The sequence below is a fragment of the Nothoprocta perdicaria genome, unplaced genomic scaffold, assembly GCF_003342845.1.
Source record: "Nothoprocta perdicaria isolate Ctin4 unplaced genomic scaffold, notPer1 scaffold_113, whole genome shotgun sequence".
Taxonomy (NCBI): domain Eukaryota; kingdom Metazoa; phylum Chordata; class Aves; order Tinamiformes; family Tinamidae; genus Nothoprocta; species Nothoprocta perdicaria.
Genome location: NW_020454239.1, coordinates 884925 through 955938, shown reverse-complemented (window position 1 = coordinate 955938; position 71014 = coordinate 884925). Strand labels below are relative to the sequence as shown.

Below are 71014 nucleotides of genomic sequence, written 5' to 3'. Positions count from 1 at the left end.
GGGCAAATCTCATGCAGGTGCTTTATCACGGGACAAAACCGGTCTCCTCTGGCACACCCGCTTTGCCTCCTGGCACGGTGTGGGTAGCCCACAGCCTGTGGGCCACCAAGCCAAACCAGAGCAGGTCAGGTCGTTCCTGCCTTCAATACAGACACAGGCGCTCGTGGCTCCCGGTGTCTGAGCAGTACCTGTGGTAAGGATGCGGTGGCCTTGCTGTTCGCCTCCATGTACGAGTTAAAACCAAGCCTCTTTCCCCTGTTTCTTGTTAAATGCGCAGGAGATGTAGCAGCAAATCTGGCACCTCGGGCTCATAGCGTGCCCTGTGTCTCCTTCTGCTGGGCTTGCAATCAGGTATGAACTGAACCACAGCCATGCAGGCGCGATACGAGCGCTCCTTTGCAAATTGTGTGCACTTCTGTTTTAATACTAATAGAAATAAAGCAATTATTTTTAGCTGTTCAAAGTTGAGGACTGTAAATACAGTCTCTGTATAATGCACGTAGAATGCGTGTACAATATGGAAAATGCTTTAATGCTTTTTCTTTGGAGCCCCGCAAGGAGCTTTGCATGAACATGATACAAATCCCAGTTCATTCAGCATAAGCCAAGGAGAACAAATAGTATTTAAGCCTAGGTTACATAAAGAATGGAATTAGCCACAGAGACCTTAATACTCAGGAGTTCCAAACCATAGTTGTATTCCAGGCCGTTTTGACAGTTTTGTATAAAACTCTGTCCAAATGATCTAGATTAGGTCCATACCTTTCCCTGGGGATGAGCATTTCCTTCCAYGTCATTCCCAAGCCTGTTGCTCTTGCCTTGGTAAGTCTGCTGTACATTCATAAYGTGCCATTCTTAGCACGGTTTTGTTGTGAAAGTTTTCAAAACTGCACCCATGTCGTTCCTGGAATCAGCCTAGAGCTTGATTTTGTGTGCTTGTTCTTGAGAAGTAAATACTGTTACAAAGCTCTKGGGATCTCCTGAAGGTGACTGCTGGCTGAAGGCCTCCTTCGCCTTCTCCTTGCAAGGCCCCTGAGTCTTGGGACTGTAACTTGTGTTKAGAGTTCCACAACCATGGGAAATGCCCACGCAGCCTCCGTGTGTTCCCGCRTTCAGTGTACTTGGTTGCTGGCGTGTTGTTGCACACTTGTGTGTTGATAAAACTCGATGCCTCTCAGAGAAGGGCAGGCCTTGCAGACAGRCTGAAGTGCTATTTGCAGAAGGCGTATTCAGTGATAACTGTTACTGCCATAACTACATAACTACCATGTGCTCTCATATTGCATGTGCATCAGTTTTTGCTAATTCCTTTTCTATTCTCATTTTTTTAGACAAGATCTAAAGCTCTTTGTCCTCTTTCATGCCCAATTTTGTTGAGCTTTCAGTAAAGAAGATTTGGCCTTCTCTGTTCGGCTTGCGCACAGGGTGGCTTCCCTGCACGTACAAGAGGAGAAATAACGGTTGTCACACCCTTAGTTTACAGAGGTTAATTTACTCATTAACTGATGGTCTCTGTTCAGTTGTAACCAAAGCTATATAAAGTTTAAAAAATCAGGACAAATAACGTGACTCTTTCTAATAACCTAGCAAACTCAGCATTTTTAAAACTGTATAAATGTACAAWAAATATATTTGTACTTGAAGTCTATATTTCAAAGAACAGTTGGCTCTCACCACTGCTTGGGAAACTGTCAATAAGGAATAAAGCAAGTTTCACTGATTTTGGTAGGCTAGGAGTTCAACTTTTTGGTAGTCAGACCATCCCTCCCATCTTTCAGAGCTTGCGCCTGAGTTTATTGTTGTCTTCTCTAAATTTATAGACCTATTTTAGGAGAGATTGATTTAGGTTTTTAAAAAATAATAGCTATATCAAAGATGTATTTAAAGCTGAAGTGACTTTTCAGGTTTCTCTATGTTTGATCACTTTCATGTATGTTTTTACCCCATGCGAAAGAAACTAATTTATCTCCTCTGATTGCCCTCTCTATTTGTAATTTAAAGGTGTGATTGGTTGCGGTCCCTTTGGTCTGTAAACAAAATGTTTGATCCTTTTTAAGCTGACTGTCGTATCATGTTTAAATCCATTGTTCAAAAGAAACTAAGTAATGTTAAAAGACAATGAATATTTTTGTTGTGGAAAGTGCGAGTTCTTGAGGACCTTTTCTACATGGAGTTTTCATTCTAATTCAATTTAAATGTTATTTTTAATCTGATCCATTCTTTGACAAAGATGATGTGTAAGAGCAGTTTTTAGCAGTTGGATTGTTACTTTGTAAAGTATTAAAGCACTAAACCAATTTTTGCAATAGGTAGTAAAATTTGCTTCTGTTTTGAAAAACTTCCAGTTATAACTGTCGCACTTTTTATAGCAGAACTGTATTTAATTTCTTTCTTTTATGAAAGATTACTCTAAGTAACTGATAGCTCTGTAACCTGTGTGAATTGGCTTCTCTATTATTTGAAACAGAGAGAAGCTCTAATGTCCATTCAATAAAATTAACTTATTTCTAAGATACTTGTTTGCTTGAGGTCTGTTTGTGTTTGTTCTGTGCCCTCCTCAGTGCTGGGCGGGGAGAGGCCGGCAAGAGCAGCTCTGATTCAGTGGGGTTTAACTGCCCCCCACGAGACCCACAGAAGCTGCTCAGTTGCACTGCGAAAGTGGTTTGCTTACATTGGAGAACTGCGACAGTCTTGTACAAAATCCAGAAATCAAGCATTGCCAAGCCTGTTTAACCTTGTTTTTTTACAGTATTTGCAGTTCAACAAGATCTAATCCAGGCAAAACCTGCTGCAGCCTAAGTGAGGAGAAGAGTCCATCCTCACGGCCTCTCTTCTGGAATTAGTCTCTCATTCTCTGTAAGAACTGATAGTGTCTTAGATGTTCTGCTAGTTTATTTCCTAACTGAGAATATTGTGTTCTTATACACCACGGTATTTTTAGTCTTTCTGTCCACATGATGTGAAAGGAGCTGCATTCAGCTGCTTTTTCACCTAGGGTTTTTCAGCCCTTGCTTCCTGAGCAGGAGTACTYGGCTCCTCTGTCTGGTGAGTATAGCCATGTTTGTTGGTTGGTTATTGGGGTTTTATTTCCTCCAAAATGTCTGAAATATTTTGATACAAAGCCTCTGTGTCTATTTGTAGATGTCCCTTTAAATGCTAGTTTCTTGGAAAAGGTATTTTACAAAGAGGCAGGTTGTAATATTTAACTCATCTCCTGGCTGACTGATACTGGAGCTGTTATCACAACTGTTGCTGTGATGCTTGGAATAATTCTTGTGTACTCTTCTTGTATTGATTTAAAGGTCACAGTTATGCAACCTGGTCAAAATGATCAGATTTCCATATTCTTCTAAAGCYGTATAAACTCCAGCAGGGCTCCAGAAACACCCGCTGCAGACTCATTTGCAGAACTGGTTATTACACGGAAACGCTTTGGGATATCCCTGAGTGAAGGACATAGGGCAACATAAGGCTTTACTTGTAGTAATGAGGTGTTGCTTTTCTCCCTGATCAGCATCCTAGCTGATGCTCAGTGCTCCGTAGATGGTCATTTTCTCTAGCATTTGTTGAAAACTTGATTCCTTATGAAAGGAGCGGAACTAGGCCACTTCCGCGAAGTGCCAGTGGTTTCCTTTGTGATGATATGATTCGAATTTACTTCTGCAGCATTTTGTCTTGCCAAAATAATAGCTTTCATACTTGTTTTATAACTTCAAATGCTATCAAAAAGTGACATAATTTATTGGTAGTTTTCTTAAATTCAGAAGTTATTGTTGCTACAGGACAAAATTTTTTAAAATTACCTTTAATTTCCGCTTGTTTGATTTGTACACAGATGACTCAAACACTATGTGTAACTGGAAAACATTTGTAAGAACAGCTTTTTTGGGAATGCCCTTGTGATTCATATTTCTAAACTTTGCTGTTTCTGAGAGCTATAAACTGCAAGGAAAATTACTGATCAGGTAACTATATCCCAGAACCACAAGATGGCTCTTTAAACAGAACTCTTAAATAGCATATAATACCCGAGTTATCTGTGTGGATTTTAATAATCATATAGTTCAGTAAATAACTAGCTCGGAAACAGAAACTTTAATGAAACTGCTAAACATAAGTGCACACTTGATTTTTATCAGATGAACAGGTTTTCTGTGTAGCAAAGTGTGGAGTCACTCTGGTCACTGGGGTATCTCCCAGCCATGGGAACAGAGCCGCTGCCTTGCAGCGCTGTGCGGGGTAGGAGTGGATTTAATCCCTTCCTTCCTTCCTTCTGCAGTGAATCGTCCTCAGGTGCCTGGAGAGGTAGCAGAGGCTGAAAGCTGTTGGAGCAACGACTGGAGCAATGTCAAGAGAAAGGGAGGCGCGTGCAGGAAGCGGGACCTCGCGCGTGGAAGTCGCAGCATGTTCGAGTCGCTCTGAATTCCTGCTCACGTCAACAAATCTGCCCACTGTAAGCACCAAGCAAAGAGGCTATTGAAGTGGAGCGAGCAGGAAGGGCCTTGTGGAGGCAAGGTGGGGTAGAGCTGTGTGCTAAAGATGGGTATTTGGCTCCTTCGCTCTTGTTTAATAACAGGTAAGCGGGAAAGTGGGGTTTTTTTTGTTGAAATTCTTTCCCTGTCTGAGCAAGCACCACGTAACATACAATTTCTACAATGATTTGCAGGCTATTTTTACTCTGGAAGCACAGCCCTTCCTTTTTAGCCCTCCTTAATCACAGTCATTTTGTGGTGAATACCAAAGCTGCCATTCTTGGACTTACAACTTGACTTTTTCCTTCCTTACTTCCTTTTGCATTTGTTCTCTCCTAAAAGTAGCTAGGGGAGTCCCAGCAGCACCTGAGAGAAATACATGGGGCCTTTGAAGCACAAAATTTTGGAGRTTGGAAGCGACAGCTTTGAGCACCTGCTGCAGCTCGCAGCCTGCACAAACTGCACGGGGGGGCAAAACGGCGACAGGCAGCGCCCTGGGGAGGCCCCTTCTGTGCCCCGAGAGCTCCCGCGATGGGCAGGGTGACGTCGCACCCAGGGCTGCGGCCGCAGCCTCTCTCCCCTGCCCCTGGCTGACGCAGCGCGGCGGCACGGGTGGGCGCACGGGGTTTCTGCCTCCCTGTTGCTATTGTGCTCTGTTGTGTTTTGCTTCCGTGCAGCCGGTTTCCAGGATCCGCGCGGTGACTCACTGTGTTTCCCCCACCAGAGCAGAGCCTGGGAAAGCACAAACGTGGGCTCCCCAGGCRGTGCGTGGCCGGGCAGCCTGGCGGGTGCCCCACGTGGCCGCTGGGCGCCCCGCTGCCTTCCTGCCTCTCCTCCTCCCCTCCGAGCAGCTTCACAGCTGCCTGTGACACCTCAGAGGCGGCCTGGCCCGACCGCAGCTGGCGCCGGGCCGGCCCTCGCCTGCGCTGCTGCTCTTGGCGCTGCTGAGYGCTAAGGAGACGTTCTGGACGCGCGGCCTGCGGGAATCGTGCGTAACCCTTCGGGGGCCCCTTCCTCCCGCGCCTGCAGAACATGGTGCGTGCATGTTGAGCTCTTGTCTCCCTCCCCGGGGCTTGGTGCCTCCGCAGGACACCTGCTGCCCACCCCTTGCTGTGAGCGCACACTTGTTCCCAACACCCAGATTTCCGCACACRTCCCCGTCTCACAGCAGGTTTGCGAGGCAGCAAGGGGGCATYGGGACACCAGGATGCCCCCAGGCTCTCAATCCGAGCGCCCCTCGGCCGTTGGGCGCTGTCAGCTCCATGGGGTGGTAGGGCAGGGAGCCAGGTGCCCTGCTCCCCTTGGTGGCAGGCGCATCCCTGCATCCTGCACGGGAATCCTCGCGGCCAGGCGCTCCCCTCCTGCTGCAGAGACCGGCATTGTGTGGAGGAGGGTGAAACCAGCTCGAGTGGTTTCCTGGCTCTGCCAGAACCTGCACGTTATCTCATGCAGAGCCCGGGCTCTCCACCATGCACCCCAGCAGGGTGCTGCTCCCAGATAAAGAGCCCCCAAACGGGGCATTGCCCTGTTCAACCCGGGTGCGCTTGAGCCGCTGCCTCTGTGCAGGCCGTGAGGCAGCCGCTGCTTGCAGCACGGCCACAGATAATGACCAGCCCGGGAAGAAACGCCCAGGGAAACCTGCTATTAACGATAAAGGCTCTCCAAGCTACTTGCTCTGGACAATTTTCATGCCCTCTGCACAAGGCAACTTATTAATTTTCAAGTTGTTCCCAGAACTGCCCCTGCTTCAGTAAGGATATTTTGCTATTTGTCGTTTGGTACTAGTCTGCTCTTTTAAGTTATTTTTGCAATTAGACAGTTACTGACTACAGAGCATGAAGCTGTTTCCTGCCGGGGCGGTGACGCTCCTGGTGGCMTGTGCCAGCCTCACATCCCCGAACAGGCAGCTCAGCCCTGAACAGGCAGCTCAGCCCTCGTGCTTCCATTCCAGCCTTCAGGAGGAAGCAGGAGCAGCTCAAGGGCTAAGACTAAGTCTCCTCCTTCTGCAGGACAGATAGAGGCACTGATAGAGGTGATAACAGAAACAGTGCAAAGACCTGGGCTCTGAAAGGCGCTTGACTCTCTGACCTTTAACTCATCCGTACTAATCTCATAAGCGTCTTGTAAAGGAWAGGAAAGCACAGGATAAATCAGCCTTAGCGGAGGAATTTTTGGTAAATCTACACGATACCAGTGAAAGACAAGGATGGTACAAAATATCTTGTAAACTTTGACTCAATGGTTTTAAAAATAATAATACAATTAACAGTAATACTGGGTGAAATTTAAACAGATAAAAGATATTAAACAGATATCAAACCTCAAGCTAAAGACAAAATATTTACTAGCTTCAGCTTTTTATCAGAGACAAGAAGATTTACAGGAAAACCAGTACATCATAATTGCAGGTTTTATTCTGGAAATGTAAACGTCGCTAACCATGCATACAAGTTAAGATGGTATTTTACAGTTGTTAATTGTTTTCCTTTTTCTGTTTCCTTCTTTTTTACAGTTGTTGCATAGGACATTGTCACAATATAGGATCTATGCAGTATAAAGTCCATACAGTTACAGCAGAGCAAGAAGGGGCTGGCGCACAACGGCACAACTGCAATACTTGAACGTAGTGAATTCCGGAGCCCGCGCRGCTGCTCCGCGAGGCCTGGCCACAAACTGCACAAAGGGGCTTCAASCTCCCCGCAGTAACAGGGCCCTGGGATCCAGGGTTTTGATTCAGACCCGTCGCTCGCTACAATGAAATGGATTCCTGTTTCTGCTCTGGGGACATCCCTTCATTATTCTGTATGTATATATACATCAGTGTGTGCTTATGTATATACACACACATACTAAAAAAAATACAAATAGGTATTTATATACACGTGCACATGTTTATATAAATGCATATATATACACTATATATATATATATATATATCTAAAACCTATACCAGTGGATGGGCTCTTGTCTTCTATATTCTTGTCTGGGGGTAAACAAGGATAATTCAGTTATTTCCTAGGCTGCCTAGGGCTATATAGCTTATCCCCAAAAGGTAAAAAATACAGAATTTCATCATACCATTCACTGACCAACCATGTGTTAGCACCACATGTATAAACAGATGGCGAAAGGGAATAAAAGAGCACCTGAAAGTCAGTTTGTAGGCATCACATGGTGAAACTAGTAAATCAAGTGGCTACGAAAAGGCAAGCTTTAAATACCTGCAGAGCTCATTTTCCTGCTCTCTGTGCACGGATCACGTTTCCACACCCCAGTGCYGATCGCGCGCTCCAGATCCCAGAATCCACGACGGCGACACGGACAGAGGCCGTGGCCACGGACGGCTGCGAGCAGTGGGAACCAGGTCAGCTCCTCACGCAGCCCATGCCGAGCCCGTGCCGGGGGAGCAGCCAAGGGGGTTTAAAGCTTTATAGGGGCTCTCAGAGCTAAACGTTAATGCAACAGGAGGGTAGGGTACGTACAGGAACCGGGTGCTACCATGAGGCAGAGGTTTCTGATATCTGATTCTAAATATATACCTTTACACTTAGGTATTGTAAACAGACACTGTGCATATGATATACACGTGAAGAACAACTCATCTGCAGGTGCATAAAGGACAAAGGGGCACTCGCACGATACAAGGTAGCTGCCTAGAGTTTCCCAGGGCTGCTTCCAAAGAAGCAGGAGAAAACTGAGTTCGTGTGGCTATTAATGCTCTTTAGGCCTTTGCAAGGGTTGAGGTTCATGGAAAGCGTGAATGAGTTTCTGAGAGAACAGTGATCTCTCTAGCTCTCTTTCTGCTTGTTTCCACAGAGTACAATTAGCATCTTGACCCTAAAACATGAGCTTACAGTTTGGAGAGGTGGTGAGTAGCTTCAGTGTCAGCTGAATGCTGGTGGTGAGGTGATGATTTTAACTTGTGCCCTACATCAAGGTGGTGCCGCTCAGCCGTTGGGGAGGAAGCTTGAATCCCATCTGGAGAAAGGTAAACAAACCTGGGGGGCTTTCTTAATGTCAATAACCTGATTTTGTTTTGTTCTGAAAACAAAACAAAAACCCTCCAAGGTAACTCTGTGGTTTGCAATGATCTCCCACAACAGATTAGAGGGAGACCTGGTGGCAGAAGGAGAGACAGAGAGACGCCCTCTCGGTGGAGGGTGGAGGAGAAAGGAGCACCTCCTCGGAGCAGCGTCCCGAGGGTGAGGGTGCGGAGCTGGYGGCTCTGCCAGGGCCCCCCTTTGGGCGGAACAACCACCCAGGAAAAGCCTGAGGGCAGCCTGGACCAGCACCCAGACTGCAGAATGTACCTCAGGCTGCCGAGGCTTCTCAGGAGGGGCAATCGTGAGAATCGGGTCATAGGGCCTTGCTGGCGTCGCTGCTCCTAAGCAGATGCTGGAAAACCCAACTGTGTCCTTGCAGATGAGAACCTTGAGAGAAGTTTTGTTCACATTAAATTCTGAAAACTTTAGTGGTTTGGAATTTATCACTGCATCCTAAAACTAGCGCCTATTAAATGTTTACTGAAGATTCTGCAGCACTAGTTGGGACCCCAAAGCATGCTAATTTAACTGCCCACATAACCCTCCCCAGGGCATCTGTAGCTAAAATATAAAAATTTTCAAGTTGGAAAGGCAAATTTCAGAGATTTCCCGCAGTATAGACTTGGTATAGTCTCATTAGACAAGCTGGCTGAGCTGGAAACTAAGTATTTGAATCAGTATTTTTTTTATTTGTTGGAGAATTATTAAGAATCAATCTGTGCAAAATGTATAAAAATTATTTAGCTATTTGAGTTACAGATCACTTGGTTCTTGTATCATTGACAGTGGCCTGTCAGTTCTGATAGGACAAAATGGGAATACACTTTCTCCAAAACATTGYTTACAAAGTACCTCCGTTCCGTTGATTCATGCTGAATATTATGCCCTGAATAAATATTCTGGATTGGATATTTCTTTGCTAAAGAAATTAAATTTTGCTTTTGTTGGAGAAGGTGATTTTTACAACAAACTGAAATTAGAGAAAGTAAAGCGTTTCATTTTTGGTGACGTTCAGTGCTCTTTTTATTTTTTTCCCTCATATCCTTCTAACATGGTGTAATCTTAATGAGAAATATTTATTTTATAAATTGTTTGAAGGAATATGCGCAAGGGACCTGCAGAATTCCTGTAACTAGGTATCTTAACTGCCCCTTTACTCGCTACAGCACAAAAGCACTTTTATCAGTCATAGAAATGATTGGAATGTGAATTCCTGTTACCTGAATTCTAGCAAACTGTTAATGTTGTGATTCTCAGCAGATGAGGTTAAAAAAAAAAAAAAAAGAGGAAAAAAAGAAAAAAATCTATGGAGGTAAACATATCAGGCTTTCCCCTAATCCACAGTGGTTAGGCAAGTCATTACACAAATTAAACAGCTGTCTTCTTGCAAAAAAAAAGAGTTGTTTCATTTTCTTTAATGTGAGACAGTAAAATTTTACCTAGCTTGCCTTGGAATTCTGAAGGAGAAAGTCATGATTTTCTGAAGGTGGAGCTTGAAGCAAATAACACGTAAAAAATACTGACATATTTGCAGTTTGAACTGTTTTAAGGATTTATCTGTAAAAGAAACAGAATGCTTAAGAATGCTCAGTATTAGGAATAATGTAAATGTTAGGAAAGTACCTAGGGAACTACTTACAAAGCTGTTAGCCTCTCACAGTTAACGTGCATAGGAAAAGTCTGCAAAATGGGATCAACACAGAGCAGCAAGACACGGATGCACCCGGAATGTGGTGGCTTTCGCTTGGTATCAAACAGCAGGTTTGGCCAACGGAGGGTCCTTCCCTGTGCTACACTTGCCTACAGTCCAACTCTAGAGTAATGCTAAAAACAGAATAAAAACAACAGCAAGAAAATGCCTCCAGGGTCTAGAGGACCTGGATTTCTAATATGCACCATCTGAGTGAGGAAAGCATATTTGCTGCCCATGAGGTCTCTAGTACAACACACTGCTARTATTGTCTAGCATATGAAACAGAAATCTCCCTTCTAGTATTCTTTCTAGAGCCCGATGTTTGAAAATTACTGAAAAATACCCAAGATTCCCTTTTTGTTTTTAAGTAGTTGCTCAGAAAGTCGACAGCCATTCTTTATGCTGGTATGTGTGTATACGTAAGAGAAACCTGAAGTACTGCTGAGCTAAAATGCCATTTTTTAACACTTTAAAAATCCACATTTTATTTTCCAGTCAGAAGATACCTTATGATGATTTTTGTTTCCTTTCATCAGTGACGACCACAACTGTGAAGCAACAAGATACAGAAACGTTGTCTTAGGTGTTTTGTCTTCCTAAGAGAGAGCCAGACAGTAGGTAAGTACCTTGGTAGAAGTTTGGATGAGCATTGGTTCAGCTGTGCCATTTCTATAGTTCATAAAACAAAAAGAACAAATGAAGAATACAGTTGTTCAAGACAATGTGATTTGATTTGAATATATACGTTGGTCCCATACTGAACAAGCAGTGCACTGAGCTTACCAGCTTGGAGAAAGAGAAGACTGAGCGTCTTCAAAATGCCATGCGGCTTTGCAGGCGAACGGCACCCAGTGTAAATGTGTCACCTCATGTTTGTGTTACTTACTTAAGGCATCTTGCTTAGAACTTCCTTCTCAGGATTTTATCTAGCATTCAACAACCACGAAAAAGCAGAAAAAGCAGTTTGTCAACCTCACAGAGATTTTTCAATAGGAAGTTGGTGCTGGAGCATCTTCGGTGTGGAGCAAGAAGACGACTTGCCACCAAAAGCAGAGGGCTGCTTGAGGAGAGGAAAGAAGAYTCCTGTTAAGATGCTTCCCAGTGTAGGTGCGAGACCAGGGCATCAAGCAGTGGAAGAGTCTGACACTACATTCCAGTACTGGTTTGGATTTTGTTTTGTTTGCTTGCTTGTTTGTTTTTCCCCAGTGTGTGAAAGAACTTAACAAGAAGCTTTCAGAGTGCAAATACATCTACCGAGTAAGGCTGCGGTTCGGGTGTGTCTTCATTGTAATTATTGTGTAACATAAATATCCATCCCTGAGAAAGGAGAAGGGGGACATGATCCAACAGTTGATTTGCAAGTGTATGTCTGCTCGTGTTGTGCAATCTGATCTTACAAAACTACTTTGACACCTGAGGTGAATTTAAGTGTGTTTTCTCTTTCTTTCTTTTTTAGATTTTCTCATTTTCTTATAAAGAATAATCAAGAGGATCTGTTTATGGTTATAAAATGTATGAAATATTGAGACAGCAGGAGTCACAAAGTGGAACATACAAGTCTGTCCATGAGGTTAGAACAGCCACTCAGGTGGCTCTGTGGTAGAACAGGTAAAGAAAATTYGTCTGGAAATTGCAGCAGGAGGCAGCTATTTACTGAATTAAGAAAAARGTGTGTGGGGAGGGTAGGGAACAAACTGGAGGGAAGCAACAGGGTTTTAAAAATGTGTGCAACACAAACAAGACTCCACGATAGACAACGGAGGCAAAGTGCTGGCGTCCAGTGCAGGGCTACGGGGAGCTGGCGGGGCTGGTGGTGGGGCTGGAGGCGTCCGAGCGGCTGTAGTCGCTGAGGGAGCCGGTGCGGGAGCCGCTGCCTCCGCGGCGCGGCAGCATGCCGGGCTGGAAGTCGGCGTGGCGCCGCGCGTGCTTCGTCAGGTGGTCGCTGCGCATGAAGCGCTTCTCGCAGAGCGGGCAGCCGAACCTCTTCTCACCGGTGTGCGTGCGGTAGTGGCGGGCCAGCTCGTCGGAGCGCGCAAACTTCTTGTTGCAGCCCTGCCAGCTGCACTCGAAGGGCCGCTCGCCTGTGGAAAGAGAAGGCTGCACCGTTAGGAGGCTCCGTGGTGTTAAAGGGCAGAACAGAAGAGGCAGGTGGTACCTGTCACTAATGGGAAGGAGATGGTGTAATTCTCCTGGAGCAGGAGCAAAAATGGACACTGGCCACTCTCTCATCGGAGCAGCCAGGAATCTGTTTCAAATTCAGAAACTTGGCCACAGCATTTATCCTTCCTACAGCAAGATGTGCCTGTCATGCCTGTTGGGTGACCAGATTCGTGAGACTTGTCCCCGTGTTTTGGTCACGCAACAGATRCATTTCTGTGACAGCTGGGACCTTCAGGAAGAAGGGCAACAAGAAGTGGGTTGACAGCTGGATCTTGCCTGCAGGTTGGACGGTTCTCATCCCTGAGCCGTGGCATCTTTTTTGGTAAAGAACTGCCTTTGGATCATAGYTTTTGCCTAGATTAATTAGCTCTGTTTGTTTTCATAACAAATGAGATCAGCAACTCTCCCTCCCTGGAAGGAGTGCCCTGCGTGAAGGCGGGCTTTGGGAAAGGAAGGCGAGTGTTAACTTGCAATGTTCTGCTCCTGCTGCTGACAGCAGGCTGATGCACAACCCTTTTGTGCTGGTGAGCCAGGGCAGCACCAGCTGCCCTCCTCTGAACCTCACGTTTGGTAACCAGCAGTGGGCACAACTGTGTGGTCCCTAAGGAGGAAGACGTCCTGGAGGCAGATGGTGCAAGAGCAGTGTTACCTGGTGCTAGCACGAGGTGATGATGAAGGTCTTGCACCATCTGCCTCCCCCTCTCCCCACGCACATCACCACAGCTGGAAACACTCAAGTTCACACTCACCTGCCTGCCCTGATGTTAATGATGAGGGTAGTGGTAGCAGCTGGGTGAACCACAGAAAAATGTGGCAGGGCACTTTTCTGTCACGTTTTTTCTACTCTTGCTTGCTCTCCTTCATTCTAGATTTTTTTTTCTTTTCCTCAGTCCTCTCTAGTCTTGATTCATGCCTTCTTGCTAGTTGCCTTTAAGATTTTTGGCTGGGAACTGACGGCTGGCATCACTCTCGTAGCTGTATYGGGTTTTCTAGAGCACTTCCCGGCTTTGAGGGTTAGCAATCCCTCCTCAAAGAAAAGCTGCATTGTGAGGAAATGCCGGATGCCTCGTGTAAAGATACTGAAGTCATTATTGTTTATTAAAAAAAGAAAATAGCACGCAATCAGGAACACGGTTGCCTTGGGGTATTAACGAAGAAAAAAACTAGCAGCTGCTCCAAAACCACATGGGGAAATTCACAGGCTGTCGTCAGTCTCATCTGACAGAAGGGATGTGGTTTGCTGGGCAGGTAAGTTATATAAAGGTCCTTTTATTGGCATAAAGCAATCAACAGAAAGTGAGATTATATGAGTCAATTGCCTAATCTCATCAGGGAACGTGTAGCCACAGCAGAGCTCTCTTGCATAAGCCCTAACCATGGACACGGTGTTCTCGGTGCGGGGCTTTCGCCACTGTGGCGGCTGCAGCCGCACACTACAGCTGCAGCTTGGGCAATGCTGAAGGCTCAGTGGTGCCTTATAGATATATACCTGGCCGTATCTGATCCTATACGTTAGTGTGGAAATGCCATACAGGATCTTAAATAGAGCAGGAAACCTGTCAAGCATGTGAGTGTGTGCGTGTGTGTAGGCGGTGGGAGTCCTGTTGTGCTTCATGAGCCATAGTAGCAGGTCTTGGAGAGAGAAGTCTCCAGAAATAAAATGCTCTGGCTGAAATAAAGCCAACAAGGAAACCACCGAGGCTTCTCCGCTTTYCAGAGAGGCAGGTAAGTGGTGCTGTTCAAAGGCTATGAATACCACAGTTTATCACAACTCAGATTTGGATTTGGAACATGGAAATTTAGCCTAAGTGTAACCTTTCTTGCTCTTGATGTCATGTGCTCTGCCCAGACCACATGACATCACACAACTTCAATCTTACACAAGGTGATGGAAAAAATCACATTTGAGACCTAAATTCAACTGACACTAATTCAAAATTACACCAGCAGGAACATTTTGGGCTTCTTCCTGAACTCCATCCAATTGCAAGGGAAAACGGAGCACAGGGCTGCGCTCAAGAAACCCCGGGCACTGCTGGCTTGGTGTGAGACCTGCAGGTACCCCAGCTCTGTGCTGCCTTCATGGCATCGGCCTGGCTGCCCTGCCTGCCTGTGCAGTTGCCTGGGCTGTAAAAGCAGCATAGAAATGTATCTCACTCACTGGAAAGGATTTAGAAGCAAGTGGAGCCCGTCTGCTCTTTGAACTTCATACAAAGGCCTTTGCATTACTGTACATTTGTCAAGCACTATTTATATTGCTGCAACACCGTGTGGTCACGGGAAACAAGCTGCAGGGAGGGCAGAACCAGATCTGCATCTGCTTGCCAGGCTCAGTTCGACTTGCTGCGTGCTCTCACTACGTTGTCCTGTGAGCCACGTAGAGCTTCGAGTGACACTGCTATACTGTCCCTGCAGTGATCTGCTTTCTGTTGCACGAGTTCATCTGGATGGTATCTAGGATTTGAATGGCAGTTGAAAGAAACCAAGAGACTGTGTACTGACTAGGGCCCTGTGTGCTAAAAAATAACCCACCAGTGCCTGAGAGGGCAGAAAGGGCYGGGCCACGAGGCGCAATCCACTGAGGGCTGCGGGGCCGCACAGGGCACCCAYGAGCCTGCCCGTCACAGCAAGAGGCTTCAAACCAGTTGAACCACATGCACTGGTTCTGCACGTCACACTCCCATCCTCCAGCCAGTGCTGGTGCTCTGTGCATCAACCAAAGCAGAGCTCTGTGCCCTGGGCCTTCCCAGGGTGACTGCAAAGCCAAGGGCAGTTTTCTGCAGGATCCTTCCTCTGTTCTGCTGCCTCAGAGAACAGACCCGCACGTTGTCAGCACAAGAGCAGAAACCTGAGCTTGCCACTGGGTGCTATTCTTGAATTTCTGTGTTTTTTATATACATAATTAAGGGTATATTTGGAAAGAGAGATCAGCCAGCTGGGTGGGGAGGATGAGGGCCAGACAGTTAAATGGAGATGTGACTGGGCCCTTCCTCCAAGAGAGGAAATGCTATCCTGGGAAAAAACACTCGGCCAAGCAGTCTGTTTCTTGAGACTGGCTCATATTAAAAAAGAAATAAATCATTCTTCAATAGTACTGATACATATTTTGCAGTATTTTCAGTCCGGGTATTCTCTTGTTTACAAACAGACGGTTTTGAATAGCTGAGAAACAAATCCTTAACCTTTGGAGTGCCAGAGAGGGTAACACAAAGCCTTGATGTTCTGCAGTTTCAAGTATTTCCAAATCCTCAGATTTCCAGATTCCTATGAAGTGAAATGAGACAGCTCTGCATTGCTGCCTCGGGGCAGGGATGCACGTGGGCGATCCGGAAGGGCTCGCGATATTCCGCCTGGGAGCAGGCGCCGCCCCGCGCGACCCGTCCACACGAGCGCCGCTAACCAGAGCGGCCCAAGAAGCACCCGATGGGGACGCGGCGTGGGGAACAGGCGCAGAGCAACCTCCRCCCTGGCCTTAGCCCCACCGGCTCCTGCCAAGGACCAAAGTAACTGATTTGCTCTGATGTTCCCCACGTTACCTGATCCCGCTTTCAAGCTTTGCCACTCACTTTCGTCACAATGGCAACTATTGTATTCTTTTTCAGAGATTAGATTTTATCAGTTACATTCCAGACCTTTATTTCAAGCCTGTTCAATAATGTCAGTAAGATCTTAAATCCTATTTTTCAGTAACCTTAGCTATTTTCCTGCACTGTCTGTTCATTAGCCATGCTCTCATTACCCTTTCTCAATTCTCACCTTTGAGGCTTTCTTCCTTCTGGATACTCTGCCCATCTCAACATATTCTTGTTGCTGTTTGTTGTTGTAAAACGTGAGTGCCCAGTTCTGCTGAATCCCAGTGCACGCAGGGATGCCTGAGCTGTCTCTCCGTGGGCTTGAGTTGATACGCGTTAGTGCTTTGAAAATAACCAGGCTTTCTATCCTGCGTTTTTGTACAGGGAATTAAGTCTCTGAAACGTGTGCCCGTTGCCTCTACCAAGTCATAAATAGCCAAGAGGATCACTGCCACTTTCATGAGGTTTTGAACCAGTGAGGTAAAGGCCTGGGCTATGCAGGTAATTTATTTCTGGCTTCATTTTCCCAGTTGAAAAACTAAAAAAAGCCTTTGACATCTTGTTTCTCAGCAAATGCTGAATCCCATAGTCATTTTATCTTTGTTTGAGCCAAACATTTTGTTTCTTTTTGGCATTTTTTCACACCTTTCAAATTCCTTTAAGTTTTGGGGACAATTTTCAACATAATGGTAATGTTAAAGGTAACGAATGGTAATGAACTACTGAAGTAAATTATCACAGCTTTTCTGAAATAAAAAAAAAGGCCTAGACTATTTGCAAAGTTCAACTTGCATATAATTCCATTCTTCAGAAAAGAGAACAAGTTGTTTACCAAAAATATATTTTTAGTCTAGCATTATTACAAATCTCTTTTTGTTCTTGGAGCTGTCATGTTGAACAGTTAAACAGAAAGCTCCCTTTTCACAGGTACTTCTGTATGTCATCTATCAGCTTTCTAACTYAGAAAGAATTTTAAAGTTATTAATATTCTTTGTTAAATTTCTTGGCAGCTTTTCCTCTGTGAAGACTGAATGCCTTTTATTAAGGGACTATCTGGAGGTTTGGGTATCCATCTTCTACAAGAAATATCTTATTATTGATTTCAACATTTGTTTAGYTCTGATTTTTTCTCTGTTTATTCACATTTTAATTTAAGTTTTGTAACCTGGTCATCATCACCTTTTTTCCCTGGACATCCTGGGGTTTATAGCCACAAGGGATTACCAAGGACAGCCAGCAAGTGTGTAAGTCTGTCTTGCCTTTCTCCGAGAAATCTTGGAATATTGTTAGGTCTGTGTTGATCTGGGAAGGGGAGAGGCCTCCAGCACTGCAGTGTGGGGCTCAGAGGGGTCAGATGAGTCCCTACAAAGCAGAAGAAACTTATTTTCCACTGACTGCCATAAAGAGCTACTGGGGCTTCCATGTGTCTTTGTCTTCCTGACCCATTTTGCAAACTGCTGGCTAGAGTCATGCAGCACTTCAAAATGCTACATCTGCTTTGAGTTCCCCTTTCAAAAGTACAAAGATGCATAATTTCCTACTGCACTGCCTCTCCTAGGCCTCTTGCTGAATCTAGTCCCAAAGGCAGGAAGAAATGTCATTCAGATTCAGATATTGCCTCCTACAGACTCCACCTGAGCAGAGCTGCAGCCTGACTGGCCTGTCTGATTGCTGGTGATGAGGAAGGATGGCAGCAGCTACTGAARCCTCCAGGTTAGTTTTGAAGGTACAAAAACAAATGCATATTTGCAGGTACAAGGTTCATTTGCAAAATGCTAATATAAAATTCAAGTTGCACCATTCTATCCACAGCTAGGGACTGCAGTTTAGAGGACTGTAGTTTAGAGACAAGTAATATGTGTTGCATCACTCTTAAAACAATGTCTTTTCACATCTACAGCAGGGTTTTCTTCCCGGCTTTGTGTCTTAAAAAAAAAAGACCTTCTGATGCTTGTCTGTTTATACCCTTATCAGAAGAGCAGATTACAGATTAAGCAGCGGCTTACAGAAAGTTTGCATTAACTCTGTCACGTTGCACCGTTCCAGGAAAAATCACTTACTGGAGCACTGCACTGAAGCATTAACTATGTGAAGGAGCTTTTACATTTTTGAGAACTCTGCACCTCTCAAAAAAGAAAACGCATTGTGAGAAAGCTATGAAATTAAATGGGATCTCATTTTCTGAGTGCAGTTAGTAAAGTGCCAGTTGCCTTTCATTTATTGCCTATGTGCAAATATTTCCAGTTGCTTTTTTTTTTTACATTTAGTTAAGTCATAACTTATAAGAAGAAAATTCTGCAGAAATTTAGTCCAGACTACTGTTGTCACCAGCAAAAAGCATTTTGCCTGAAGTGGAACTCTGCCCATCTTCAGAAACTATTTTTAACCAAAAACATCAGAGAGATGAAGCCCAGTTACAGCTTAAAAGCTTTACCAGAACACAATTATTACCATATTTCTAGGCCAAGAGGCTGCAGAAGATCCAAAAAAAATCTTCAGGGCACCAATTACTTTCCATAAATAGCAGCAAGGAAACCTGTCACCACTTCCTCCAATTTACAATCAATCYCTGGCTGTACTGAGGGTTCAACCTTGCCTCAGACCAAGCCTCTGTCACTTGACATGTGGCTAAACAAGGGATGAGAAAGAGCATCTCACTCACCCCTACTGCTATGGCAAAGCAGCAGCCAAGCCAAGGTCTTTTTTGCTAAAAAGACCAAGTGCATTTCCCAAGCTTATATATTTATTTTAATTATCTCTTCTGGACTGGAATAGATTGTTACAGTTCAAAGGGTGCTTATGGAGTAAATGGTATTTGTTGTTTTGCTCTCTAGCTACATTCACCTTGCAGGACCTCTTTCTCTGCTAGAAAATTGGAAATCCTGCAGGATAACTGAGAAACTAATTTCTTTCCTATAGATTGAAGACCACAGGAGAAGGTCATTAAAAATCCTGTGGGAATTCCGTGGTTTGCAAGTCCCATGGATAGCTGCATAGCTGCGGGTGGGGAGGCTGCCGGGCCCTTTCCCTCTCCCACCGTGTGTCACACCTGCCATCTGCAGCTCCAGGCTTTCTCCTCCACAGTGTCTCAGCTCCTGGATTCGGACCAATTCACACTTTGTCTCTTCTTCCTTCCTCACAAAACCCCTCCCTGCCTTACGTCTTCCTTCCTCTTTTGAGCTACAATTATCAGTTGTGCCAGGCCGGAGACTTGTGAAGTTTTTAACTCCACAGACTTTGTGAAAACAGCCTCTATGTGAGCATAATTATGCTTGTTGTGTATGTTAAATATGTTAAAGAGATTTTCCCCTTGAAASACATTTGGCTACAAAAGCACTAGAGTGAGCACAGCCAACACTTTAGCCTTCAGGAAAAGTGATTTCATGGGGTGCAGAGATATGATAGAAATGACAGGCGGTTTTGTGGACAGTGGAAGTAGCAACGTCTGTAGCAAAGTCACAAATATCATTTAAAAACCCTAYTAGAAGTAGCAGAAGCATCTGAAGCTGCTTTAGCCAAGAGACTAAATTCAACTGAATGAAGTATTGAACCAAAGGTGCTTTTATAACTTTCTGAATAATTAATGCGGCCTGCCATATGCTCAGCACTTTGGCAAGAAATGTGCTCATCTGACAACTCCATTTGATGCATCAGCAAAGCCTGGTGGGGTAGAAAAGCCAGCAAAAAGACAACGCCAAAAGTAAGAGTGCGAGCGAAGGAACAGAGAGGCACAGAATTTCCAAAATATTCCCCTGGCCTAGAGACTTGGCAGCCTTAGTCTTGCCAAGTATCATGGACCACCTTCCTTGCTAGCAACATCACTCTGATCCCATRGAAAAACGTGAAAAGAGATGAGCTCATGGCTTGTGTTTGCCATCTTCCCGACAGCCCATCACAGAGCTTCTGGCACCCACCGTAAGCAGATAAAGAGGTAAGATTCCTGTGGTATCTGAGTGAGGTTTATCAAAACAGCCCTTCATGTGCATAGTGCTGGGAAAACGTGTGGTGCCTTGAACAGGAGTCCCGTCTCTCTGTTCTTTTTAAGTAGTTTGTACGTTATTACCAGGAGTAGGACACAGATGTGGTGCCTGTGAATACGCTAAGCAGCCAGGTTACACGGCAGCAGCCTCTGCCTACCGAAATGCTGGACATGGTGTGAATAACTGAGCACAGCGAGGCAGCGCGCGGCGGGACGGGGCCTCGTGGTGTGAGGGGCTCCCACGGCGAGGCGCCTCTGCCCAGCTAAATAACTGAAGTGTTACTGTTATGCTGCTTGTTCTAGCTGGCTTGTCTACATGCACAGTATTTTTTCCTGATTCTTTTCCCTCAGACCTGCTGCAGCCTGCTATGTAACTGCTTTGAGGGCTCAGGCACTTTAAGTGTGCTATGGGTACTGCAATACCTCGTTGCTTGTAGTTGTGCTTGGGTGCTTGGAGCTTATAGCTCCACATAGATTCATCGTTTCCATTTAATGTTCCTCTTTTGTTGATTTTCCCTTAACTGTAATGCACAAGGCTGACCATTGCGCTCTCCTTCCCCAGCGCACTGAGACGCCAGCCGCATGGAGACCTCCCACCCGAGGCAGGAGGGCCGCACGCTCCCCACCCGTCAGCTCTTCCCCACGCACAGAATCGTGATCAGGRGAGTCAACAGCAAGAGCTGCTATCAGCAGCTACACTCCCACTAAGGGTCATGGCTCTATTTACTTAGGCTTTTGCAGCACCCTTGTGTAAAAGTAGTATTTATTTCCCCTGCTGCTGGAATGTATGAGTAACTGATGCTGTTTTATTGAGCACCAGTGGCAGGTGCTCAATGACTGCTTGACAAATGAAGACAGACGCCCTCAGCATCAGAGCCTCTGTTCTAAAGCAGTGTGGCCTAAAGGCTGGGCTTTCCCTCAGAGTTAGGGCCCTGCAGGTGCGGTTCGTAGTTTCTGTTTGGTAAACGTGGAAGTCTTCCTGGATCTCCTTGTCTCTGAAGCATGAAATCCTCAGCCATTTCAGGGCTGAATCACACAGCTGAAATGCCACTATCTTAAATGACCAGTATCTTCAATTTGATTTTGTCCCTCCTGTGGCTTGTTCCATAGATGGAGATCGATAACTGACCCTTTGACTTTTGCACTTAAATGCAAGATAATTAAATTGCATTATGCTGCAATGATGAAGTGATGGATTCTGGGCAGAGGAGGATGTGCCTTAGAGAGGTATCATTCCCAAACCACGCTAGCATATCAGATTCTCAGCAAATAGAGGACCTTGGGACCTTCAATAATACCCCTTAATTGCTGCATTTCTCTGGTTTGTTCTGCTTCTTTCCATGAAGGTAAGGAAGGGGAATGGCTATTAAACCCTCTGGTGTGAACAGAAAATTACAGAAAGCTGTAAGTAGAGCCTCTGAACACACCTGGGTATTACTGAATGATAAAACTAAAAGAGGAAGATTTTTATCCTTTTCTATGGATCAACTACACTTTTAATAAAAATACTTCAGAAGAATATTGGGGTTGCAAAGCCAAAAACAAAGTGCTAATCAGCAAATCTGACCTATTGCATCACCTCAGTAAAGGAATTTTAGCTAGAATTCCTGCCTGGAGCCGAAGGCCTGTTGAGCAAGAGGCTCTCTCCACTCCTCGTGTTCCAGGCTTAGGCCTTCAGCACAGGTCAGGGAGCACTGGCCTGTTGTGGTGTTAAGCCCTGTTAGATTAATGATGGCATGTGGGGTTTTGTTCTTCTTTCTCAGAAATGTCAATAAACCCATTCAAGCCTCTTAAAGTGATAAGGGACTGGTGGGGAGAGGGCTGTCCAAACACAGTGCTTCTACTAAATGAATCCATGGAAAATTTGAAGAGGAAAGTAACATTATGGACCCTAGTGAATATGTTTGCTAGACTGAAGTCTTCCTTAGTCATTTATAGGCTTGTTTCTTTTGTCCCAAGTACGTAACAGCGGCCAGCACAGTGATTTGCTGCATGTTGCAAGCTGATTCGGGCTGCACCAGTCACCCRCTGTTCGAGTAAATAAGGTGATTAATGAAAATGTTATGCAGACAGCAGCTGAAGACAAGCAAGGAAACTCCCCAGCCCTGAGCCTCCCTGCTCTAGGAGGAGGAAAAATCCGCCCCCCGCAGCTGCAAACGTGTCTGCAGGGAGCGCGCAGTAAAGGCACCAACAGAAACACGAGGCTCCTGTTAGAACTGGCCGCCTGGCCCTCTGCCCTGCTGCCCTGGAAGGGCTGTGCCCGCCTCGGTCCTGGCCACTATGTGCCACCATGTGCCACCGAGTGCTCCGCTTCCCGGCGCCCTGCCTCCCAACCAGCGCTGTGGAGCCAGACAAGAGGGTGCTCGCTGCAGGAGCCAAGGCCCCTCTCCTTCAGCGCTGGCCACGGCCTCTTGCAGCCTGTGGCCACGCACTGCCTGAGCGGACGAGGGAGCTGCCCAGCTGCTCCTTCGAGGTTGTCTAGTCTTGATAAAATCATACAGGCAGCAGAGCAAAGCAGTGGGTTCTCCTGAGGGGTACCAAAACCACAACGTGGTCGTTCTCCGGTGTCCCAGCTCCTGCCCTGGCGGTTTTCTTGCTAGAGAACTGTGCTCCTTTCTTGATCACCGTCCTGACCTGTCTCCCCTCCAYAATCAGCTGTAACAGCCCAAGGTTCTTCTCTCTCTACCTGAAAACGCTGCTCTCTACAGTAGTGACACTCGCACTGTCAGGATGCTAGAAAGCCCATGGGACGTCCCTCTCTGCACAGTGAACACAGCAACTACCTTTGGAATGGTTTAAATGATGCCGTTGATGAAAGTGTAGCACACAAGCAATCTTGGTGGTGGATTCATTGAGAGTTTGCTCTGTGATGTTCCTGGCTCACTGATGTGGCAAATGAAATGTTTTAAGTTGGAGGGCAGCTGAACAGCTAATGACAAGTTACATGCATCTGGTGTGAGCTGCGAGCAAATCCGTTCTGAAATGGTGACAATTTGGCTCCAGGAGCTGTTACCCAGCAACTGCCTCAGTAACTGCAAAGGAAGAACCACATCTTTTCTCCAATCATTGTGGTGACATATCAATGATTCTTATTATAAAATCAATTAAATAGAAAAGCACTTGTAAGAACAAGGCTTGCAAAATTACTGAAGGGCTGTCCCAACATGCAGAAAAACAGGCCAGAGGATTCCTTACTGCAGCTGAGACCTGTGCTTCATTTACCTGAATTCTAGGTGATGTTCAATGCCATCTGTCTCCTACCTAAGTCCACATCCTTTGGCACCAGGAGACAATAAAGGATAAGTCATGACACTGAGGTGCACAGCACCTCCCAGCATATGAGATGTCACTTTGCCAGAGGCCAAGCAAACAGAAGTTAGTTAAGTTGCCCTTAGCTGCAACTGTAAAATGTCTTTCTGTGAACTTTACAGCAATTGAATCAATAACCTCACAGCAATGCAGCATGCATGAAATGTGGGACAGCATGGTTTACAAGCACAGCAGATGCTTTATAGCAGTGACCCGGTCTGATACTGCGAGTTTATTACTACTGCATGGAGGAGAGAGGGAGTGGGAATTTCCTTTTATTTGTGTTCTGATTCTGGAAGGGTTATTGTGCTGGAGAGCAAGGTAGCACTGAGGTGGTTTCTGAGCAGCATCAGCCACTGGCCATGAGGAGCAGCCAGGCCGGGCAGGGCGGCTCTGGGAAGGGGCTTTAGGGGCTGATACCGGAGCAGCAGGTCAGCGCCCCGGCTGCCTGACACCCTGCAGCGGTGCCTGGCACCCACCACTCATGCACACGTGCACCCAGTTGCCTTTGCCTCGGAAAAGGTCCTCTCCAGATTGCCAAGCCACCCTCGCCATTTAAAGCAGCATTCGGGCTTTTGGTTTGAATACAGGAAACAGATTCTATGAAAACAGTTTTTATTCTGTCCTGAGGTGCTCACTTTCAGAGCAGGTCAGTGTTTTTGAAGAGATGATGTTTCTAGCACAACATTCAGCTCCTGCAGGCTGTACTTATTTAGCCAGTTCTGACAATATCTTCCCTATTTTCCACCTCCTCATCCASCAGGCCCCTTTCACCAATTGCTTCTCAAGACCACCCACCTTTCTCTCACACCCATATGAAAAGAAAAAGGAGCAAGTTACCTGCTCTTTTTAGTGTCAATTTACTTTTCATTTTTTTATATGCCTTTGTTCTTTAAAACTGCAAACGTGTATGAGCGGATACACATCTAAATGTCTTTCTCACATGTAAGTAAAAAATATGCATTTTTTTCCAGCAATTATCACTAATCTGGTTGACTTTTACTTCTGGCTGTCTTCAATTTTTAATCATTGAGGAGAAGCTAAAGGGGTGGAAACCCAGTGCTCTGAAAATCAGGCTCCCATCTAACGTCTCAAGCCGTTTCTAAAAGTAGATGAGACCACCTTGGTCCTATGCTATACAAAACCGAGAGGAATGTTTATTCATGAGCTGTCTTATGAAATTCCTTCAGACACCCTCCTTGGATAGCAGAAAGCCTGATCTTTGCCAAGCAGCTTCTCCCAAAGCCTCCAAGACCCGGGGCATCAACAAGCCACATGGAGGGGCCGTATCTTGCAAGAGAAGCCAGTGCTCTGCTCGGGCACCGCTGCTGTKCATGTGCTGCCCGGCGCAGCACCGCTCCTGCAGCTGCTCCACACGTCGTGAGCATTTTGCAGGAGAGCTTGTTGCAGGATCACAGCCTGGCCCCACAGCTCTGCCTGATGCATGGGTCACAGCGCAGGAGAGCGGCCAGGGTAAGCAATGGAAATTAATGAATGAAATATGTAGCTGTGGAGGAAGGCAAGCCAGGAGCCAATTTTCTGATCATGACTCTGGATGTGAAACGTAATTGCCATGATAAGACATAGAGTAGAAGACAGACATGTTTCAAAGACACCTTTAGCAATGATAATGCTGATAAAGATAACTTTAAAATGCCCTCCTCTTTACTTTTGAAGTAACTCTAGCTGTATACTTGCTGTTATAATCCAATCAATTGGATTCTGTTCCTCAAAGTAGTATCAGAAGGCACATTTTTCCTTTTTCAAAATTTACCACATTTAGTATATGAGCAGAGCTTCTTGATCAAACACAACTGCGTCCCCTTGTAAGCCTCGTTTATGTCTTCATTGCTTGCCTTTATAGACCAGTCTAGTATTAAAACCAGTTGTGTCTCCACATGAAATGTGGTTTGCCCATAAGGAATCATGCTAGAGGGGCACCATCATTTTCTCTAAAAGCAGAGTAAAAGCCTCTTGATGTGTAAAGCATTTTGGCCCGTGAGTGATTTACTAGCAGAGGTTGAGTGTTCTATAGACCACACATATCATGTAAAGATGCAGCTGCTGCAACAGGCAGACAAATTAGAGCAGAAATATCCCTGTAACTTGCCAAAACATAAATTATTAGCGCTTCAGGCATGTTTACTCATGCTCAGGTGAACTTGCTCATTTAAGAAGTGAACTGGTCTGCTCTCTGCTAAGCTGCTGATTCGGGTGAGCAGGGGCAACTTGCTGGCCTCTCTCCTTTTGAGATGCTCTACCCRTTCCCTGTGCATTCAGTAAGTTGACCACCTACTGCCGAAAGCCAAAGGGGCTAATGAAATGCTCTGCAAAATATAGATTATTATTGTGCTAGACATTTTCAGGAGAAAATTCCTGTGATGGAAATGACAGAAGTGTAGCAGAAAATGCAGATTATTTTAAACTATTCCTATGAAATGCTAACACGCCATGTATCCCAGCCACGTAAGTAGGCTATCTCAAAAAGCCTGTGCAAAGGACACAGTGACTCTTCCTCTGGAAAAGGTCACACACGTCCCCAGCTGTTCTTACTTCCATTTGGCCTCCTGGTCAATGTGGCTCTGCTCTGGGTGGCTTGGAGCCGCCTCAGTGCCTGCAGAGCCGCCCAGGGTGAGCAGCTGGGGCAGCCCTGCAGGGGCTTGGGCTGAGGTTTGGGGGCTGCAGGGGTCCCAGACACAGGAAGCGGGAGGTTCTGTTGCCACCCCTGAATGACCAAAGGAAATGGGAATCGCAGCTTCTGGGGCTGTGCTGTGTCCTTTGGGGAGCTGAGCTCTTCCCACTGCTGCTGTTGTAGCCTGACAGTGCCAAATGGGAGTTACTTTTCCTACAAAAGATGTGATGCAAACAGCACTCTGATCTTGAACTTCAGCCAATTTTTAAAAACTTGTTTCTACTTTCTTTTGCAAGAAAGCTTTCTTCAGCTTAGACTTAGTACTATTACTCATTGTGAATAACAGACAAATAAAAGAAAGCAATATACCACTGAACTACATACAAAGTGCTGCCTGCATACACATCTGTAAATCACCTTTTTAACTTCTCTGTGCTGTCACTAAGGCTATAAATGCTACAGAAGAATAAATTTGCCACTATGTGCAAGGCAGCTAWGGTCTGTTTCTATGCCTTGATATATGGGAGGAGGGATGGGGCGCTAGGGCAGTGCACGTAGCACACGTGCAGGGGGGGAAGAGCTGCACACTCGCTGCCTAAGGCTGCGTCTGCAGAGCTCTGCACAGGCAGCAAGGCGCTGAGCTGCACTTCCTAATGAGAAGAGCCAAGCACAAGCTTAGCTTAGGAACAGCTATATAATAAAGTTAAAGCTAAGGTAATTTCTAAGTGAAAAAACAAACGTGCGTTTAGGTGTTGGTTTATGTTACTGATTTGCCCTTGCAGCTGCATCAACCCGGGCCTTGAACGGGAGCCGTGCGTGCGCAAGCGCCACTCCTCAAGGGAACGCGCAGCTCCCGCTGCTCGCTCGGCACCTCYGCGCCTGCTCCGCCTGCTCTGCCACTGCTTCCCTGGGAAGCACTGCTTTCACTCAGTGAAACCTTGCTTGGATATCATTGCAAGTGAGAGGGGAGCACAGGCTCTCCAAAGCATTCAAAGGAAAGCAAACTGCCAAGCAYGTCACAGCAGTTCCCCCCCTTTCTGACAGCAATTCATCTAAATGGCTAAGCCAAAAATTTTCTTACGAATATCAGACAAAYGTAGCTTGTGGCAAATGAGCTGAGTCTTTTGAACAGCAGTAATCACATACAGTTAGATATTAGATATGCAATTTAAAAAAAAAAAAAAAGTTGTGATTTGTCCATTCAAAAGAGAGGASTATGTTGCTTCCAGAAATTAAACCATGCTCCTTCAAACTGCCTGTCAGAACATCCAGGTAAAGGATAAGAGAAGAGAAGGAGGAGAAAAAGGATGAGAGCAGGACTGCTAAAATCCTTATTTTTTTACCCCACCATATATTTATTTTGAAGAGCTGAACTATGACTTTGTTTATTTTACAGAGCCCTAGAACTTCAAAGAATATTAACCTGCTAAAAAACCTCATTTTAGATGACAGAGAGAGAAAAAAAATCAAGTCCAAGCTCTGGGTTTGAAATAGTATCATGACAGAGCTGATTTTCCACTGATACGACATTTTTTTCTCTAGAAGCAGCACTGCTCAAAAAATCTCACATGCAGAAATTTCACGTGCAGAAATGCAGAGAAGACAGGTGAGCTGTACCTGGCTTTGCACCAAAAACAACCCTGATGACAAAAACCTGCATAGTCCTCCCCTCCCTGGGGTCTGCCTCACGTGAGGACTTACGCTCGGGGAGGCTGCTGGGGCCCTGCTGATTAGCAGACACATTGGTTATGTCCCTGTGCAGATGATTGTTGAGATGATTGTTTCTCYCTGGAACCCAGCACGAGCACTTTGGAGAACTCAGGAAATGCTGCTGAGAAGATGCTGCTGCTGAACATCTGTGTTTGGAGAAACAGTGTCGAGAAGCTGCTTCGCATTACTGTTTGTCTCTGGCTTATGTAATGAGAACTCCAGAGATTATCACGTTAGACAATAAGGTGTCTGACAATCATGTTGCTAAACACTTTTAATCTGTATTCTTCCCAGATGGATAAGTCTGGGAAGAGCTTGATGGCAAAGTATTTGTGCTCATTGCACAWGCCTTGTTTTCCTCAGCCATCGCAGCAAAGTTGACACCGGAGCCTGCCCAACCAGCTCATCCTCTGAAAGCCACCAGTGGAACTTGTTAATTAAAATAGCTTCCCAGAAGTCAGATTTACACTTCTCCTAAASTCCAAATTCCAACAGATGATGGATTAAGTCATAGTCATGTCTCATACAGTATCTGAGATGGTGCCATATCACTCCTGAAAGGACTGAAAGGAAGTGCCAAGRCAACAGAATTAATTCCAGATGGAAGTAAAAGTGCAGAAAGTGGTCGAAGACTCTCCTGGCATGGACAAAGTGTCCTGTGTGATATGCAAACCCACTCACACGTGACATGCTAACAAACYCGTGAAATGTAACGGAGGGAAATGCATGTTGAGCAGCACTTTCCCATACCATTTAGTTGTGTCCCATTAGATATCTGTGCTTCCATAGGCACTGTACCAGGCATAGAGAGCAGCTGGGATACTTATCTACTCTTTCCTCTTGCTTGACCACTGTCCTAGGCATTTTGTCATGATGTAAACATCAGAGCTATATTGATTATAACTATTAGTCCATTATTCTATGGACTTGAGAGTTTTACAAATTACTTGGGGTCTACACCACAGACGATGCTTAAGTTACTAGTCCAAATATACCTACATATAAACTGCATAGAAAAGCTAAACGAAGAGAATGGTTTTCTCTCAGTATGAATTACTCAGAAAAGATGGTAGACYAAATGAAAGACCTGTGCTTTTTGCATGCCTGTGCAGAACTCAGTCTTATCAGAGTTTCCCAGATAGTCCCAGGACTGAGCATTAATCCCAGTTTGCAGTTTCACGCCCTTTTCTTTCGGAGGGGCCCTCTGCTCCCTTCCTTGTCTTGATTTAGAGGCATCTTCCCTTGCAAGAAGCTAACACAGATTTTTGATGGTACACAACTTCTTCCTGTGAACTCTGATGAACAGCAAAACAAAAAACAGTACTGGCCTCTGAAATACCGTCAGTAGCATCTGCTGCAACTCRCTGTTGCGAGCTGAGACATTTCACCCCTCGAAGTTACCATTTCAGGGTCTCGGTGCTCTGACCCATGTCCCTGTTGGCACCTGTCCCCGCTCCAGAGTTTATCTTTGCAACAAGAGCAGCTGTTCTGTGGAGCAACGAAGAGCTGGGGGTGCTGGGGAGAGGGGGAATCCTCCCCCTGGGGAACAGGCCCCAGAGTTTGAGAAATGCTGATTTAACCTGTCTGGCAGCAGGAGTCCTATTCCCCACCATAAACCTCACCAGCACATAAAGGAGGAAGAGAAGCGCAGATTCGGGGTTAGGTATCACCACAAGTGATCTTTAACTGTACACATAAACAATTTTAATGCATTTATTATTAAATGTGCAGGTGRTGAGGAGTGGAAGTGGTTTCTTTCCACATTAAACACAAAATTCTGTGCTTTAAAAATAAACTGTTATATTTCCTTAATAGGAACAGTAACAGATTTTTAAGGCAAAAGGTGAGTGATTAGCTAGAGATAATCTCAACTCTCTCACATCACATGGCTCAAAATAGATGACTGAATCTATTACAATTTAGATAGAGATTTATTTTGTCCAATAACCAAACTCTGCATCTCTTCATCAGTTTGTTGCAAAGAGGAGCTTTGCTGTCTATGTCTTACAGGTGTATTTATGCTAAGAATATTATGTAGGGGCATTGAAAAATTCCCCAGTCTTTGTCTTTTTGATTGCTCACAATTCTGCTCATACATTTCCTTTCAGACTAGAATTTGGTACAYGTGTTGTCAGTTTGAGAAAGAATCTTTCTTAAGAGTTAGTGAGAAGAATTCAGTTGCATTCACRAATGATGAAAGCTGGGGGAAATGAAAGGTGCAAATGATGAACAACTCTGCACAAAAGGGAAAAAATGCATCAGTGTAAATGCTGGCAGAGAGGCAATCTGGGACACCTAGGAAAATCAGTTTTGCTTTAGCCATGCTCTGGGAATTTAAAAACTATACTGCACAAATACGCCTTAGGTTTGTTATACAATAAGACTAGCCATCTGCCAGCATTCTCTTGGCACTGCTTGTCTACATATATAAGTCAAGTGGAAACTTCCATTGACTTAGAGGGGCTTTCAGGTCTCTGTCAGAGTCTCACATGCATGCACAAGAAAGCTGCATACAATTCACATTGCTCTTGCAAAATATATCAATGGTCAAAACAAAATTTACCAAGACAATCATGTATTAATGCTGCAAGCTTTCTGCTGGCATTAGAATAAATTGCAAATTTAAATTCACTAARCCTCCATAATACATACAAGACTTAATCTGTGGTTCAATGAGATTTTTAGCAGCATCCCTCTTCGTATTTGTTGTCAGATGCTAAATCATGAAATTAATAATGGAAAAAATGGCCTGTTGGCACTGTGAAGCTTTTGAAGAATCTCTCAAACCTCAGTCTAGTCTGTAAATTTGCAGCGATATAATTCATTTAGTTACTCCACATCCCTAAGGCTGCAGGTCTTTGCTCTATTAATGAACAGCTCAGCAGCGTCTCCCCTCTCAATTTGCCAGGTGCCCCCATCCCAGACACTCCCTCGGGTCACAGCAAATAAATAGAAGGTAGTGTGGAAGAAAGAGGGTGTGCAAGAAATCTGGAGAGCCTGTTGACCCACTGACTGTAAAAAGCCAAAGGATAGCCAGTCAAAAAGGACTACCAAAGGACAGCCAATCGCAAATATTTTGCCTGCAGTTCCTAGCAGCAGTACAAAAATGCTGTAACTGATTATAGAAAATCTTTCCCTTGCAGCAGAGGTCATTTCAGGACACGCTCGCTTTAATACCATTTGCCTCGTGCCAAGTTCCTGGTTAGTAAATGCTTTCTATGTTAGGGCTGCAGAGAAAAAAAAGCTTCTGAGGTCATTTTTCCACCAGCAGCTACAGAGGTGGCTCTCTGAACTTTTAACAGCTTTGCTTTTAGCCCAAGTGGGGGCTCTGTAAAAACTGCTGAATCTGCAAGACCTGGGGTGGGCAGGATGCATGGGCCTGAGCTCAGGGGCCGCGCTTGTAGCCTGCATTGTCTCTGTTGTTAACCTGCACGCAGCAGGCGAATGAGCTCCCTGTGAATCCACCTACTAAAAGCCAAGAGGGCACGAAAGGCAAGACGTCTACCTGGAGATTCACTACAGGGCAACTCCTTAAGAGGGTGCCCTGCATTTGAACAACAGAATAGTTTCTGGCTCGGTCAGCACTGACTTCCAAACAGCTGATCCAAGACTGGAAGGGGGGGGAAGGTTGTAACATGCTTAAGTTATAAAACAGAACTAGAAACCACATGTTCAATACAAACAAGTTCCAGGTTTCTGCTCTTGGACATGCCTCAACTATGTTCAGCCAGACAATAACACATGGCAGTGCTTCAGTTTTAAATAGTTAAAGGTGCCCTCTTTTCAGATGAAATCTGAGCGTGATTTTATTTTATAATGAACTCMTTTGGGAAAAGGTTTATTTATGCACAAATACTTTGCAGTGTCCTGYACAGAAGGAGCGATGCATGTACTCCTGCGGACATGTACAAGTCATTCAGATTGCTTTTCCYTTATGGCTGTGCTTAATTTCTAATGCCAAGAATCCTATCCATCCAAAGAGTTTTTTTCTGGTTTACTATGCACTTTGCCTATGACACARGTCTTCCTACAGAGAAGGAAAAGACTGAGCAGAGGTGATAAAAGCACAGAGAGGCGATCTGTCCTCACCACTTCCGACTGTCCGCTTTCTAAAGCTGCAGTCATGCTGCAGTACTTGGTGATTTTCATTAGCTAACGGTGCCAAGAAAATGATATAAAGCAGAGAGCGGAGACGAGGAGACAGCAACCCCTRTCACTGCGCAGGCTTTGGCAGAGCTGATAGATACGGTTATCCGAGGCTTATTAACTTTTTTGAGGCTCTTCCTTTGTGAGGTTGCAGTATTGTATTAATGAGCCTCACTACGTGGGAGCAACAGGAAGGCAGAGCTGGTCTCGGGAGGCCGGGGATGGCGCTGGCTGGTGGCCATGGCGCAGTCTGTGTCACTTATCCTGCGCCGCGCAGCCGGCTGCTCCCCCCAAGCAGGATCACACGCAACCCAGGCTGGCACCCGCTGCCAGAGCAGGACTCAGTAAAGGTCTTGGTCACTGTGAAATACAACTCGCAAAGAACTGTGAAAGTCACAAGCTGATTCCTTTTGTGTCTGCAGATTTTCTTTCCTGTTACACTGAGTATATTTCAGGGCAATGTAACCCTGCCATGTGTGTCCCCTCGGGGCAATGCTCATTTGTCTTTTAAACAGGTTGTCACCTTCCTCCTCACTCCTTATTCAGCAAAACCAAGGGAAAAAGAGTGGGGAAAAATCACAGAGAAAGAATCCTTAGCTATGCTGATTACAACTGTTTCCAAGAGGGYGATGAAGAGGGAGAAAGAAAATAGAGTTTCTTTGTAGTGAGACCTTTCTCCATTACTTATGCCAAAGAGAGGTACAGTTTGTTAGCTGCAATACCTAAACCCTGTTAATTGTTAATCAGAAGCTTTATTCCTACAAAAAGGCTGGTAGGGAAGTCTTTGCTTATGGGCCAGAGCCCTGAAATACTTGCTCAATATTTGTTTTGCTAAGTGATATAAAATTTACTTTCACCATCTTTTTAAAGAGAATTTTTCCAAATTTCCAATGAGTTTTGTTCTTAAATAGCAAATTTTATCATAACTTCATTATTCCTAATGTTTTTCTATATGCTAGTTATTTGCTTTTGATATGTTCCCTCATATGCATTTCCTGCATTTCAAAATAGGTGGTTGTACAGCAGTAACACCCAGAGCATGGACTGGGCCAAAAAAGGAAAAAAATTCTTGGTAAAATTAGATCTTGAACAGATGCAGGGCAGTCACAGCAGGACAAAGTACTTTTCAGTTCCACCAAGTGTGGCATATCTTAGCTGTCATTGCAAAATAGAGACACACATAGTTAAATGTGTTGGATTTTATTAAGTACATGTTTTATATCCGCTGGGTTTTRATAACTGGACAGGTGCAAATTCATGTCTATGCATCTTCTGTACTATCCAAAACACATATGTCTCAGACAACAGAGCAGCTTTCAGARCACCAGGAACTTTTTTTCATAATTAATAGCTCAGCAAAGACCATRGGGGAGAAGGGAGAAACACAGAAAACCTGTGTAAGGACCACACCATTTAGCTCCCTTTAGTTGCTAATGCTGCTGAGTGGGTGGTTAATGCTGCTGTCAGCCAGTTGGCTGCTCCATGCAACCAAATTAATGCTAATTCTCTGCAGCTGAATTCAATGAAACCAATAAATCAATCCTAAAGCAGGGTGGTTGAGGCAGTGAGCAGTGGTTGTTTTGGTCTTTTCTGGTCCCTGGCATCAGCTTCATTTTAAAATTTAAGTTTTTAAAACCTTGTTACTCTCTTAAAAAATTCATGTCCTGTGTTTATTTCAGAGAGTTCCTGTTAAAAGTCTTGTAACTTGTGTAACAAATATAAATGGTGCATTATACTTTTGTATTATTTTTCAAAATATGCACTTGCTGAGTGGTACTTAAGAATGTCAGTTTTCAGAAGGCTAGGGGAAGGGGCTGGTGAACCATTTAACTCTGAGAAAGATGATGTTGGAAGCCTAGCTTGAAGTATTTAATGGAGCAGGTCTTGGAAGCTGTTCTCCTGATGCTGCTGTTTGAGTTTGTCTCCAGAAAAGGCTCCGGAGGAAAGACTTGGGCACATGTGGCAACGAGGGAAGGTAGGAAACATTACAAGTGCTCTGTAAGGTGCGGTGACCTAGAGGCAGCGCAGGCCTTCCYGCTAGCCTGGGTGGCTGTGCGGCTGGTGGTCGGGTGTGCGGGGCCGGTCTCCTGGGCGCACTGGTGCACTCGCTCCTGCTGTTGCTGGTGCCTCTGGGCAAGCCAAGGGCAGCCACTAGAGGCCCAGCCTCTAGTCCGTGGTGTTCAGTTAAGCTTTACCTCTGTTTCTGATAGTTTTGAGGTACTAAAATTAAGGCATAATTTTTCCACCGCTATGTGCCCTTGCTTCTCCTTACCCCAGGGAATCAGTTTGTCCGTAGGCACATAGGTGGCATCTTGATTCTGCTTACCAGAGAAGTTACACTTGCCCCAGGCTCTGAATTAACGTGGGCAAAGAGAAACAGACTTGCTAAAACTGAAAGTCCTTTTGTTAAAACACCTTATTCCTACTTCCTCTGAAGTACTCTTTTTTTTTTTTCTAACATAAACATGTGTCAAACATCCAATTTATCTAGCCTAAATATTAAGCTGTTGTCACCTTTTTAGAGTGAGGCCGATTGCTTTATTTCTCAAAAAATTTGCTTCAAATACCAACTATATTATGAATTTCTCTATCTTCAGATTGCCTAGTCATAAAGTTATTAGAGGAAATCTACTTGATGCAAGAGAGGTATACTACTTAAGAAGAAGTGCACAAATTAGAAGTTGACTTTTATATTGGTTCATTACTGTTGCCCTTTAGTGTTTATAGTGGTTTGATGGAATTGAGTCCAACAGTCTTTGTTAACGACTCCAATTCAGCTAAGTTTGCTGAATAATGATTAGATTAAAATGAACAACAGGTACCTAAAACATATCCTACCTAAAGCATATCTGACTTAGTGCCTCTGCTCCATCAGCCAGCGCAGGGCTGCCACTGGGCTACGCTGCCCTCCTTTCTCCATAGCTGGCCCACAGGTGTGTGGTCTGCTGTAAGGCTCTCCCTGTATCTTGGCAATATTCACAGCTCAGGCTAGTGGTCCCATCTCCTTATCTTACCTGAATTTCTGCGAGCACATTCAGTTCGGAAGACTGAAAGTCTGCTCTTGGGTTGTAGCGTGGCTCTTATGGAGTAGAGGGAATAGGCTCCAAAGGAAGTTTTCTACTGTAATTAAGTAGATGTATGTCTGTGTTTTCTCTGCATGCATGCTGGTATACTAATGTGATAGCTAGCAAATGCTTGAGTGGCCACAAGGCTTTCAGGGGCTGCAGTACAGGTGATTCTTGGCACCCCTGTCCAAAGCCCAGCCTATTTCTTTTCTCTATGTCATAGGATGCAGCAGAATAACATATATATATAAAAAAAAAAAAAAATTAGGCTCTCTACAACCTCCCAAAACAGTGGTCTTGGACTCTGCTCTTCTTTATGGATGAGGCCGTGGCTGCTAGAGTAGCTGTTGGGCTCTATGCTGACTCTCTCTCCTCCCACTGGTGCATCAAAGGAGACAAACTGGTTTCAAATGACTCCCAAGTTTCCAAACCTTTTCAGTGAGTCTGTACTGGAAAGCTGCTTAAGGAGAACTTAGTCATGTAAATATTTAGTCTGATTTTCTCCAGTCAAAAATCTGAAAGGAATCTGAAAGCTTAGGCATCTCTTTCAGGAGTGAAGGAAATTTTTCGAACTGGGATTTCTGCAGCAATGGAATCACTGTAACTTGGGGCAAATGAAGTGCTGCAGCTGTGGATCACAGCACAGCTTTTGAGGTCTGCAGGAATCACTGTAGGAAAAAAAATAAGTACTTGAAATCTACCCACTGACACTAAATATAACCTTCTGGTAAACATTAAGACTTCAAGGGCTTTGTGGCTGATGATCATGTTAAACTCAGGATATCCAGTGAGAGGGTGGGGTGGAGAATATAAATATGAAAAGAAACCTAGGGGGAGGGGAAGAATTTGAAGGCTGGAGGAGAGAGTTGCAAAGATTTTGATGACTAACATTTTCTGTCTGGCTCAATGGTCTGTCAAGCTAGTAAATACAAAGCAGTCACAAGGTTGAGATCTTCATTGATGGTGTTCAACATACAAAAGACTGGGGATCACGCTCAATTCTAATGGGGGACTTTGTTCTAAAATGCTGTCTTCTGAGCGAGGCTTATGGACAAAAGGCAGATGCTGCCTCCCTGCCCCTTCCATCCTGCTCCCTCTGCTTGCAATACAGTAATCCACATCCCCTGTGGTAGTGCTCTTGCCTTGGGCGTCTGTCCTGAAAACTGGCTAAACCAACTAGAAAGGATGTCACATGGGGCATCAAAGGGCCAGATGACAGTACCAGCTTTCAGTCTCTCTACCCATGTGGTCTATATTTGACCCAGGAGTGCTTGAAAGCCTCTGTAACTCCTTGTCATACCATAACCTCAACCTTTAGTCTGCCCTTCCTCCAAGCAAGGCCTTTAGTTCGTGTATTGCAGCAGACAAGGACAAGCAAGTTTCTCGAGCAGGTCATAAACTGCACTATACAAATATATCTCTAGCACTATTGTGGGTATCTTCTAGCCTGAAGTGCTGTTCTTAGCTTTGTCCCTGAATACCAGCAGGTCCAGTCATACAGCATGTGGTAGAAATTTCACCCACAGCAGATTTTTTTGGATGGTTTCTTGGTAATCGGAATTATGAGTTACTGGGAAAAGTGTTTAAAGCACCTGGGCTGCTTTCAGCCCTGCCTGGTGAGGTGGGCAGCTCTCATTATGGTGGGTGGGTAGGCTGGCGTTTGCAAACACTGCGAGTGCTAGAAAGCCAGAGACCCGAGGTTTTTGCTCTAAACCAGCAGGACCCATTATGCGTTTCACAAAAACAAACATTAACCAATCCTGGAAGTCACTGCTTGTTCTGTTATTTTAACTCCCAGTGTGATTCAAAATTCTTTTTCCAAGCCTATCACAATTGGTATTTCTTGAAGTGGGAGCAACTTACAAAGCATTGAGAGAGAAGTGAGAGGCATTATGTCCGTTCAAAACTGGATCAACACAGACACAGACCTGTTGCCAACAAGGAGGGAAACTTGGCAGTCCTGTTTAAAGCTTCCCCCACAGATGTTGAGGACACAAGAAAACAAAGAAGCTCTAGTCCCTGAGGGTCCTACCACTCCCCAGGCAAAACCTGTCCCTTCTCTGCGTTCTCTCTAGCTTTCACACGCTCTCCTTTTCTTTCAGTGCCATGAGGCACAGCAACAATATATTAAGCCTTACAGACCTGGAAAACATACAGKAAAGGGTTAAGAAATGAAGGGAAAAAAGCACTCCACACAGAACCTGGAAGCAAGCCAGCGTCCCCGAATGACTCGGCTGAGCCGGCAGCCCCAGCAAGCRCGAGCGAGCACTGCTGCTCACCGCCCTGTGCTCCCTGTCCTCTCCTCTCCCCGCAGGGCGGGCATGGCCCAGCCCTCTGCCTTTATCAGCAAGGAGAGTTGACCTTCTTGGTCTCCATTTGATTTGTGAGCCCACAGACATTGCCAAGTTTATCTTCTGTTCTGAAGGGAGCAGCAAAGACCAGAAGCAGAAGGCAGGAGGGGAAAAGCGGAATATTTGAAGAGATGGTTCCCTCCCAGCCGAGTGGAAGCACCTTTCCTGTGCCAGCCCTGAGGACGCAAGAAGGGCTGCAGAGCAGGGCAGGCTGCCCAGGGTGCCAGGAACATGCTGTTCCCTTGGCTGGGCAATGCAGGGAATTGTTCGCCCATATGCTCCAACTTGATGGGACTCTTCYCTCTCGGATAACAAAACATGCCCTTAATTCAGAGGGGCTCTTGCTCTACCCGAGGAAGCAGCAGGAAAAGCTGGGTACTTGGGAGCATGGGTGAGGCTGTCAGCTAGAACTGCTCAGCAGCCATTTGCTGCGTACAGCTTTGGGAGTCTTTTTCTTAATTCTCTCTGAAGGAAGACTACAGAGTCTTCCTTCCAAATAGTCTGAAATTAGTTGAACAGCTCATCCCAACCTAGCCTGGTCTGTGTGCCCACCCCRGCCTTGCAGCAAGCGCTGTGACCAGAGCTTCCCGTGGAGACCAGTCTCCAACTCACTGGGCGTCACCTCTGTGGCTGAAAGCTGTCCTGCTCCACGCGGCCCAGAGGCCTGTTTCAGACAGTCCCACCAGCTGTATATAATTGACAGAACTTTCAAGACTCTTGTTTTTAATGTGTGTTTGCCTCATAAATGCAATAGCAACCAAAAAGTGGTCAGATGAGAGTTCACCAAGTGGTGAATGGGAAACACTGATCAAAACAAGCTAGTGTTTGCATTCAAATGTTTTTTTCTGAAGTCAGTTTTACTCATCTGCCAGAAGCCTTGCTGAGGCTGCTCATGTCCCTCTCCCTCTGCAGTTATGATAAATGTCTCCTTGTGACTCATGTTCAGGCTCTCAACCGCCTTACTGCCTACTTTAGCTTCACGCAAATGTCTGCTAAAGAAAGAAACAGAAACACCCTCATTCAGATCACTCTAGAGCATTTAATTTTAAAATACTGAGAGTACTGCCACTGGCATTAGAAGCAATAAGCTCATATAAGGTTGGGGAGAGGAACGAGGAGTGGGGAAATTGAAGGGGGGAGGCTAAGAAGCGTTCGGAAGGGAAGTAGAAGACGTGCTAAACAAGAAGGCGAGCAGCTAGCAATTACAGCTTGGTAGGATCCTCACAGATGACCCACACTCCATTCCCTGTGACTTTAAGCAATAAAAAAAGAACCATTAGCTTTGACTCTATGCCAAGTAGTGGATTATTCCCGGAGGGTTTTTATTTTTTTTAATTTAGTTTGGTTTTCTTGAGCTTGTGTTTTGAGAGATGAGACCGTAAGGCTGGTCAAATACCACTTCRTTTTTGTTTTTCTTTTCTTTTTGTTTTTAAAACACTCATTTTAATACCAAGCTGTAACAAATAAATCTATGGCTGGATTGTAACTAACCTGTGTGGGTCCTTAGATGAGCTTTAAGATGGGAAGATTTGCCATAAACTTTTTCACACCCCACATAGTGGCATTTGTGCTTTTTCTGGGGTGATCCGGGGTCAGTCCAGCTTCTCCCACGCTTGTTCTTTTGTCTGGGACTTGACTCGGTTACTGCAGCCAGGGCAGTAGGTGTGGCTGCTTTTCCTCCTCCACGCTTACCAGCCGAGGACACACTTTCTTCCCCAAACTCCGTAGGAGCAATAGAAATGTGTATTTGTTCTGTGATATCAAAGGTCTCTGGTTTTTCTGTCCGAAGAGCAGGTGAGTTTGGGACGTGCTGGTTCAGATCTGCCAGAATGCTGGCTACCACAAGTAGTGAGGATCCATTGTCCTTCCCAGGCTCCCTGGCTTCACGCGTATCGTCTCCATTGGAGGAAGGCAGTTCTGCTGCATCAGGTTGAGAATCGGACTCCCCTTTGGGGCTATGGATAATAGCACGACTGGACATAGAAACAAGGCACTCGGCTGCAAAATGATCCACGTAGGCTGCTGTTGCCATTTTTCATGAGTTTAAAAAGAAATCCAAAAATCAGACAGGGAAAAATTTAAAAAACACTTCTATATAAAAGAATAAAATAATAATAATAATGATAATGCAAGCAGACCTTTCCCTCTCCTATTCCTTAAGATCTCGTTGTAGAAGTGAGATGACGACGCAGCTACGAAAAACACACTTTGTTTGTGAGGATCACACCCAGCTTGTCCCTAAATCCAGAACGCATTGGAAGTCCAACGTCAGAGGAGGGAACGAAGCGCAAATCCTCGCAGGGGCAGCTTGTTGCTTGAAGCGGGCGCCGGTGCCGCTTTTCCTGGAGGCTGGGGAAGAGGCGCGTCCCTCGCCCGGTGACAGGAGAATCCGCCTTCCCCGTTATTGCTCCGCGGAGTCGCCGCGCGCCCCGCGGGGCGGGGCCTGGGAAAACATCTGGCCTTGACGTCACCGCGGGCCACATCCTGCGCCGAGCAGGTTAGCGGCGCGCGCGCCCGCCGGAGCCGCCAAATGAACGGGCGCGTCCCATTGGCTGGCGGCGGGGTCGTGCGCGCGCCCATGCCCCGCGGCGGGAGCGCGCCGAGMCCCCCGGCCCGCGCGGCCGCAGGTGCCGGAGCCGGAGGAGAGGGTTGAACGGGCACCAGGGAAGCGCCGTGAAACCCGGGCGGCCGCAGAAGGGAGGGAAGGCGCTTTCCTTGGAGCCGCCCTACCGCACGGATACTAATAGGTCAGGACAGGCTTAGTGAAGTGTGAGGGAACACATGGCTGAGGTCACCTGCCTGCCTGGCGGGCYTCTCCCGGTTATTCAGGGGTACAAACGAAAGCAACTGGCTTYTTGTGGTTGTTCCCGTTTCGCCCAAGATGCGGCTCAGGCCCTTTCAGGGAGGTCACTGGGTTTAGTGTGCAGCAACTGGGTTAAAATAGCGGATCTGAAAGTGGTTAGTCTGTGCTGGACCTACCTTTTGCTGGAACATGTGCTCTGAACTATTTCCTGTGAAAGTTCTGTCTTTAGTGCAGAGGAACATTCTCTCTGAGACAGACTGTGTTGAAACCAGAAGGGTTTCCAAAGAAGTGTTTTTTTGTTTTGTTTTTTAAAGTTGGAAAGTTGTGGAGTTTGAGGGGGTGTTGGAGGAAGTCAGCATCAATTGCAGAAGCCTAAATATTTTTGGTTTAAGTTTGGTTTATTCAAACCAAAGTTGAATAAAGCTTTAGTTTCCTATATGTCCCAATGCCCTGCTCAGGAGCAGCCTGTGCTCCCCTGCCGTCACGCCATGTTCTAGGTTGTCCTGCAACATGTCCCCTCTGGAGCAGGCGGCAGGTGAAGCCCTTGGGTCTCCCTTTGGTCTCTGTGTCCCTCCTGGAGCCAAGACATGGTCCCGCTGGAGCAAGGGCCAGCACTCACCACCCTTCTGGGAGGCTGTACTTGCAGCCTCGGCGGAGCCAAATTCCTTTGGCAGTGTCAGTTTTGCTGAGTGTGTCTATATTCCTATACGCTTCCACTTTCCAAACTAGAAGACCTTGAGTGTGGGAATTCCCTTTTTTTTTTTTTTTTTCTTTTTCCCCCCCCCCCCCCCCCCACCAAATGAAAAAGTAAACTTCACTGAGGGAAGGTATTTGAGTGGTTCTGCCAGGGATGGGGCTGCTCACAGGGCGCACCTGCAACCCCGGGGTGGCTGAGGGAAGGCACAGGCCTTCCCGCCCTCCCRTCGCCATCTTGGAGGCAGGACAAGGCTGAGTTTTGACACCAGGGTTTAAGCCCCGGGAGAATCTCTTGGCAAAGGGGTGCTAGGAGTGTGTGGRGGCTGCTGGGGCTCTCCTACCACTCCTCTCGGCTGCCTCATTCCCGCTTGCTGCTGCTGTGTTCTCTGTGTCTCCATTGCGTCATGTCATCTCCATCGCCACAGGCAGGTGGTGTGAGGAAAGACCTGCTGGGACAGCCGCTACTCCTGATTGGCTGCCCTGGCCTCTTTCTGAGCCCACCGGTGCTGGGCAGCCAATGGGAGCAGAGCTTACATAGCTGCATGTGGGCAGATCTGCCCCAATGCCTCATGACATGGCGGCCAGGCCAGAGACCCAGCTTGGCSCTCGGGCCTGTGGCCGGCCACCAGCCGCCTCCCTCAGCGAGGAACGGGGCCGAGCTACCTCCCTGCGTGGTGCCGTGCTGAAGGGCCTCTCCCTTGCCGAGGAGCCAGTCTCTTACATGAATGCTACGGGAAGAGCTCGTGGCGAGCCATGGGCCAGAACAGAGCCAACACGTTGGTGTGACCTCGCGTATCTGCCCGGCCGTGTGCCCATCGCTGTCTTTGTGGTGAGCTTATTTCCCCAACAAGTGGAAAAGAGAGATTTTGGTAAGTTTACACTCAATCCTACACTCACCTCTGTGGAGCATCCTGCAGCTGTTGACCCTTCTCACTTCATTCAGATCATTCATGAGCTGAATTTTGCAACTGAGGTTACCAAAATCGTTTAATAAACACAGCCCTGCCCTCCCCTTCAGTTTTATTTGGCTGGGGAGTTGCAGTGCTCTCAGCTGCGGGTGTTMTACAGACTGAAGGCAGGATTTTTTTTTCCCACTGTTATGGTGCTATTTTTCCATTTAGCCAGATAATTCCATCTGGTTGTGGCACTTTTTTTCTTTTTAAATATTTAGTGTTTTCTTAACACGTAATATAGAGTTGTGTTTAGCAACAAATGCAGCAGAATAATTTAAAATGGAATCCACCCCATTCTGCCTCTCCCACAATAGCTCATTGCCTTAAATTATAGGATTAAGAACTTCCAAATTGCTTTGTGTAATGGAGCGGGTTTTACAATAACAAAAACTTCAAATTGAATGTAACAGAGTTCTTATGCAAATGCCAGACTTGCTTCAAAACCATTTGATATTTAGCCACAAAAAAAAGTGATGGCAAGTTTTTTGTTTTTGTTTTTTATAGCTGGTATAAAAGCTGCTGTATTAATTACAAAGTTAACTTAATATCATATCTTTATAAAACAAATGACAGTTGAAGTCTGTAACATGCAAAATTAATACACATGTTCAGCTTGAAGTGGGAATCTTATGGGTGGAAGAAATTTTAACCAAGAAAAAAATTGTCCCRTTTAATGCGATAAATGCACAATTTTATGGTAGCAGACACTTCATCAGCACTTTTCCTGTGTGTTTTTGTTTTCATACACTTCTGCTTTATATCTAGTGAGTCAGAGCCACAAAAAGTGTAAAACTCTGGTGTTCTGTGGATTTCAGTGAAGTTATGTTATTTTCCAGCATCCCAGGAAGCCATYCGTGAGAACGGAAAAAGTGAAGGCCATGCAGTCCCTCTTCCCGTTTCAGTTCCTACGTAGTAGTTGGAAGATGAAAAGATGTAATTTCATTTTATTTTGTCTCCACAAATAGTGCCCAGTCCAAACGACCCCAGAGAAACAGATGAAACGGAAAGGATGAAAATAGCGGACATCTCTGGTCGGGTTCCTGTGGTATCTGTCTTTACAGTCCTGTGTTGTTGTATTTATTTCTGCTTTTCTGGTTGTTCCTTAGCAGCTCTGTGGTTTGAGGAGCTGCTTTGTTTCTGGACACTGTCTCTGCTAACAAGGATCCAGCTGCATCTCTGCTTTTTTGCCTATCACAAGGCCAATTTTCTGCTGTACTCCAGAACTCGTGTGGTAGCCAGGCTGTTGCTTCTTGAGCTCATCTTTGGGCTTCTGCCCAATTTCGGTTGTTTTGCTGATGTCAAATTAACAATTAGGCAGAAGTGGTAGAAGGTAGGAAGAAATGGAGGAAATGAAAAGGTTTCCTTCTGTTGAGCAATGCTCTCTATTGCATGCTTGTACGCTGCTGTTTCTCCAGGGTTGTTGGTAAGCCTAACTAAGAGCCAAATTCAGAAGTATACCCACATTTTCAGGATCTCTTTAGCTCATTTTATTTTTGRGAAATAATTATGTCATTTGTTTGCAAGCAGTTGCTTAAATTCATATTGACAGGGCCAAACAATCTTCAGGCATCGAAGGCTATTTTAGGTTAAGACTCTAGTGGCTTAAATGTCACAACCGTTTTGCAAAGGGCAGAGGAAAAGCCTGGCTGTCAAAAAAAACCTCAAGAAATCTTTTGTCTTTATATGTGATGCCTGAAAGTTGGCACTGGTCACAGGTTTCACAAACGCTTGTGTGTGTGATGCCACTGGGATGGTGGAACTTACCTTATGAAGCTGTAGCACTGGCGTTTGCATGGGAGCTCTGCAGGGGTCTGTGTATCACCTCAGAGTCTCAAGAGGGTCTTGTGATCTTTATGGTTTCAGCTATATGAAGATACCAAGATGAGGCTGTTTTTTTAACCACCTCTTTGGAGTAGTTACCAAAGAGAACGTTTGTGGCAGCTTACGCTAGAATGAACACCTCWCTGTACTAGCACATAGGCAGGGTGATGTACACAAATGCTAGCACATATATGGGCTTAAAGCACTTCCAGAGAGGGCTGCTCATAGGAACCAAGGTGTAAAAATGCTTGTGGACTCTGCAGTGCCTCTGTTCCCCAGTGTCTTTGTCGACCAGGATCTGTACATGTTGCTGGCAGCCACATGTTCCCAAGGGCAGCGTTGTGGGTAGGGAGACCTTGCTTTTCTGTGACGTTCAAGTTGTGCATTCAGCAAAGCTGAGTCTGCTGGAATGGGATTTTAGGCAGCAGTGCATCCTGTGTGGCCAGCACAGGAAGCAGGAATGCTGGAATAGAATGAGGGATGTTGCCGGTGCCATTTCTAGCTTGGCTAAATCCAAGCATGTCATGAAACTGCTTTTGGAAAATGTCCCATCTGATTTCCAGAATAATTTGATGGCTTCTGTGGGCAGTCCTAGACTTCTAGCTTTTTGAGTATTGTCCTTCCTTGGTGCCAGCAGCGAGTGCTAGAGAGGAGCTGCTGTAATTAATGACAGCAGACAGCAGCAAAAAATCAGCATGGCACAGCTAGATGAATGAATGGGAAAATGAAATATGAAGGAAAAGCAAAAAACTTGAGAAGCATTTTGTACTTTTGATGGAAGGGGTGCTAGAAAAGACAATGTTCATGTACTGTACTATATCAGTTTCTGCTATCATGGATACCATGGGAAAGGGACACAATATAGATATAAAAACATTTTTGCATTCGAAGAGTGCTTCAGCTTCTTACTTTATTTGCATTTGCTTTCTTTGTGACCAGGATGTGTCCCGCAGGCATGATGAGCCATGGGGCAGGGCTCCTGCAGGGTGTGGGAGCATTTTGGACAAGTGAGAAAAGCCAAAGGCACTGCTGCTTTCACTGCTTTGTCCTTCTCTGTGACACAGCATGAAGTGATAGCCCGGGTGGTAGAAACGTGCCGTGGTGACAGCGCATGCACGTGGCTAGATCTCTGTTTAACTGATGTTGTGGGAGGACTCTTAGTGAGGCTGTCCACACTACTGCAACCTCTAGGTGTGCGAGTGCGTTCAAGCTGAAATGGGACATGGGGGAAGACATTTTTTTAAAAAATATGTATGTATATATRTTTTTCTCTCTTTTCTTCTAAGGGGAGAAGAGGCGAGGGGGAAGACTCAGTGAAACCATTGCTGCTTGCCCAGGAAATGTTTTATTCCCATGCTTTTATTTTAGAATACAACCATGATTCTTCTTTTCCTCAATTTCCTTGATGAATGTTTCCCACATACCATTCTACCACAGTATTTAGTAAGCAGAAAGATATGTTTTGAAATCTGAGACTTATTTTTATATTATTTTTAATTTTTTTTCCATTTATTAGCCTTTCTTGACGCTCCATAGAGCAAATCAGGACTTTCCTGAACAAATCTATATGCACTTGTGTGTWCCGGCACATATAGGATGCCTCTGTCTTCCCTCCATCATGCAGCTCCCTTGAGCTTTGCGTGTGCAGGTGGCATTGGTGCTGGCACCCACGTGCCTCTTAATCACATGATGCTTCTTCATTTCTGAGACTGGATTTTCCAGACTGGAAAACCTAAAGGCAGGAGCGGAGCACATCACTGCGACACAGAGCTGAGTCAAGGAGTTGAGTTCTTGAATTTCTTTTTTCATCCTCCTTTTACTCTTCTGAAAATTCTAATTTTCATGAGGTTACTGTCTGTGTGCTATAGGAGAGCAAAGCTGTAGGGCTGTGTCAATTCATAGACTTCCAAGCATGTGAATAATATGTCGTGTCCAGTGCTCCCGAGACATCCAACCATAACAAATCAGCAACTGTACCAGGGAAAGGATTTTTTTTTTAACTGTTGGTATAGAAACTTAAGAATTTGGGAAAATTTGGCTTTCCTGCCGTAAAAAAATCGTAGAACTTAAAATGATGAAAGCCAGGTCTTCATGCGGTGTATGAAAGCCAGGTCCAAGAGAACCTGGAAAGTTGCTTCTTTTAAAAAGAACATCAAATTGAATAATCTTCATCAGGGAAAAGGAGGATAGAAGATGCCCTGGTTTAAGTATGTCAGACATGGAAAGCTAAAATACAAGAATGATAAATTTTTCAGACTCTGTAACAGGAGCTTGGGATTTGGGTCAGATTTTGCCAGTTACAAAGCAGAAAGTGATGAAGCCAGAGGCTGTGTTGAAACTAATCACTTCCACTGGATTTAGTCCCACTAAGTCTTTCTTTTGAGATATGTTTAGCTCATTTTAATATTGGCTTTGGTCTTGTCATTTTGATCATCTCTGAGAGATCTTTTTTTGTTATTTTTTCTTTTTTAAAGGAGCATAAACATAGAGGAAAGCATAACCAGTAGAGGAAATAGGACAGAGGAGAGAGAAATTAATTTGGTACTGCTTGACTGAAAGGCAGATGGACAGACTGAGGTGGGTTTTTCACAGCTCTCCGATGTCAGAACTGAGGTGAAATTGGTGAAAAAATGTCTGAATGTGTGTGGGTGGTTGTTGGTGTGTCTGCATCTTCCTATGGGCTGTGAGATATCAAGTGAAAGTAATTTTTGTTGCAGTCTCAAGTGGCCTGTATATTTGTTTGTTTCCCTAACCAGAGCCTTTGAAGAAAYGAGCTGTAACCCAAAATGCTCTTGCAGCTGGAAAGAGGATTTTGGGAGAACGGGAGCCATCTCAGCAGCATGCGAGAGCCTATCTTTGCTCTCGGACTGGGAGAACCCCGTCCACCTCTGGGCAGGAGCGTGTGGCACTGGTGYCTCCTGATCCAAGCTGGACAGAGGACTTGCAGAGGATCCCACCACAGGAGCTCCACCTAGGCCACGGCAGAAGCACGGTGAGTTTAAGCAAGCGTAGCAAGTTAAGGTGTTTATCTGCACACAGCTCATCTCCGTTACAAACTGAGCTCTAMGTGGTGAATCTTCGTTTTATTCCTGTGTTTAGGCAGCATTTTTACCCATCTGACTCTACCAGATATGTGCATATCCACCAGGCACATGCSCAAGTCAAAGTGTAATAACTAAAATGATCAAATCTGTGTCTTACCTGCTGGGCGTAGGCAGCACTGCCAGAGGTTGTGCAGCTCTCCCARGAAGCCATGCTGAGAGTGGCCATGGGGCTGCACTGCTTTTGGACAGCACCTGGGCATAGGTCCAGGTGATAGGGAGGGATAGGGGACAGTCTGCGTGGAGGTCACTTTCCCTGATCCCACCTCCAAGAGCAGTGCTCCATTTTGGCTCTTCCTGCCAGGGCTTCCTTGACTGCTGGTCTGCTCTGCATTTCTTGGCAGCAACATGAAGTTTGCCTGAATGGATGAGATTTTTTTCCTTTGGCAGCACTATCAGTTCTCCTGCAGCCGGGAGCTTTTACTGCCACTTCTGCAAAGGAGATTTAAGCAGAAGATAATCCTGCTCCTCGAAGCAGGGCCTGATAAGCTAAGCCAACCTTTTTCTCATCTGTGAACGTGCAGTGTTTCCCTGCCTTAAACTGCTGTAAACTCAATCATTGTGTCTCCTGTGTATTTAACACGTGTGCTAGCATAAATACAGAGCTTATATAGGTCCTTCCAAACAGAACACGTTTATGAAGCCCTATTCACCTTTTCTTTCCCSTTCTTCTTTATTACCCTTGTTTGCAGTGTATTCAAGCTACCAGTAAAGACTGATGTCTGGTCTGTGTCTCTTGCTCCTTAGCCACTGTGCTGGCATCTGGCATCTTCATGACAGTCTTAAGGCTGTTCATAATTTTTACAGCAAGCATCCTGCAGTGTGCATATCAGCCTTACAGATACCTAAATCCAGATTTCTTTTTCTTTTTTTTTTTTTTTTTTTTGGCTGAGAAGGATGTGTTTATTCCATAGCAATTCATAGGTTCCCAAACTTGTTCCGCATGGGAAGCTAGTATAAACTAGAAAGCTGTTTTCTGCAGCACAGCCAGGCAACATTGTTGTTCTGGGATGAGAACTGTGCTACCCTTGTGTATTATTTAAGAATCTGGTGCTTGTATAGTCAGAAATATCCAGCTACTGGTAAAAAAAGATTTATATATATAGATAGAAAAGGGCTTCAGTATATTGTTTGACRCCTGGAAAGTAAATACTTTTGAATGACACAGTTGATCAGTTTATACCATTASAGTAAAGCAGTTTGGATGTTGTCATGTGGAGACAGATTTCAAGTTCCTCTGATGTTTTTTGTTTGTTTTTCCTGGTAATACTAGATGACGATGGCATTACCTAGAGATTACATTATTTTCTCCTGTCTGAGTCAGTTCCTGATACAGAAGACTTTTCTCATCTTTAAATGAAGTAGAGCAGTTGCAGAAATGTGTCATCAAACTACCGCAAAACTCAATTTGTGAAGTATAGGAATCATCTCCATTCTAAGCACTGTGCAGAAATTCAGGGATATTTCCAGGAAATCCAAGCAGTGGGAGAGAGGATGTACATTTTATTGAACATAGGAGTAGCAGCTGGCGCCAGGAGTGGGCCCACAAGTCCCCCCTGTCTCCCAGGACATCCCAGCAGAGCAACACTCTCCATTTTTCTGGGGCTTTAGGTGCACAGAGGTTTTGAAAACTGTGTTGCTTATTTGGGAACCTTTGCACAGAGATCTTTGACCCTCTTCATTTTATAATTTCCTGGCTGAGACTCCTTCCTTATAACCTAAAAGGAGTTTCATTTCTTCTAAAGAAGAGACAAGTACTATAGGAGTGATGTGAGTGATGTGAGCATTTTGGGAGCTCTGGGACAGTTTTTTCCACTTATATGAATATACTGGGAGATGTCTAAGCTGTAAACACTTGAAATCCCATAATAACCCTGAGGAGAGGCTTACCATACCAATCATGTCACTGACACTGGCTTGCTAAGACTTTACCAGGATCAGGAAAAGATTTTCCACAGTAAGGGTTTGCCCCAGGAGTTGCCCTTAGCATTTCCAACATTTGTCATTCCAGCTGATGATCCCATGTCTAGGGAGGAGCATGTGCTCTCTCTGTAAAGCAGACTTACCAAATAGCTGCTTGATGCAAACTGAACTGTTCAGCAGAGACAAACCATAAAACCTCTTCCTCTCTTCCCTTAAGTGTTTAGTGAGATGGTTGCTGTAATTCTCATGACCCTTTAGTGTTATTGTTTGTACACCATCCTGTTTCCTACCCTGATGACATCAAAGGCACTTGGCCCATAAGATTTCAGAGATGACAGCAAGTGCATAAAGAGGTATTCATACTGAAGGAAAGACAATCTGGATCTCATTAGAAGATAGGAACCGATCCAGTTGAGACACAGATTTTGCTCAGGGGAAAAATCTAGTCCCATTCCTTTGCAAGATTTAGATCTCTCTAGTTTAGGGTTTTTTTTTTTTTTTAATGGAAATCAGGCTTATTCTTTCTTGTTGCCTGCTTAATATGCTTTGAGCTTGTTCTGCAAGTTCAATCAAATTTGTCAGCACAAGTTAAACAAATGATTTCATAGGTGGCCCTTTAAAGTAGGTGAGTGACTAGAGGACAGTTACTGATGGGGAAACTGCACCCATAGACTTCACAGTCATAGACTGCTAGGGAGTTCTTATTGGTCTATAGATTGTTTAGACAGGTAATAGTGAAAATCTGCAGTTTACTGGTTGGTTTCCCAATTCATGGAATAGTTCCATTTCCTGAATATAGCAGGAGCAACATGGATTTCCAATCTGTAATTTGTGCTGTTGCAAACCAATTGTGCAAGCTAGAATTTACTCTCAGCAAATGTTTTTTTAATAAACTTTAAAGTTTGCCCTTCAGAGCATTTAGCATTTACTCAAATATTCAGGGAAACCAAACAGAAAAAGAGTCAAGCAACTGGACTGTATCTAGAATAAAAATACAGATAACTTTAAAAGCTTATTGATTTAGTCTTAGTTAGGTTATTAGGTAGCAAAACTGATCTTTGTTTTTGGCATTCCTGTATTCTGAAGAATGAGAATCTGCTGGTGGTCTGGCTAGATCAGTGGGGTGATAGGCTATTCACTGCAGGCAAGTAGGTGCACAAACTTGGTTGGAATGATCCTTGGCTAGCAGAGATTCTGCCTTCCTTTTGGTGGTTTGTATATTAGGAAGAAACCTTGATAGTTAAGAAGACAAGTACAGTAACATTCATCAGGGAAGAGTACATAGCATATAGTGATAGTCATCTGGGGTTAGGACAGAGGCTTATCTGCAAACTGCAAACAGAATTAACTTGGGGTCTCTGCCTGGGTGCGAAAGCTCTGTATAATAGTGGCCACCTTAGCCCCCAGCCCAGCGTGTGGGTAGCTCTCCTCACCCTCTCTCCCCTTCCCCGGCCAGACACCTGCAGTTGAACCCCCAGATCTCTGCAGTTGCTTCCCTCTGTGCCGGCAAGGAAGGACCGCTTTTTCCCTAGGKGAAATGTGGGCTTCTTTCCTGGTTTTCCATGTGCGTGCTGGTGTGTTGCGGGGTGYGCCAAGCGGAACAAGGGGCAGCCTGTCCGGGCACAGCGCCCGGGGCAGCGCGGGCGGCTCAGCAATGCGTGCTGCTCTGCGGAGCACAAGTGCCCAACACAGCACAGGGAGCCGGTGACGTGATGCCACGCCATTCCCCACAAACCCAGAGCAAAGCCAAGGGTAATAAATCTCCTCAGTGAGTGGGATGCTCTGAGGGGAGCTAAGCCCTTTGCTGCCCCCAGGAACAAGGGTGGTGCTTTTCCAATTGCTATGATATTATCCCATAATACAGAAGTCTCATGCTCAGTCTCCAGACAAAGGCATTAACATGAATATATAACTGTGCTCATTCATTTAAGGTGTTGTTTCTAACCTTCTGCCACAACTGCCTAATTTTTCTGTGGCACTGTGAAGGCTGATATTTGCAACAGAAATCTTGTACAGGCCACATAAGGATGCAAATTTAATTACCCGTAGCACTAATAGTATGCTGCCATGACAGCAYTTGTTTGCAAGTTATAAACCCACATTTAATAACTGAGTTGGATTTTGTTTTGTGCTGTGTGTTTTGAATGTTGTAACCAGCAATACCTTTCAGAAATAATCCTGTGCAGGCAGTTGAATTAGCATATAGAGGTATTTAATAACACATGGAAATGTTTTAGTGATTATACATTGAAAATATTAAATATGGCACCCAGAGCCATTGTTTGGGTGGAAGGTGTTAGCATTGTGTAGCAGGAGTCAGAAGATGCTCATTCTGCCTGCCACCCACTGGGGTGAGGTGCCTTTGTGTGTCAGAGCGGTCGTGTAAGGAGGTTTTTTGCTTTGCTTTCCTCTGAACAACAGGTTTTCTGCAGGCTGGAKGATTTCCCAGGCAAAAGAGGCAGGAGTGGAGGCCTGTGTGCTGGTGCTGAGGCAGTGCCCAGGAGTGACCTGTGGTGAGAGGCACTTTCCTCTGCAGGGAGGAGGGCCCAGGTTCTGTGTCTGGCAGCCTCTGATCAAGAAAAAGGCTTGAGGGTGAGGAGAGGGTCACAGCCCTGATTTAATTTTTCCTTTCAGTAGGAAACAAATTTTGACAGTTGGCAGAGACAACCTCGTTTTTAACAAGGAAACAAAACAAACAGCAAATCTTTTTCCTTTTCCTGCATTCCTGTTTATGCTATTCCACCAGCCACTTGCCTTAAATGAGGCTCTACCTTCTAGCCTGTGTGCTGCTGCCAGTGAGATTTTGTGACTCCACCTGGCTGCCATTGCCTTGCAGTGCTTGAGGCCCTCCTAGCCATGTCCCTGGCTCCATAGCTGTGTCCTTAAGGCCCACCAGTGTCAAGAGTGTTTTCCTGAACCGGGACCTTCTCACTGAAGCTGGGGCTGGAGCCAATGTGCACAGCCTGGCTGCAGCTCAAAAAGCAGGTATCGTGTATGCAGAGCTGTCAGTTGAGCATCCAGATGACGAAAACGTTTAGGAAGATGCTGAGGAAGCACATGGAAAGCTGGCTAAGACTTGCTTTGAGATAGTCAAGCAGTGTCTGGAATTTGGAAAACTAATTCATCCTATTAATTCTGTMTTGAATTTCTGAATTTCCCAAAGTTGTCTTTGGGGGATACATCCTGTATCCTACTTCTTGTTGGTCTGACTCCATCTTTTCTGGAGATGACCGCAGGGACTTTGGCTGGTAGTGACTGACACAGTTACATGCAGAACACTTGCTGTGCTTCTGTCTCGGGGGTGGCATGAAGCCCCGGTCAGGCCCTGTGCTCCGGCCCTGAGCATGGTGCGCGGGAGGAGCCGTGATGCATAGAGCCCCTTTGTSTCCCCCTCGTAACATTCAAGTGCATTTCCAGAGATGCCAAGTGCTGCAGAAAGCAAATGGCCCAACTGCAGATAAAGCCTGTGCAATACGTGGTAGAGAGGGTCTGAGCAAGAAAAGGGTCTGCTGTGAGCTAGCGAGCTCCATGCCTTGACTTGGAAGGGAGGATGCTGGGTGCTTGACTGTTTTACAGAAGCAAATGCTGTAGTTCACCAAGTGAAGCTTTATCTCTCTGCTGTAGCTATTGCACAGGTGCCTCATTAACAAGATGAGACTGACCATTTAATACTCAGGTCAGGATAGTGAGAAACCATTTCTATAGTCTTCAGAAAGGGCCTGTTTAACAAACATGGATTGGTGCTGTTTTTCTGCTGTGGCAGCAGATCTGGTATCTCTGCGTCTTTGCAAGCATCAAGTTATGAGTAAGTCTTTCTGGGCTCATTCAAGTTATGCTGCTAAGCGTGATCAGATGTAGGAGTCCCTTTTGGGAGATGTCCTTGTTTTTCCTTTACTGCATTTGGTGAGTATATTTGTGTGTGACGAACACTGCCAGTCCCTACTTCTGCAGCCCTGCTGCAGCTCCCAGGTGGCTGAGCTTTGTTGGACGGCTCCAGGTGCCTTGCAGGTGCTGGGGGAGCGGGTCTGGAGGGAGCATGGGGCTGTGGTCTCTGCTGTGGTCTCTGCCACAAGGATGGTCCCAGCTGCTGCTTTTCTTGCCATTTAAAGGAGACACAGGGGCTTTCCCATCTCTGCAGCTGCCCAGGCAGAGTCTGAGACAGCCTGGAGAGGAGGTACGTGCAGGAGGGGAAAGCTCCTGTCCCACAGCGAGCTGGGAGTGACTGCGATGAGCGAGGAGGAGGAAGGGTCCTGATGCCTGTCTGTCCCTCAGGGCAAGCACAGGATGACCCAGCAGCTTTGGGAGTGGGAGAGGCTGATGCTGTGAGAGCCGAGCCCTGGGAAGGTGCCCGCCCTGGTGGGACCCGCTGTGAGCTGGGGCTGGCTCATGGTGTGGCGGCTGCGCCTGCCGCTTGATCTCGGGCTTCGTCCRTCCCCGGAAGCTGCCCTTTGCCTAGCGTAGCTGGCAGCTTAGTCACAGGCAGGCTGGTGGGAAGAGGAAGTCACTTTGTTTTGAGTGCTTGTTGCCATAGCGCTTCCCCCAAAGTATTTTAGGAAACAAAAATTAGAATCTGAAAAGAATAAAGAGCCAAGTGGGAAGGGCAGAGGCTTAATGTCGTTGGGTTGGGGCTCACTGCTTCTCTTGACTAAACCCTTGAGTCTCTGCAGTCTGTTCTTGAACTGTTTTTGGATATCTGAGCTAGAAATTCCAGCTCGGCTGTGGCAAGCAGCAGGGCCTCGGGGCTACTGTGGGCTGAGTGTTAGTGCAGAGCCTGAGCAGCTGCTACGTTTGTCCCTCTGCCTGGCCCTGCGGTGCAGATGTGCCCTGGAGCTGAGGCCTGCTGCTGAGGCAAGGAGGCCACCTTAGGCCCTAAGTAATTCTGAGTGATGCTCCCATGGCAAGGAAATGGCCTTCCAAGAAATCACTGGCATTATGTACAGGTTCAGTATTTATAGAGAAATGACCCTGGCTTATGTGATGTCAAAGTGAACTGGCTTAACTGGAAGACTGGTCAGCTCCTTCACAGCCACATTGTGCTCCTCTGATGGGGATGTTACTCATGGAAAGGTGCAATCCTGCCTGTTGTTTCTGCTTGTCTGTACAGGCTCTGCATTCCTCATCCTTCAGGAAACCTAAAAGCATGAGGCCAGTGTGATGGGTGCTTTCCTCATCTCTGTGGGTAGAGATTTAAAACACAGCCAAGTAATTTAAGCCTTTACTGTCACTTACCAAAAGTGACATGAGCCCTTGGGATTTCTAGTGAGCTGTAGGTCTTCTAGCTCTTCTCACAATCTTGAACCTTTAAGTTATCGGTCACTTTGGGGAATTGTTCCTGTTTCAGACTAATTCTATTGAGGGTTGCTGAGGAATGATACTTTTGTTCTTGCAGTTTTTCATGATGGAGCAAAATGACACAGCCATGACTGATGATCCTGAGGCCATATGTAAACTTAATACAAAGGAGCAACTTGTGGCAGGTGAGTTGGTGTGCAACRTTTGAGATTGTGCCAGGGCAGCGGGTGTGCTCCCTGTCCTGTCCATCAAGAGTTGCATGTGTTTTGTTCCACACTGTTAGCAGCAAGGAATGCATAAGGTTCATTTTCTGCTACTGTAAGCACAAGYAAGTGTTTTTCTGTGTTGTATGAAACTATCTACAGACCTTCCATGGACTAGTAACTTGGGGTGGAGTCTTTTCTGCCTGCTCCCTCCCTCTTTCCTGCCTAACCCAGCTGCTGGCCAGGGGAACCCCAAGAGCAAGTCCTGCTCTAAGACCACAGTGGATAGTTTCTAACAAAAAYACATTCGCTGCTTTTTCCCTTTTCACTGCATGTTCGCTACAAAGCTGGGCTGTCACRTAGGAAAGGAAGCCATTCTTTCCAGGATTCACAGACTTCAGAGAAACAGTAAACTCAAGACCAGAATAGCATGCTCTGAGTCATCTCCTGCATGCAGGTTGTRATGCAGTGCATCTCCCTCGCTAGAAGTGGGCAAAGAGCAGCACTGCTCCTCGGCAGCTGGCGAGAAGGGATGGGAGGATGAGCCGCTTCTGCCTGGGAYGGGCTCGGCAGGAACGCGGACTGGCACCAATGGCATGCCGGACTGCAGCTCCACGAAGGGCTTTTCCCTCTCATGTCTTGGAGGGAGGGTGCAGGAGGTGTAAGGAAATAAATTAGAAGTGTATGAAGAACTTGGGGTATGTGTAACAGTGCAAAGGTAAGAGATAAAGAGCAGGAAGCAGCTTGCAATTTTTTAGGAGCAAAGGTGCTTTGGAGATTCTTGGTTGAGTTTTACACAGATCTTGTCCTTTATTTTTCCTCCTGTCCTTGAGGAACACAGCAGCGTGGGGCAAATATCTCTAGTGGTAATAATGCTAGCTGAGGTGTGAAATAAGCAAAGTGATGGTTTGCTCCTTAATATTTTCTTTTAGCCTGCAGTTGGCTCGGATGTCCTGCTGCACGGCTGTGGTCTTGTGCCACAGCACGTTCATTGCAGCAAGWATTTGCATTCTTCTCCTCCACATCCCCCACTTGCACTCCTAGCAGAAGCTAATTTAGGAAATTGTGAAACCCTGTGTGAAATCCTCTTGTGTAACGCTGCCAGAACAGCGATAGCAACAGCATCTCAAGTGAACTCCAGATTATACATGAATATCCGTATCTGGTTTTAAGGACATGTAGCTAGTGGGAAGGTGTCTGGGCTGGCCTTAAATGACTCTGTGTGGCTGAGAGAGGACTGGATCATGCAGTGGATATCCATCCCTGGCACTTGGACACCACACACGGTGGCTTTGAACTGGTGCTGTTGGTTCCCTGTCAGGGAGCAATGGGGTGGGATGGGGGTGGCACCTGCACAGGCCTTTGCCCACCCTATGCTTTGCTGCAGGGCTGGAACCTGGGAATGAAAACAAATCCTGCAAGCGCTGGAATTGCAGATTCAAGGAGTGTTGTCTTCTATTGCATGGGCTAATGTRATTTGGGACCTGGTGCTGACAGTTCATTTAAGGAGCAGCTGAGGATTTTTGGCCCAAATCCCAGGCTTTTGATACTGCCACCAGTGCTCAGTTGGCAGTGCCGCGATGGGGAGGGCAGCAAGCACCTTAATTGCCAAGGCTGCAGGGCCAGGGGGCCAACTGAATGTGTTCTTCCATGTTCACCACGCGTGGTTCAGCTGCAGAATGCTTGAGCGCTCCGGGGTGTCCCGGGGCATCCGTGGTGCAGGCAAGGGGGCTCTGCCAGGTTGCTGCGGTTCTCCTGGAGTGGGAGCGAAGGTGTTTGCACCCCATTCCCACAGAGGATAGGTTCCCCAGGAGTGCTTTTTTTGGATTTCAATTTACAGCACATTTTCTCTTTTTTACACTTCCTTTTCTCGTATGGGCCTCTCTGGTTGTGTAAGGTGATACTTGCTGCAGGGTTACGGCCAGGTGATTCTTTGGAGTGGCTGCTTCTAGGAAGTGGCTAGTTACCTGCCCTGTGATGCCTACATCTTGTCTATGTATGAGCCCCAGTGGAAATCATTAACAGCTAGTTAGTTCAAGGCTGAATTGTCACCTTAAGTGCCTGCTGTTCTGTGAGACTGTCTGTGAGACTGAAGAATTCTACACTACACTAACTTCATTTGAGACTGTAAAAACTTATTTATTGTCTTCTAGGCACTGTACTGCAAAGGTAGTTTCACTAAATCTAGCCAGGACATGGTTGGGATGTACCTTGTGGGTAGAGTCTGGGAGATGATCCTTTTTCCCAGCTTGTAATGTGGAACCACAAGTGAAGGAAGATGCTCTCAGCCTGTGGGACTCTGTCACTTCCTCTTTTTACGGACAAAAGCCAGACTAGTTGGTGAGTCTCATTCCTGCTGTCTTGTTCTGTGGTTCAAGGGAAAGAATATCTTATTTGCCAAAGGGCTTGCATCATATTCAGGTGGAACTGAGTTCCCAGGAGATTCTTCAGTTGTATTTGCTGTTTATTCCCAGTTGGGAATTGCGTTTCTCAGGCAGTCTACTGAGATTCACGTGCTGTGAAGCCAGTGCTGTAACAAAATGCTGTGCCTGGTTCATGGTTCATCCATGTACACATGGTAAATTTAATACTTTCAAGATGCCTCGTACCTACCTGTTGTCTTCCCAGGGATGGAGATTATTTGCCTCATTCAAAATTAGAAGGTAGGTTGAGCCCAAATCTGGAATAAGAATCAAGGCAAATGCAGGAGTCATGTTTTATTTTTCCTTTATTCCAAGGCAATGCCATGTATCCTCCAAAATCTTAACAGCAAAGGCACCAGCTACAAGAAGACTTGATGCTTTTCTCTGAGACAACATTACAGGTTTCTGTGATTCTTCATCAGAGTTTTCCAGGTCAGTTTCAGATCCTGGTCACTTCTGGCCACACACCCTGGGCCAGTCATGTTCTTGAGCTCAAATGCTGGAATAAGCAATTCCTTTCTAGCTTGCCTCTGAAATGCAGCCAAGCAGACTCTCTGGTTAGACCAACTTTCTTCTCCAGCTGATTAAATGTCAGAGTGTAAATGGGCAGGAGCCCTGCTGGCTGCCAGCCCAGCCTGTAGAGCAGGCTCTGTAGTAGAGGTGCATCAGCCCTGCAGGCTGTAGCAGAGCGTGGGCTGAACTGACCCGCCGCTTGGATGGGCCAGCGGCACCCGTGACGCTGCGGCCGCCTCGCTGGAGAGGAGCTGGCAGCAGCCTCTGCCCGCCATGCCCGTGTCCTGCTGCTCGCCGCAGAGAGCAGCGCAAGCCACCTGCTCCAGCAGACCTTCCTCTCCTTCCCTACCTCAGATACTGTCCAGGTTTCCCCTTTGCTTGGGGAGGAGTGAGTGATGCTAATGCTGCCTYTATTGTCCCTTAGTGCATTGCTGAACCTGCAGAGCCAAGCTTGGAAAAAGACCTAGCAGAAAGGCTTTGTTTCCTTTTTTTTTTTTCCTTTTTTTCTTTTTTTTTTTTTTAAGGGATATGTTTTGTGTTTTGTCAACAGTCAAACTTTTTGGGGGGTTAGAAGTAATTGCTAGCCTTTTAAACTACAAGCTTACATAGATCTTAAAACATTGAATGCAAGATAGAGCTTCATGTGACTTCTGAAATTAAAAAAAAAAAAAAAAAAAAAAAAAGAAAAAAAAGGTTAGAGACTAGAGCTATGGGAGGAAGACACCAGCTGCAGAAACACTTGTTTTTCTGTTCTTGTGGTTACTCTTCAGGGTTAGGCAATGCTTCATTTCCCAGCATTACTGCTCAACAGCCCTCCTTTGAGAAGTGTCAACATACGCAAATACACGCTTGAGGAATTGCTACAGCAGTATATCAGAGTTGCTTTTCTTACTAAGTTCAGCCTCTTGTGTGGTGTGGAGGTTAGAAAGCCTCCTAAAGCAGCCCTTTCACACAAGAGGTGTGAGTCCTGCGGGTAGCTGTGCGTTGGGTCCAAGTGTGCACTGCGCTCCCTTGGCCCGTAAGTGCCCTGCTGCGATGCTGCTCTGAGACTAAGGGTTTGTAGTGAATAACTTTCATAGTCTCAAACCCAGCGAGGCTTCAGGCAGCTCTGCCTTCTCTCAAAAACCCCATGGGGAGAGGGAAGCGGGTATCCCTGCAGAACAAAAGCATATCTTGTTCTAAATACTTTAATTTGAAGGCTATCAGACTTGCTTGCGTAAAGGCAGCCTTGAACTCATATCTACTTCTTTCAGGGGCCACCACGCCCCGCTCAGTGTAATGCATGTGACTCTCATCATTTCCCACTGTGTTTCTATTGACTTTTCATTCACTTGGTCTAGTCCAAGTTTTATCTTTCCTGGTAAAGTCTTGGCCCAGTTTTGCATACTGGCTAAATCCATGTTGACTTCAATGGGGCAAGATTCTCATGGGTTGTTTTCAAAGCCCTCTGTGGAGCTCTTGCAGCCAGGCCCAGGGACGTCTTCCTGTATCTTTGCCTCCTGGATTCCTCATCTATTTTTAAGTCTTATGCTCTTTGCTGTGTCTATTTTAACTTTGTTGCTGCACTGTTTAACCCCTGTGGGACATACAGTTTGTGGGAAAGAAGCTGAATATTACAAAAAATAAGTTGGTTGGATTACATGCGTCTGCAAGGGTTTCACCACACGGGACATGCAGAAACCCTCATGGGGTTCTCACTGGGCATCCTGACCTAAATAAGTGAAATTCAGTGCTGGTGGGTGTCCTGCTGTGTGCCTCTGTGCCTGGCTGGCTGGAGCCTGAGCACGCACTGGGATTCAGTGTCTCCCTCTCAGCACGGCTGCTGGTTGGGGCTTGTTGGAGCGGGTTCTTCACTGCAGCTTCTTCATCAGTTGTATCAGTCTGTGTTGAGCCTCCGTGCAGCATGAGAGCAAATCACTTTCAGGCCTCGGATCCTGTAACGGTGCCTTGTGCAGCAGGTCTCCTAGGGGTGTCTGATCATGCTTGAAGTCCTGTTGTGTTTCACCTCACTTTACTTCATGCCGAAGCCCAGGCAAGGTTGGTARTACAACAGAGATGGTGTTAACACGACTGGGGTCTGGCTTTTGAGCGCAAGACTAGAAACAAAAAGTTGCAAGGAAAACAAAGCAATCCAATTCTATTTTTAACTTAGCAACTAGATATCTCTCTAGTGGCTTACCCTGCTACATTGAGTCCAAWAGACGTTTCCCATCTGTGGGGGTTGGGAATTAGTTTTCGTGGCAGAAATGTCTTCCAAGTAATTTCTCCAAATGACCTCTCACCCTTTCTTGAGTTGAGATTTTAGGGTACCATCACAAACCTTGCTGCTGATAGAAGATTTCCTATGCTGCAAATGGTGATTTTCTCTTAGCCTGTATCTCTTCAGCCAGGGAGTATGTGAGCGTTAAGTATTACTGACAGCACTGCCTGGAACCTGAGCGCTGGGGACGCCTAAAGACCAATTCCCCAGTATTTTTGTTTCATTTGCCAGCTGGCTGCTGTATCCATCTTGAAATGTTTGTTTGAATTATTCAAACATACATGTGAAATAATATGTGGAAATGGTTTAATCTAATTCTGTTGAATTTATGATTGCCAACATATTTATCTGTTTTCTGCTGACGCTAAACACAGCCCAATGTTAGCACAGGGGTAGGTTTGTTCATATATTACTCTGCCCAGGTATTTCCATAAGGAAAGCTGTTTTGATTCCAGCTTGTAGCTGTTGGAGGCTGGACTCCGTGGGACAGAACTGCAGGCACTGTGAGCAGCTGATCTGCAGTGTCGCTTTTGGCTTCTCTCTCGGGCTTCAGGAAAAGCAGCCAACCTTTCTGTGCAAACTGAAAGCTCTGGTGGGATTGTCAGAATGGGAATAAAATTGCAGCTTTGGTTTTGGACCTCCAGTTTCTATTTTAAATGATCTTGATGCTGGAAGGCTGTCAGAGTGCCTTGGTTCAAAGGTGAAGGTATTGCAAGTTGCCAAACTCTTCTATTTAACAGTGTGTTCTTCACAGCACAGCACATGCAAAAACCCTCCTTAGATTAGATCATGGGTGATGCTTTCAGAAAGCTAAAAACTATTTCTGTCTTAAGAAACAGTTGTTTAAAAAAGTCTAATGGTTTCCAGTCTCATTTCTGCTCATCTTTTGCCCACTTTATTTATTATGTCCCTTGTTTTAATGGGCCATTTCGTGGATTCTAAGCACCATAGAAGAGCGGACCTGCCACGTGCATCCTTCTGAGTAAGGTGGTGGATTTTAAGTGGGAAGACCATATATTTCATAGTTAGCCTTTGGCAATTTTTGTCAACTGCTTCAAAACTGTTTATTAATTAACGTCCTTTTATTTTAGGTGYACAATTGGAATCTCAGGTCAAGCTCAGCGCTTGCATTTCTTTCCACTGGACTTCAGGAGCTGCCTGGAATAAAATTGTGCACCTGAGGTTTGGCATTCCCAAAACAACAAATCTGAAGAGGGCTGTGGGAGATGGGAGGCCTCTCTTACCCCACCCCAGAGTCACAACCAAARGCAGGAGGGTGAAGCCTCCATCTCTAACCCTGCTGCTGTGCAATGCTCTGCTGCATTCTGTTTGTGGGTGCAGGCACTGCCTGCTGTCCTGCTGTCCTAGTACTGCAACCCTCCGCTTGTCCCACTCTGCCTCATGTTCTCCATGTCCTGGCACGCTGTAACACTGTTACTTTCCTTCCCTTTTAAGGGCGCTTTTCCCTTCTTCCTTTTATCTTTCCCCATTCACTTACAGACAACTGAATGTTTAGTAGGTAAAATTTAGCCTCCCAGATTTGAGGGCCCTTTTTCTTCCTCCTCAGTTTGCTTAGTCTAAGTCACTTTGTTTTGCTCTGGACTTCCTGTCTCAGTAGTTTGCCTATTCACTTTTGTGTTCACCATGAATGTGTAATTCATCTGCCTCTAGCTTTTCCCGTTGTGGGCTCTGGTGTGTTGTTGTGAGCATGCATGGCAGCGATCAAGCTGTGCTGATGCATCTGCAAAGTATGTACACAACTTGCAAAATGAAAGGATCCCTTTAATTGAATTAGATGTTCCTCTGAAGCATCTTGATGGAGACAAGGGTAATCTGTGGCTGGATAGAATAACAACATAACCTTTATGGCATATGTTTTCACGCTTTGCACAATAGTGTGTCTTGCTGAAATGTTGTTTGTTGCTTGGCAGAGAGCGCTGTGAAAGAATGTTGGCCAGAAGAGGCCACTTCTAACGAGCACTAGCAGAACAACAGCTCAGATGCTCTCAAATGAGATGTACGTGGCCCCAACAGGCAGTATTAACTCTCTTGCCGTTGGCAGAGGCTGCGGTTGCTGATGCCTGTGTCTCTGCCCTAAGGAGAAGGTATCTGTTCCATTCATGAGCCAGGGATGGAGCCTGCTGGCTCCATGGATAAGCCTCTGTGGAGGACAAAATGAGAAATAAGGGCTGTGCTTGAGGCCGTGTGGCTAAATGTGCCATAGCTGTTCGGAATTGTGTGGTGGAAGCAGATGTAAAAATGTGCCCTTGGTTGTCAGCGTGTTCTAGCAATTGTGCATTTGCTTCTGTAAATGTGACTCCAAAGTCACTTGTACTGAAGCTGGGTGAAGAGTTTAACCTGCAGGAAGGGGGAATTAGCGTGTGAGCCAGCCAGCCAGGATGGGGAGGTAGTGTCCATGGGCATATGCTGCAGCGCCTTAGTGTTGTTAAGGGCAGTGTCTAGTGAAGGGTCTGGTCTGTCTGCTGGACCACGTAAGGTAAGAAAGAAAATAACGTGAGGCATTCCTGGCACTGACGGGAGTTCAGGGCAGTGGCTTTATAGATCTGGCTTTATAGATTTGGCCTTAGCAGATCCTAGGAGGCTTCTGAAGGCTTTGGGGGCCATTGCGTGGGTTATTGTAGGCCTCGATCATAGYGAGGGTCCGAAGGGAGAATGGCGAGCTCTTCCCGGAGCCCTCGGGGATGGCCTCTCCATCAGGCCATCTCTCTTGGCAACACTGGTGGAGAAGGGATCAAATCACAGAGTTCGGCATGTTTCTTGTCCCTCAGGTACCTCTTCATCCCTAGCATCAGGAAACGCGGATGAGGCCGTGCACTGCAAGGCCCTATGTGCTGGTGGCGCCGTCCYACCCACTGTGGCCTCACAGCCACCCCAGCTGCCCCCTCCAGCAAAAAGCCAAGAAAGAGACATTCCTGTGGAAGGATGGAAACCTAGGGGGAGGAAGGGCACAGCGTGGCCCCACAAGCCCCGGTGGAGGCARACCAAGGTGTGAGGAGGGCCCCTCGGAGGGGCTGGGCCCTTCGGGGCGCCATGGCGGGAGCGCGCGGCGTTGCCCCTTTAAGCGGGCGCTGCCCGTTTAAGCGCGCGCCGCCGTGTCCTCGGCTGCCCCGCGCCGCMGCCGCGCTATTAATAGCGGGGAGGGCGGGGCGTCCTTCCCCCCCCACAGCCTCTCCCCGCGCGCGTCCAACCGCCGTAACCGCCATAACCGCCGCCGGGGCAGCCCYCGCGCGGGGCGGGGCGCGCCCCGGGCAGGGCCCCGGCCCGTGTCCGGCCCCGCTCCCCGCTGGGGAGCCGCGAGGCGGGGGGCAAGGGCGGCGCGTGTGTGGCGCGCGCAGCCGCCCCCGCGCGCTGGCGGAGCAGCGAGGGCCCTTGTGAGCGGGCGGCCTCCCCGGCCCTGCGGGAGCAGAGCCCTCTGCTTGGGTGTCCTGCCGAACCCTGCCGGGAAGAGGCGTCGCGGGGCAAGGGAACGTGCGACTCCCCTTTCCCGTTCCTTGCTTCACAAGCGTGCCAAACAATGCGCGATACCAGTTGTAAAAATGCCCTTCTGTATTTGAATTCCTATTCTATTGAAATGTGGCAACAGCCCCCCCTCTCCAGTTATCTGCATATTGTCCTTTACTAAAGAAAGAAAGAAAAGGAAAATTAGTGAACCGTATCTTTAAAGGAAACGGTGGGGGAAGGCAGTAGCCAAATTTGCCGCTTTTAATTCAACATCTTTTCTCCTACAACCTCCGCCTGAGGAGCAAGCAGGTAGGGTTGCTCGCCTGGCACAGAACAGTTTGCATCCTGCTCCACCCCGAGCGTGACTGCTCACGGTGCCACCCAAACGCCCCTGGCACCAGCCGTATCTCGCAGATCAGCAACCGCCTGAGTGTGACGTACATTGAAAATAATACTGCTTGTGCCAGCAAAGCTGCGTTACTGCGAATGAATGTGAGTCACAGACTTTGAGAGAGTTGGGAGTGTCTCTCAGATGCATTCATCTTGTAGCTTTATTGGGTATTACAGGTTTTGCTTGCTTTTTAGGAGAAACTCCGTGTCCAGCCCCCACCCCCATTTAGCATCATCTCCCTGTTCATTTCGTATATTGCAAATCAGTACGTGACAGAGCTTACCTTCGGGGTGGAGGGGCAAATGTGGGGTGAAGAGAGCAGAAGTAATCTCTTAAGCACAGCAACGCCCTCAGCACTTTAAACCACAGCATTAGAACAGAAGTCTCAAGTGTGCATTAGTAATGCTTTTGCCCTTTGCTCTTTGGAGGGCTGACTTGCTCTACAAATACTTTATGAACCCCCTCGAGACTGTGGCACCATGTTATTCTTCAGAAGTGTCCTCTAGTAAATGCTCGCTGCCTTACAGCATAGGCTTTTGTCACAGTGTGTTAAATAGTCATAGACAAATGAGATCTGGTGACAGGATTTGTTCTTATAAATAAAGGTTGCGAAAGCCCTGCCAAAAGAAGAAGAAAAAACCCACAAAGCACACAATTCTGAGACTAGATGAAGAGATCAAGGTTCTTTGGAAATTGTAAGAGACTTCAGCGTGTCCCATACATTCTTAAATGCATAGACAAAATGAGGAAGTCATTAAAGAGTAGCCTTTTTGTGTATGCGTGTTCTGAAGTGTCATCCTTTCTTTGAATAGCTACCAAATTGAACACAGCTGAGCAGAGTAAAGTTTCTGGTTGTGCTACCACAGACCTTTTTTTGCTCTGCCATGTCAGTCACTGCACTGACGCTAGTCATCTYGGCAAGTTGCCAGAGAGGATTTCTCTGTTGGTTTGTTGTGAAACGTGGGGAACTTTGATCCAGAGTTTATGTTCTGTCAGGAATACAAATAAAGATACATTTGTGAGTGGGGAAAAAAAGAGCTTAATTGCATAGTTCATGTCCTGTAACAAACAGAATAGCTATAATACAGGAGGGATTGATCTGCCAGATATTTTGCCTTTGGGTTCAGCACAATGAYGGCAACTTCATCTTAGTCTCCCTAGAAGTCATTTGATTGGAGGTGACTAAAGAGAGCTTCCGTTCTCCCTTGCCTTGTGCTCACCRTTTTAAGTGAGTCCTTTAGGTGTTACCCTTCTGCAGGTGCTCCAGTATAAGGGAGGTTTGAGATACTCTTTGCTGTTGCTGTCTTAGCCAGAACTTTCTCACAGAGTCATAAGCAGAACCAAAATTTTGGCCTTCTATAGACTTGATTGCTGACTCCTGATGATGTCAAAAATTCTCATGGAGACTCGTTGTTAGTATGAGCAACTCTTCATGAATCATTGCTCAAAGCATTCATCATGCCAAAACAGTGAAGTGCTCAGCAGCTAACAGAGGAAAACAGTTTGTAATTAATTCAGTTACTCTAATCTTTGGTACTGCCTGTACTTACTTTCAGTAAACTTAAGGTGCCTGTTTTTTGTCCTTGAACTCATTTTAGCTTTTGACATATTTCACTTTATGATTTTGTTTTGCATACTATGAAGAACAGCTTGGATGCCCTGTATACAAATTCCACAGCTCGTACAGTAGACAAACGAAGGACATGATTGTTCAAACCTTTCTGTGTAGCAGTGATCTTTACCAGGTGGTCCCACAGACCTTGGTGGGATTACACAGGTGAGTGCATTTGTGTAGATCAGACCTTAAATGTGTAGTTCACTTCAACACATTACAAAGTAAATACCTGATTTGAGGCTTACAATCTCCAGGCTTTAAGACTGCAGTATTTCTTTAGAGTCTTACAAACAAATAATCCAATTAAAAAAGCTTATAGAGAAGATTACAGTTMAGAGAAAATTATAAAAGGCCAGAGTTTCTGTGCTAAGGGTAAAACAAACCAAACCCTTTTGWTTTTAATCACATTCTAGCTACAGATCTGGCCCAGACTCTTTCTTAACAGGTTTTAGTATCACAGAAGAAAGAGGAGGAGGGCTGGATATTAATAGTGTCCCTCAGAATTTAGCCTGTCTTGCATAGGAGAGAGGGAGTAGATAGCAAATCCTTTTATAAAMCTTTTTAACCTATTGCACAAATTTGGAAAGATTGAGTTTATACTGCATTTTGCTTTTAGTTTTAGTATAGCTGGAAAAAGAATTGGATTAAGAAACCTTTGGAACAAAGGTTTTATAGCCATGTAATCTTGCCTTGACTAGAAATATGCCATCTAATTTGTGGGTTAATTTATTCTCTGCCAGTATGCTTAARTTCAGTGAATGTTACATTTATTTAAATATCAATGAGAAACTAATAGAAYGTGTGAAGTTAACAGATGTGTCTGACATTTGATGTATTGAGCACAGCAGCTGTAAGGCATGGTGAGGTTAGGCATAAATGTGAGTGGTAACAAAGTTCCTTTTTGGGCGCTTGGTGAAATTTTTGATATTAATTTAGGTCCACTTGTGTGATCTATAAGCCCTTCTCTCACTTTTGTGAATATACATCAGGAGGAATTTGTTTTAAAATGAGGACTTGTACTCTTGTTATAAGGGTCTGATTCAGAGTAGCATAACACTTTTGTCGTTTTGAGTGGGTAGTCAACAAGTAATCAGGTAATGAACAAGTGGAGAATCAAGCTTGCACATTGTAGCAAAAGGAATTTCCTAGGTGTCAGTTTYTATAGTGTGAGGTTGTCACGAAGTAATAAAATAAATGGCTTTTTAAATAAAAAGACTGCCCAGGAAAAGCTGTTCTGTTGCAACCTCTAAGGAAAGTAAATAGTTGATAAAAGTGAATGTTTTCATTAAAACAAGTTTAGCTCAGCCACTTGTATGTTCAGAACTCTATAGAAACAAATAATCTCTCATTTATTTTTAGGAACTGGTTGGAAATGCTGCCAAACAGAACCTGGGTAACTTCTGTGAACACAGAAGAGTCACCACCACTGCCTCTTCTATTGAAGCAAGTTGCTTTTGTCCATTCTTTGTTGAGGAGATTAGCAGGCTGTCCCAATAATTGTGGTCAGATTTACTTAACTATTTAAATAGTAACTTTCCAGATAAATGTATAAATGTAGTCTTATTTGTGTTTGGAAGCCAGTCTCTGGAAGTAACTAAGGCATTGTTCTCTTGAATTAGGCAGTATCAGATCCAGGGAGTCGTATGTGTCTTTAGGCTCACTGAAGTTTTTCCTGCAGGGGGAAAAAATACGTACATATATATATGTGTGTGTGTGTGTGTGTATTTATTTTTTCCTACTCAGACCGAGCGGACATGTTCAGAATAAAATAACTTTCTCTTCCTGATGTTTCCCAGCAGTACAGCAGCAGCTACAATACGTATGTAGAGGATAGATTATTTTTAGTCCAGTTTCCTAAATCAGTGAGACTAAATGAAGCTGCTGTTTGTCTGCTGTGGATTCTCTTGGCTAATTTTGGCTAGCTGTAACAACAAGGCAGTGTCTGAAAATAGGTTAGGTAGGATGGGACAGACTGAGGAACTGCTTGAGCAGGAAGCTGTAGTATGAGCTTATGAATTATTAGCAGGCAGTGAAACCATGAGATACAAATTCATGGAAAACTGACTTTAGAGCTTGTACTCATGGAATTACATGATTGCTTAGATGTGACTTGACAGCAGTTATCTAGAGCAAAGTGTTCCCTTGAAAAGCTCAGTGCTGCGTAGCTAGGAAGTTCTTCTGCCACAGAAAGTAGAGATTTTCTTTTGTAATTCGAAGTGCACTTGAGCAATTTCTAGAAAAGCAGCCTTTTGCATTTATRAGTTCAAATTCCAACTTGGCTGTTGGCCTAATTGTCTCAGCGAGTCCAATAGAAACTGCAGTTAGTGAGTAGCAACTCACTCTGTTAGTGATAAGTCACCTTGTGCAGCACTCAGTCTTGTCAGCTGARCAGTATTTGTAGTCATTGAAGAATTCCCAACAAGGGAATCCTCCTGTGGGGTCTTCAAGAACATATTTTTTTTGCAGAATCTATAAGGAGTTGGGTTATGTAGAGCCTATGTAGAACCCGGCTTTGTACTGTAGAAATCCTTTCTATGTGTGATGCATATGGGAATTACTTTCTAGTCTCTGAGTTTTAACAGTAATTTGTAAGACAGCACCTGCGGCCCCAATGAGTGTGTTCAGGATGCGATTCCCTGCTTGTCACATGACAGCCTCACTGTCCCTCGGCTCCCTGTGGAGTTTGTAAAGCCCTCCACAGGTCGGCTTTGCACATGTTTGTGTTTCTTTTTCCTGGAAATTCAGGTAATGTTTAGTGAGGTTTCCAGAATGCAGATCTTTCTCATCTCTAGCAAAGCAAATGGGAGTTAGGTGCACAGTGACATTTTCTCAAGTACTGTCTGCATCATAAGACATGTGCAGCTCTAGCTCTCCATTTATACTTCTCTGGGAAGTTTGCCACAGACTTTAGTGGGAATGGGTTCTAAAAATGGCTAGTAATTGGCACCTGACTTTATCATACAACATGATTTTGTGATTTAATGCATATTTGCCTACAATGAGTAGCCTGTATAGTTTTTATATTGTTATTAGGGAATATATTTGCATTGTTCTGGTATCAACTGTGGAATAATCTATTCTGAGGGGATGTTTGTCCCCTTTCTAGGCCTCCTTTTCTCTCCAGTGTTCAGATTATCTTTTCTAGGAAAACACTGTAGGAAAAATCCACCCCTGTCTTCTCTATCTTCCATTCCTGGAAAGAGTATTCTACTGTTTCTGAAAGTACCACAATTACAACCACGATCAACAGTACAACAGATGAAAAATGAAAAAGTAAAGCAGTCATCAGTAAAATGAATATTAATAGTTGTGTTTCAGGCCCCAAACCTCAAGTTTAGAGCTCTCCTTGGCCTCAGGCTGTCCCGCTGCTGAAGGTATGCTAAACTGTCTTCTGCAGCACGCGGGGAAGCTTCTGATGGAGCCAGATATATCTCTGTCCTGGGTGAAGCAGTTTTTGTTTGCTGCTAAAGCTCCGGGGCTGAGGAATGCAGCTTTGGGTGTCACTGTGTTTATGTACCAAGATTACTGAGAAACCTATTAAGAATGCAGCTGTGAACTTTTAAGCAGCATGGCATGGAAAAATAGAACATGAAGTGTGTGTGTGCATGGGGGGAATGTACCCAGTGTTTTGTACATTCCAGCAGAGGCCTCAGTAAAGACTGGAATTTTAATTCTCATCTGACAACATTCCACAAAGACAACTTGCATTCCCTTCTTGCCTCCCCCTCCCAAGAGGTTCCTTCCAAAAAATAAGTTTGTCTTATTATTTATTCTGCATTGGCTGTCAAGTAACTGTTGGACTGCCAGCGCCCAGAAGGGATTAGTTTGGGCTCTTTATGTTTAGTTGCTAATTTGGATTGTCTGAGATTCATTAGTATTATTTATTTTCTTCTTGTTGTTAGTAATACAACTTTGTATATATTGGTATTCTACTTTAAGATCAGAAATACCACCAGCTCCAACAATATCTATATGGAGATTCTAAATTTTCTTCCACCACACCCTCAGCCCCCTCRTATGCAGCCCTGGTAATATAGAAAGGCAGAAAAGAGGAGAGGCAGTGAATCTGGTTAACTTCTGAGCAGCACAATTAAAATATAAAACCCCACCTATCCAGGGAGGAACAAAGACCTGCACAGCACCTGCTGTGCAATATTTCTCCACTTATTCTGCATTTTTAGTTCTGAAAACAAATACAGAAAGCAGGTTGCTGTTAATGGAATTTGAAGGAAGGAAATGATGTTTTTAGAGTCAGGACGTCAGAGTGAGATCAGGAGAGGGAGATTTTTCTCACAAGCATCCAGTCATTTCTGACTTAGCAGCCATATAGGCCTAAGAGGTGCAGAAGCCAGTTTCCTCTATGGATGTAGGCCTGCCAGCCTTGATAGTGTCCTGTTTAAGCTACAGCTAATGGTTGTGTAGCTAACCATCAACTATACAACTATAGTTGTACCTGTATAGTTGTATAGTTTATATCAACTATAAAGCTCAGCAAGACTAACAGCTTTCACATGAGGAGGCTTCTTTTTTTTTTCTTTTTCTAATTTTAGTAGTTCTAGTAACAGTCACTGTAGTTTTTTTTATTGCAGTAGCTTCTATTTAGCGCTGGTGAAGTGTCAACTTGGGAATGTAAGGTCAGTATTTTCCTCATTTGTCTCTCTCATATGCACACTTTTAAATGAGAGTCAGCCTATCTTTTTCTTTGATTGTGTTGTTTAAAAATCAGTCTTGCTCATACTTTGATATARCTGTAAGAGGGAGAAAACAGAAGAGCTGCAGTCAAGCAAGAGGTAGGAGAACTGAAATACCTTTTCTATTGCTTCTAGACAGCTTTAGCTATTAGAGTTCTATAGTATGTAGCAGTAGTTCAGGTGTGACATAGGTGAGCAACACTGTACGCTGGCACACGTCTTACACCTGAGCTGGCCTGGGTGTCCTYGGAAGCTGCTAGCTGTATTGCTCCAGGTATGGATGAGAATCTTTCCTCTTAACTTTAATTAGTTTCTGATGTAGATTAAGCCCTCTGGAGATGTCAAAACTGTCACTCTATGGAGAGCTGAAAGATAATTAGTGTGTAGGAGGCCGAGTTATGTTTTCTTATCTGTCTTATACCACTACCAATGAACTCAGTCACAACCTGGCTAGCAGAGGGGATGAGGACATAATTGTAAGTCCTTCCTTCTTGAAATTCCTGTATGTGGCCTACCTATGTCACTGACCTGTGCTCAGAATGGGAAGGAAAACTGTTCTGTAGGGARGGAAAGGAGCTTGACTGTTTCTCTTCTTACGTCAGACACCATAGACAGAGGCACTGCTGCCCATCTGCAATGGGAGCCACACGTAAACTGTTCAGGTTCAGCGCTGTGAAGTGGCTCTCTGAGCTTTATGAAGAGTGGCACAGTCCTTGCCCAGGTCTCCAGAAGACCCTTCAAGATGTCTCAGAATTCTCCCCCAGTGCCGTGTCACATAAYTAAGAAGGCAAATGAGCTCTGCTTTCCTTACATGATCTCGTTGTGCCATGCTGGCAGTGTGAAAGGGTAGGCAGGCAGAGGCTGTTCCTTTGGAAGACAGTTTCCAGAAGACAGCATGTATTTCCTTTTCTATTTTCTGATTATTCCTTACACTCATTGAGAAAAGATGACAGCTCTGTGCCAGCTTATCTGGCAGACTGGGCTGTAGTAAGAGTGGCAAGGAGTGTCATGGCTGTGTTCTCTGGCTCCTTCTGCTTGGAACACCAAAAACCCATGCAGGCCACAGAAGAGTGAGTCTGTGTCAGACAGGAGCCAAATGTTGCCAAATATGAGGATCACAGAGACTTAAAAATTCTTCCTAACAAGTTAAGAACAAAAGCAGTGAGCAGTCTATGGGCTGTCTGCATAAAGGTAGATGGGGTTACAGAAATAAGATCCTGGTTTCATGCAGTAAGGTTTGTTTGCAGATATGTCCTTGGTTTAGAAATTACTTTTTTACTTCTTGAGGCCAGTACAGATACAGTGAGACACCTGGCATCTTACCTTTCCCTTCTGGTAAAGAGGAAGAATAACTGGAGGAGATTGAATGGATGGCATTGAACCTGGCACGTCCTGAGAATTGGCAGATGCTGGGGGAGAAGTCGGAGGGCCTGGGGATCTTGACCTAGTGAGCTACTTCTTTCTGTAGTATCCGCAGTAGTGGCTGGGCACCCACAAGCTTGTGCATGTTAACAGAAAACTTTTTTTAAAAAAAAAAAAGTAGTTAAAAACAGAGCTTCACTCARTTGGTTCATATTCTTAGCTTAGTTTCAGTTCTTTAATGTTATTTAATGCCTAGCTTGAGTACCACATAGAATAGCACTAAAGCAATCATTTTAGGATAACTATAAATCTCCTTATGTATTTTCCAGAAGTAAACGTAATAATAGTTTTATGAGTCTTTTATTACCAGCTG

At 45.4% G+C, this 71014-nt stretch overlaps 1 protein-coding gene and 1 long non-coding RNA gene across 2 annotated transcripts; one reads left to right on the top strand and one right to left on the bottom strand.

The window, feature by feature from the left end:
- Positions 1 to 11996: 11996 nt before the first annotated feature.
- Positions 11997 to 39212, bottom strand: KLF13 (Kruppel like factor 13). Its single transcript, XM_026052823.1, has 2 exons — positions 38624 to 39212; positions 11997 to 12289 (listed from the first exon to the last, which is right to left on the bottom strand). Exons 1-2 carry the CDS (start codon positions 39162 to 39164, stop codon positions 11997 to 11999), a joined length of 834 nt encoding a protein of 277 aa, XP_025908608.1. The 5' UTR covers positions 39165 to 39212.
- Positions 39213 to 60222: 21010 nt separating this feature from the next.
- On the top strand, positions 60223 to 66002 carry LOC112958541. The gene is made up of 3 exons (XR_003251442.1): positions 60223 to 60302; positions 64618 to 64750; positions 65948 to 66002. It is a non-coding gene; the product is annotated as an uncharacterized LOC112958541 (long non-coding RNA).
- The last annotated feature ends 5012 nt before the right edge of the window (positions 66003 to 71014 follow it).

Excerpts from the sequence above, each read along its gene's own strand:
- KLF13 (XM_026052823.1), bottom strand. The coding sequence starts at position 39,164 with ATGGCAACAGCAGCCTACGTGGATCATTTTGCAGCCGAGTGCCTTGTT. Across the intron at positions 12,290-38,623 it reads TCATCTAAGGACCCACACAG|GCGAGCGGCCCTTCGAGTGC; the intron begins GTTAGTTACAAT and ends CTCTTTCCACAG.